A 60,948-nucleotide genomic window follows, 5' to 3' on the forward strand; every position below is an offset into this window, starting at 1 on the left:
ATCTTCCTCACACCATTTAGCTTCTCTCAGCTGAAAGAGAAAAAAAGTGCGGGAACTAAACTCTTTGTTTGAAACCAGGAGTTTGAATAAAACAATAAGGGATTGTCCCGCGAAAACCATACCCAGCAGAAATATAAAAATCATATTTCTGCGATCCGAGCAGACCCAGCTTCGCTGTGGTGCCTGTTGCAAAACTCTCGGATGTCCAGAACCTGAGATATGATTTGCGCCCAAATGGACGGTCATATCGCATAGATGTTTGATGTTTTCTTGATGGGCTCATTACGCTGGGAAACATGATACCACTGATGAGTCCATACCAGCTTCTCCCATAAAGTTATAGCTAATCTAAGTTTTGTAGCCAAAACATAACTTGGATAAGAGAGGTGGGATCAACCCAGAATGCACCTCTCTGTGATGTCACATAGGAAAGTCTATAAGGCATTCCCTGGCAGAACCAGCTCAGAACAGCTCAAGTCGTCGTGCTAGAAAGATCCAGATGAGCGGAGAAGTGCAGCTCCGCCTCCACCCACCTTAGCCGCATGGTCTGCCTAAGGAACAATATGGAACTGTGAGTGTAATCTCTTTGTTTTCTCCACTTTTATTTTATACCTGTACTGTACATATTTTATGTCTCAATTTTATAGCAACTTTTATCTGTAATCACTGTCCTCTTTCGGAAAATAAATGAAATAATTATTTAGATCTGTCTCCATGCTCTAAGACTCGAACTATACGCCTTTGATAGATAATCGCTACTAATTCAAAGGGTTTGCCACGGACCCTCTTAATTTAACACTGTGAATTAAGTAACCGTGACTGGTGGCAGCGCGTTGTGTACGGCTATTACGGCTTGCTGGCAGTACAGAAGGGTCTTATATTGCTGAATAAGGGTCTGCAGCCACAGCATTGATAATTCCCTTACTGCAGAAGCCTAATTGCCGGTTCACAACAGGCAGCCCGTCCGGCGACCAATTATCCTAGGTGCAGTTCCCTGACTGACCTGAGGGTAAGGGGGGCGCCGGAGAGCTGTGAGTTCCAAAGTGGAACTGAGAAAGTGGGATATACATAAATCCCCGCAGTACTTGGAAGATTGATAGCAGTGGTGGGGCATCCAAATTAAACTCCCCCTGCGGCAAATTGTAGAGCGAGATTAGCTTGCTGGATATTTTTGTCACATGGTGCCGGTGGTGGGATAACTAAGATAAGCCCCAACGGTGCCTGTGATAGCTGTGTGCCGGCATTGTGTCACATCCCTCCGTCCGCTGATACACCCGTGTCAGTGGTGGGATTGTGACATAGTGGTGACACAGGGTCCGCTGTCCGTCGCGTTTTGGTGGCAGCGGGACCCCCGTTAGTATCGCCCGTAAGTAGACGAACGGCGGTGGGCTGTTCGTCACACTCTGTATTTCTCGGTCTCCTTTTCGGTCTCTCTCTGTCTCCTTTTCAGTCTCTGTATCTCTCGGTCTCCTCAGTCTTTGTGTGTCTCTTGGTCTTTCTCTCTGTCTCCTTTTCGGTCTCTGTATCTCTCGATCTTCTCAGTCTCTGTCTCTCTCTATCACTTGCTTTCTGTATCTCTTGGGTCTCGCTGTATCTCTCGGTCTTTCTCTCTGTATGTCTCGCTGTCTCCTTTTCTATCTGTATCTCTCGGTCTCCTCAGTCTCTCTGTTTCTCTGTCTCCTTTTCAGTCTCTGTATCTCACGGTCTCTCTTTCTGTATCACTCTGTCTCCTTTTTGGTCTCTGTTTCTCTCGTTCTCAGTCTCTGTCTCTCTGTATCTTTCGGTCGCTTTCTCTGTGTATCATTCACTCTCTGTATCTCTCAGTCTCTCTCTGTGTATCTCTATATCTGTCTCTCTCAGGCTCCTCAGTCTCTGTATCTCTCTGTCTGCTTTACGGTCTCTGTATCTCTCTGTATCTTGGTCTCTCTTTGTATGTCTTATCTCTCTCTCTCAGTATCTCTGTCTCCTTTTTGGTCTCTGTATCTCTCTGTCTCTCTCTCTGTGTATCTCTCTGTATATTGCGCTCTCTCTGTATCTCTCTTTCTGTATCAGTCGGTTTTGCTCTCTGTATCTCTTGGTCTATCTCTGTATCTCTCGCTGTCTCCTTTTCGGTCTCTGTCTCTCTCTGTATGATCTCTCGGTCTCTCTGTATCTGTCAGTTTCGCTCTAGGTCTCTCTGTATCGGTCACTCTCTCGGTCTTTCTCTCTGTATCTCTCCGTCTCTATCTCTGTCTCCTTTTCGGTCTATCTCCATTTTGGTCTCTGTATCTCTTGGTGTCTTTCTCTCGGGCTCCTCAGTCTCTGCTTCTGTCTCCTTTTCGGTCTCTGTATCTCTGTCTCCTTTTTGGTCTCTGTATCTCTGTAACAACCCTGCTGGCATCACTGCATGGCCTCCCATCCCCCGCACACCAACTTACTTTCTGCTTCAAGCCATGCTGTGAATTCTGTCTGTTGCCACCTCTGTGCCTCTGCTCTCCATGTTTCCTGACTGTGTGTATAGGGGGGCGGTGCCTGAACTCTCTGGTTCTTATACAGTCAGGGTGCACCTGGCTAATGGGTCCCTGACCAATCACCTAGAGCCCTTGACTATTTAGCTCCGCCACAACCACTGAAACATTGCCTGAGCAATGTCTATACTCAGCAACTTGCTGCTGAGCTAGCCAGGCCCTGTTCTGTGTATCTCCTTCTCTGGAGGATTACTCCTAGTCTTGCCTTGTACCTTGTCTGCCTGCCAGGAGGCAGAATATCCTGGCCCTTGAGTCTTGGTCCCAGTACCTTGTCTGTACTCTGTCCTACCTTAATCTCCCTTTCTTCTTGTCCGTGGCTTCCTTACCTGCGGTGTCTTTCCTTGTGTCCTCCCTATCTGTGAATCTGCACCCTTGCAGTTCTATCTGTGAATCTGAACCCTTGCAGTTCTATCTGTGCATCTGCACCCTTGCAGCTCTGCCTGCACGGCTCCCTAGCCGCTCTGCCTGCTCGGCTCCCTAGCCGCTCTGCCTGCTCGGCTCCCTAGCCGCTCTGCCTGCTCGGCTCCCTAGCCGCTCTGCCTGCTCGGCTCCCTAGCCGCTCTGCCTGCTCGGCTCCCTAGCCGCTCTGCCTGCTCGGCTCCCTAGCCGCTCTGCCTGCCCGGCCCGCTTGCAGCCCAGCCTGTTCCGCACCCCTGCGGCTCTGCCTACTCCGCACTCCAGCCTATATCCGTACCTGCACCTCCTGTGTGAACAGGTCCAAATCCTGTTCCAACATACACCACTCCTTCCTGCCTACACCTGCTGTGTGAATAGGTCCTTACCTGTCCCTACTCATACCACGCCAGTCTGTCCTGTGTCTCCAAGCCGTGCCCGCCTGTCCTGTGTCTCCAAGCCGTGCCCGTCTGTCCTGTGTCTCCAAGCCGTGCCCGTCTATCCTGTGTCTCCAAGCCGTGCCCGCCTGTCCTGTGTCTCCAAGCCGTGCTTGCCAGTGTACCAAGCCGTGCCTGCTTGCCATGTCTCAGCCTGCTTGTCACTCACACCTGTCCAGGTGTCCTGTTCCTGAGTGGGATCAGCAGCCACAGCCAGACACCACCCTAGAGTGGCAACCAGCAGCTACCTGCCGCACAAGCCTGACCTCACCATCAGAGGCTCCAGTGAAGACCGAGGTAGCTGCCGTAGTTACGCCCCTTCCAGGGTAGTCTGGTTTGTGGCACAGTGGGGCCACAACCCCCCGACTCGCGCCACTCTGCCAAGGCGCGAGCGTGACAATCTCTTGGTTTCCTCAATTTCTGTGTGTCTCTCAGTTTCTCTCTCTGTATCTCTCGGTCTCCTTAGTCTCTGTGTCTTTCTCGGTCTCTTCAGTCTCTGTATCTCTATTTCTGTCTCCTTTTCGATCTCTGTATCTTTGTCTCCTCAGTCTCTGTGTCTCTCTCGGTGTCTGTATCGCTCGGTCTTTCTCTGTGTGTCTCTTGGTCTCTGTATCTCTCAGTCTCCTCAGTCTCTGTATCTCTGTCTGTACTTCTGTTACACATGGCGGTATATAGAACCGTTCTCTGAACCAGTTCTGATGAAGGTCCAATCTGGGACCGAAAACATTTAACATAATTGTCACCTGGTTGTTAATAAATGGAATCTTTTACTGCAAAATAATTCTTTTGAGGGCCAAGTTTTTTTTTCTCTGCGGATGAAGACGGGCCGGATACCCTACTTGAGCACGAATACTTCATGCTGTATGAGTGCCGTGTTTATCTATACTGATCGGTCTACTTTTCGGTCTCTGTCTCACTCTGTCTCCTCAGTCTCTGTATCTCTGTCTCCTTTTCAGTCTCTTTATGTCTCTATCGATCTCACTCTGTATCTTTCTCCTTTTGAATCGCTATATCTTTCGGTCTCCTCAGTCTCTGTGCCTCTCTCGGTCTCCTCAGTCTCTGTGCCTCTCTCGGTCTCCTCAGTCTCTGTGCCTCTCTCGGTCTCTGCGTCTCTCTCGGTCTCCTCAGTCTCTGCGTCTCTCTCGGTCTCCTCAGTCTCTGCGTCTCTCTCGGTCTCCTCAGTCTCTGCGTCTCTCTCGGTCTCCTCAGTCTCTGCGTCTCTCTCGGTCTCCTCAGTCTCTGCGTCTCTCTCGGTCTCTGTAGATCTCGGTTTCCTCAGTCTCTGTGTCTCTCGGTCTCCTCAGTCTCTGCGTCTCTCTCGGTCTCCTCAGTCTCTGCGTCTCTCTCGGTCTCCTCAGTCTCTGCGTCTCTCTCGGTCTCCTCAGTCTCTGCGTCTCTCTCGGTCTCCTCAGTCTCTGCGTCTCTCTCGGTCTCCTCAGTCTCTGCGTCTCTCTCGGTCTCTGTAGATCTCGGTTTCCTCAGTCTCTGTGTCTCTCGGTCTCCTCAGTCTCTGCATCTCTCTCGGTCTCTGTAGCTCTCGGTTTCCTCAGTCTCTGTAGCTCTCGGTCTCCTCAGTCTCTGTGTCTTTCTCAGTCTCTGCAGCTCTCGGTTTCCTCAGTCTCTGCGTCTCTCTTGGTCTCTGCAGCTCTCGGTCTCTGTAGCTCTCGGTCTCCTCGGTCTCTGTGTCGCTCTCGGTCTCTGTGTCGCTCTCGGTCTCTGTGTCGCTCTCGGTCTCTGTGTCGCTCTCGGTCTCTGTGTCGCTCTCGGTCTCCTCGGTCTCTGTGTCGCTCTCGGTCTCTGTGTCGCTCTCGGTCTCTGTGTCGCTCTCGGTCTCTGTGTCGCTCTCGGTCTCTGTGTCGCTCTCGGTCTCTGTGTCGCTCTCGGTCTCCTCAGTCTCTGTGTCTCTCTCGGTCTCCTCAGTCTCTGTGTCTCTCTCGGTCTCTGTGTCTCTCTCAGTCTCTGTAGCTCTCGGTCTCCTCAGTCTCTGTGCCTCCTCGGTCTCTGTAGCTCTCGGTCTCCTCAGTCTCTGTGTCTCTCTCGGTCTCCTCAGTCTCTGTGCCTCCTCGGTCTCTGTGTCTCTCTCGGTCTCCTCAGTCTCTGTGCCTCCTCGGTCTCTGTGTCTCTCTCGGTCTCCTCAGTCTCTGCGTCTCTCTCGGTCTCCTCAGTCTCTGCGTCTCTCTCGGTCTCCTCAGTCTCTGCGTCTCTCTCGGTCTCCTCAGTCTCTGCGTCTCTCTCGGTCTCCTCAGTCTCTGCGTCTCTCTCGGTCTCCTCAGTCTCTGCGTCTCTCTCGGTCTCCTCAGTCTCTGCGTCTCTCTCGGTCTCCTCAGTCTCCTCAGTCTCTGCGTCGCTCTCGGTCTCTGTGTCGCTCTCGGTCTCTGTGTCGCTCTCGGTCTCTGTGTCGCTCTCGGTCTCCTCAGTCTCTGTGCCTCCTCGGTCTCTGTGTCTCTCTCGGTCTCCTCAGTCTCTGCGTCTCTCTCGGTCTCCTCAGTCTCTGCGTCTCTCTCGGTCTCCTCAGTCTCTGCGTCTCTCTCGGTCTCCTCAGTCTCTGCGTCTCTCTCGGTCTCCTCAGTCTCTGCGTCTCTCTCGGTCTCCTCAGTCTCTGCGTCTCTCTCGGTCTCCTCAGTCTCCTCAGTCTCTGCGTCGCTCTCGGTCTCTGTGTCGCTCTCGGTCTCTGTGTCGCTCTCGGTCTCTGTGTCGCTCTCGGTCTCTGTGTCGCTCTCGGTCTCTGTGTCGCTCTCGGTCTCTGTGTCGCTCTCGGTCTCTGTGTCGCTCTCGGTCTCTGTGTCGCTCTCGGTCTCTGTGTCGCTCTCGGTCTCTGTGTCGCTCTCGGTCTCTGTGTCGCTCTCGGTCTCTGTGTCGCTCTCGGTCTCTGTGTCGCTCTCGGTCTCTGTGTCGCTCTCGGTCTCTGTGTCGCTCTCGGTCTCTGTGTCGCTCTCGGTCTCTGTGTCGCTCTCGGTCTCCTCAGTCTCTGTGTCGCTCTCGGTCTCTGTGTCGCTCTCGGTCTCTGTGTCGCTCTCGGTCTCTGTGTCGCTCTCGGTCTCTGTGTCGCTCTCGGTCTCTGTGTCGCTCTCGGTCTCTGTGTCGCTCTCGGTCTCTGTGTCGCTCTCGGTCTCTGTGTCGCTCTCGGTCTCTGTGTCGCTCTCGGTCTCTGTGTCGCTCTCGGTCTCTGTGTCGCTCTCGGTCTCCTCAGTCTCTGTGTCTCTCTCGGTCTCCTCAGTCTCTGTGTCTCTCTCGGTCTCTGTGTCTCTCTCAGTCTCTGTAGCTCTCGGTCTCCTCAGTCTCTGTGCCTCCTCGGTCTCTGTAGCTCTCGGTCTCCTCAGTCTCTGTGTCTCTCTCGGTCTCCTCAGTCTCTGTGCCTCCTCGGTCTCTGTGTCTCTCTCGGTCTCCTCAGTCTCTGCGTCTCTCTCGGTCTCCTCAGTCTCTGTGTCTCTCTCGGTCTCCTCAGTCTCTGCGTCTCTCTCGGTCTCCTCAGTCTCTGCGTCTCTCTCGGTCTCCTCAGTCTCTGCGTCTCTCTTGGTCTCTGCAGCTCTCGGTCTCTGTAGCTCTCGGTCTCCTCGGTCTCTGTGTCGCTCTCGGTCTCTGTGTCGCTCTCGGTCTCTGTGTCGCTCTCGGTCTCTGTGTCGCTCTCGGTCTCTGTGTAGCTCTCGGTCTCTGTGTAGCTCTCGGTCTCTGTGTCGCTCTCGGTCTCTGTGTCGCTCTCGGTCTCTGTGTCGCTCTCGGTCTCTGTGTCGCTCTCGGTCTCCTCAGTCTCTGTGTCTCTCTCGGTCTCCTCAGTCTCTGTGTCTCTCTCGGTCTCCTCAGTCTCTGTGTCTCTCTCGGTCTCTGTGTCTCTCTCAGTCTCTGTAGCTCTCGGTCTCCTCAGTCTCTGTGCCTCCTCAGTCTCTGTGCCTCCTCGGTCTCTGTAGCTCTCGGTCTCCTCAGTCTCTGTGTCTCTCTCGGTCTCCTCAGTCTCTGCGTCTCTCTTCCTTTTCGGTCTCTGTCTCTCTTCGCTCTCTGTTATCTCTCGGTCGTTCTCTATCTGTCTCCTCAGTTTCGGTCTCTCTCGGTCTCTGTGTCTCCCTCTTTCTCGGGCTGTCCGTGCAGCAGGCCCCGGTTCTCCTCCTCCCCTTCCCCGGGGTCTCCGCCTCCTCCCGGTCCCTCCTCCTCCTCCTCGGCTGCCCCGGTTCTTCCTGTGCTCGCAGACTCTGCTGTGTCCTGTAATGGAGGAGCCCGCGGTCGCCGAGTGTCGGGTCCTCTCCATCCAGAGTCACGTGGTCCGGGGATATGTGGGCAACAAGGCGGCCTCCTTCCCGCTGCAGGTACCGGAGACCTGAGGGGACGACGTGGGGGTGACAGGAGCGACGTGGGGGTGTATGTGACAGGAGCGACATGGAGGTGACAGGAGCGACGTGGGGGTGTATGTGACAGGAGCGACGTGGGGGTGACAGGAGCGACGTGGGGGTGTATGTGACAGGAGCGACGTGGGGGGTGTATGTGACAGGAGCGACGTGGGGGTGTATGTGACAGGAGCGACGTGGGGGTGTATGTGACAGGAGCGACGTGGGGGTGTATGTGACAGGAGCGACGTGGGGGTGTATGTGACAGGAGCGACGTGGGGGTGTATGTGACAGGAGCGACGTGGGGGTGTATGTGACAGGAGCGACGTGGGGGTGTATGTGACAGGAGCGACATGGAGGTGACAGGAGCGACGTGGGGGTGTATGTGACAGGAGCGACGTGGGGGGTGTATGTGACAGGAGCGACGTGGGGGTGTATGTGACAGGAGCGACGTGGGGGTGTATGTGACAGGAGCGACGTGGGGGTGTATGTGACAGGAGCGACATGGAGGTGACAGGAGCGACGTGGGGGTGTATGTGACAGGAGCGACGTGGGGGTGTATGTGACAGGAGCGACGTGGAGGTGACAGGAGCGACGTGGAGGTGTATGTGACAGGAGCGACGTGGAGGTGACAGGAGCGACGTGGAGGTGTATGTGACAGGAGCGACGTGGAGGTGTATGTGACAGGAGCGACGTGGAGGTGTATGTGACAGGAGCGACGTGGAGGTGACAGGAGCGACGTGGGGGTGTATGTGACAGGAGCGACGTGGGGGTGTATGTGACAGGAGCGACGTGGAGGTGACAGGAGCGACGTGGGGGTGTATGTGACAGGAGCGACGTGGGGGGTATGTGACAGGAGCGACGTGGAGGTGACAGGAGCGACGTGGAGGTGTATGTGACAGGAGCGACGTGGAGGTGTATGTGACAGGAGCGACGTGGAGGTGTATGTGACAGGAGCGACGTGGAGGTGTATGTGACAGGAGCGACGTGGAGGTGACAGGAGCGACGTGGGGGTGTATGTGACAGGAGCGACGTGGAGGTGACAGGAGCGACGTGGGGGTGTATGTGACAGGAGCGACGTGGGGGTGTATGTGACAGGAGCGACGTGGAGGTGACAGGAGCGACGTGGAGGTGTATGTGACAGGAGCGACGTGGAGGTGTATGTGACAGGAGCGACGTGGAGGTGTATGTGACAGGAGCGACGTGGAGGTGTATGTGACAGGAGCGACGTGGAGGTGACAGGAGCGACGTGGGGGTGTATGTGACAGGAGCGACGTGGGGGTGTATGTGACAGGAGCGACGTGGAGGTGACAGGAGCGACGTGGGGGGTATGTGACAGGAGCGACGTGGGGGTGTATGTGACAGGAGCGACGTGGGGGTGTATGTGACAGGAGCGACGTGGGGGTGTAGGTGACAGGAGCGACGTGGGGGTGTATGTGACAGGAGCGACGTGGAGGTGTATGTGACAGGAGCGACGTGGGGGTGTATGTGACAGGAGCGACGTGGAGGTGTATGTGACAGGAGCGACGTGGGGGTGTATGTGACAGGAGCGACGTGGGGGTGTATGTGACAGGAGCGACGTGGGGGTGTATGTGACAGGAGCGACGTGGGGGTGTATGTGACAGGAGCGACGTGGGGGTGTATGTGACAGGAGCGACATGGAGGTGACAGGAGCGACGTGGGGGTGTATGTGACAGGAGCGACGTGGGGGTGTATGTGACAGGAGCGACGTGGGGGTGTATGTGACAGGAGCGACGTGGGGGTGACAGGAGCGACGTGGGGGTGACAGGAGCGACGTGGGGGTGTATGTGACAGGAGCGACGTGGGGGTGTATGTGACAGGAGCGACGTGGGGGTGTATGTGACAGGAGCGACGTGGGGGTGTATGTGACAGGAGCGACGTGGGGGTGTATGTGACAGGAGCGACGTGGAGGTGTATGTGACAGGAGCGACGTGGAGGTGACAGGAGCGACGTGGGGGTGTATGTGACAGGAGCGACGTGGGGGTGTATGTGACAGGAGCGACGTGGGCGTGTATGTGACAGGAGCGACGTGGGCGTATATGTGACAGGAGCGACGTGGGGGTGTATGTGACAGGAGCGACGTGGGGGTGTATGTGACAGGAGCGACGTGGAGGTGACAGGAGCGACGTGGAGGTGTATGTGACAGGAGCGACGTGGGGGTGTATGTGACAGGAGCGACGTGGGGGTGTATGTGACAGGAGCGACGTGGGGGTGTATGTGACAGGAGCGACGTGGGGGTGTATGTGACAGGAGCGACGTGGGGGTGTATGTGACAGGAGCGACGTGGGGGTGTATGTGACAGGAGCGACGTGGGGGTGTATGTGACATTAGCGACGTGGGGGTGTATGTGACAGGAGCGACGTGGGGGTGTATGTGACAGGAGCGACGTGTATGTGACAGGAGCGACGTGTATGTGACAGGAGCGACGTGGAGGTGACAGGAGCGACGTGGGGGTGACAGGAGCGACGTGGGGGTGTATGTGACTGGAGCGACGTGGGGGTGTATGTGACAGGAGCGACGTGGAGGTGTATGACAGGAGCGACGTGGGGGTGTATGTGACAGGAGCGACGTGGGGGTGTATGTGACAGGAGCGACGTGGGGGTGTATGTGACAGGAGCGACGTGGAGGTGACAGGAGCGACGTGGAGGTGACAGGAGCGACGTGGGGGTGTATGTGACAGGAGCGACGTGGGGGTGTATGTGACAGGAGCGACGTGGGGGTGTATGTGACAGGAGCGACGTGGAGGTGACAGGAGCGACGTGGGGGTGTATGTGACAGGAGCGACGTGGGGGTGTATGTGACAGGAGCGACGTGGGGGTGTATGTGACAGGAGCGACGTGGAGGTGACAGGAGCGACGTGGAGGTGTATGTGACAGGAGCGACGTGGGGGTGTATGTGACAGGAGCGACGTGGGGGTGTATGTGACAGCAGCGACGTGGGGATGTATGTGACAGGAGCGACATGGAGGTGACAGGAGCGACGTGGGGGTGTATGTGACAGGAGCGACGTGGGGGTGTATGTGACAGGAGCGACGTGGGGGTGTATGTGACAGGAGCGACATGGAGGTGACAGGAGCGACGTGGGGGTGTATGTGACAGGAGCGACGTGGGGATGTATGTGACAGGAGCGACGTGGAGGTGTATGTGACAGGAGCGACGTGGGGATGTATGTGACAGGAGCGACGTGGGGATGTATGTGACAGGAGCGACGTGGGGATGTATGTGACAGGAGCGACGTGTATGTGACAGGAGCGACGTGGGGGGTGTATGTGACAGGAGCGACGTGGGGGTGTATGTGACAGGAGCGACGTGGAGGTGTATGTGACAGGAGCGACGTGGAGGTGTATGTGACAGGAGCGACGTGGGGGTGTATGTGACAGGAGCGACGTGGGGGTGTATATGACAGGAGCGACGTGGGGGTGTATGTGACAGGAGCGACGTGGGGATGTATGTGACAGGAGCGACGTGGGGATGTATGTGACAGGAGCGACGTGGGGGTGACAGGAGCGACGTGGGGGTGTATGTGACAGGAGCGACGTGGGGATGTATGTGACAGGAGCGACATGGAGGTGACAGGAGCGACGTGGGGGTGTATGTGACAGGAGCGACGTGGGGGTGTATGTGACAGGAGCGACGTGGGGGTGTATGTGACAGGAGCGACGTGGGGGTGTATGTGACAGGAGCGACGTGGGGGTGTATGTGACAGGAGCGACGTGGGGGTGTATGTGACAGGAGCGACGTGGGGGTGTATGTGACAGGAGCGACGTGGGGGTGTATGTGACAGGAGCGACGTGGGGGTGTATGTGACAGGAGCGACGTGGAGGTGTATGTGACAGGAGCGACGTGGAAGTGTATATGACAGGAGCGACGTGGAGGTGTATGTGACAGGAGCGACGTGGAGGTGTATGTGACAGGAGCGACGTGGAGGTGTATGTGACAGGAGCGACGTGGAGGTGACAGGAGCGACGTGGAGGTGTATGTGACAGGAGCGACGTGGGGATGTATGTGACAGGAGCGACGTGGAGGTGTATGTGACAGGAGCGACGTGGGGATGTATGACAGGAGCGACATGGAGGTGACAGGAGCGACGTGGAGGTGTATGTGACAGGAGCGACGTGGAGGTGTATGTGACAGGAGCGACGTGGGGGTGTATGTGACAGGAGCGACGTGGGCGTGTATGTGACAGGAGCGACATGGAGGTGACAGGAGCGACGTGGAGGTGTATGTGACAGGAGCGACGTGGGGATGTATGTGACAGGAGCGACGTGGGGGTGTATGTGACAGGAGCGACGTGGGGGTGTATGTGACAGGAGCGACGTGGGGGTGTATGTGACAGGAGCGACGTGGGGGTGTATGTGACAGGAGCGACGTGGGGGTGTATGTGACAGGAGCGACGTGGGGGTGTATGTGACAGGAGCGACGTGGGGGTGTAGGTGACAGGAGCGACGTGGGGGTGTAGGTGACAGGAGCGACGTGGAGGTGACAGGAGCGACGTGGAGGTGACAGGAGCGACGTGGGGGTGACAGGAGCGACGTGGGGGTGTATGTGACTGGAGCGACGTGGGGGTGTATGTGACAGGAGCGACGTGGAGGTGTATGACAGGAGCGACGTGGGGGTGTATGTGACAGGAGCGACGTGGGGGTGTATGTGACAGGAGCGACGTGGGGGTGTATGTGACAGGAGCGACGTGGGGGTGTATGTGACAGGAGCGACGTGGAGGTGACAGGAGCGACGTGGGGGTGTATGTGACTGGAGCAACGTGGGGGTGTATGTGACTGGAGCGACGTGGGGGTGTATGTGACAGGAGCGACGTGGGGGTGTATGTGACAGGAGCGACGTGGGGGTGTATGTGACAGGAGCGACGTGGAGGTGACAGGAGCGACGTGGGGGTGTATGTGACAGGAGCGACGTGGGGGTGTATGTGACAGGAGCGACGTGGGGGTGTATGTGACAGGAGCGACGTGGAGGTGACAGGAGCGACGTGGAGGTGTATGTGACAGGAGCGACGTGGGGGTGTATGTGACAGGAGCGACGTGGGGGTGTATGTGACAGGAGCGACGTGGGGATGTATGTGACAGGAGCGACATGGAGGTGACAGGAGCGACGTGGGGGTGTATGTGACAGGAGCGACGTGGGGGTGTATGTGACAGGAGCGACGTGGGGGTGTATGTGACAGGAGCGACATGGAGGTGACAGGAGCGACGTGGGGGTGTATGTGACAGGAGCGACGTGGGGATGTATGTGACAGGAGCGACGTGGGGATGTATGTGACAGGAGCGACATGGAGGTGACAGGAGCGACGTGGGCGTGTATGTGACAGGAGCGACGTGGAGGTGTATGTGACAGGAGCAACGTGGGGGTGTATGTGACAGGAGCGACGTGGAGGTGACAGGAGCGACGTGGAGGTGTATGTGACAGGAGCGACGTGGAGGTGTATGTGACAGGAGCGACGTGGGGATGTATGTGACAGGAGCGACGTGGGGGTGTATGTGACAGGAGCGACGTGGGGGTGTATGTGACAGGAGCGACGTGGGGGTGTATGTGACAGGAGCGACATGGAGGTGACAGGAGCGACGTGGGGGTGTATGTGACAGGAGCGACGTGGGGGTGTATGTGACAGGAGCGACGTGGGGATGTATGTGACAGGAGCGACGTGGGGATGTATGTGACAGGAGCGACGTGGAGGTGTATGTGACAGGAGCGACGTGGGGATGTATGTGACAGGAGCGACATGGAGGTGACAGGAGCGACGTGGGGGTGTATGTGACAGGAGCGACGTGGGGGTGTATGTGACAGGAGCGACGTGGGGGTGTATGTGACAGGAGCGACATGGAGGTGACAGAAGCGACGTGGGGGTGTATGTGACAGGAGCGACGTGGGGGTGTATGTGACAGGAGCGACGTGGGGGGTGTATGTGACAGGAGCGACGTGGGGGGTGTATGTGACAGGAGCGACGTGGGGGTGTATGTGACAGGAGCGACGTGGAGGTGTATGTGACAGGAGCGACGTGGGGGTGTATGTGACAGGAGCGACGTGGGGGTGTATGTGACAGGAGCGACGTGGGGGTGTATGTGACAGGAGCGACGTGGGGGTGTATGTGACAGGAGCGACGTGGGGATGTATGTGACAGGAGCGACGTGGGGATGTATGTGACAGGAGCGACGTGGGGGTGTATGTGACAGGAGCGACGTGGGGATGTATGTGACAGGAGCGACGTGGGGGTGACAGGAGCGACGTGGGGGTGTATGTGACAGGAGCGACGTGGGGGTGTATGTGACAGGAGCGACGTGGGGGTGTATGTGACAGGAGCGACGTGGGGGTGTATGTGACAGGAGCGACGTGGGGGTGTATGTGACAGGAGCGACGTGGGGGTGTATGTGACAGGAGCGACGTGGAGGTGACAGGAGCGACGTGGAGGTGTATGTGACAGGAGCGACGTGGAGGTGTATGTGACAGGAGCGACGTGGGCGTGTATGTGACAGGAGCGACATGGAGGTGACAGGAGCGACGTGGAGGTGTATGTGACAGGAGCGACGTGGGGATGTATGTGACAGGAGCGACGTGGGGGTGTATGTGACAGGAGCGACGTGGGGGTGTATGTGACAGGAGCGACGTGGGGGTGTATGTGACAGGAGCGACGTGGGGGTGTATGTGACAGGAGCGACGTGGGGGTGTATGTGACAGGAGCGACATGGAGGTGACAGGAGCGACGTGGGGATGTATGTGACAGGAGCGACGTGGGGGTGTATGTGACGGGAGTGACGTGGGGGTGACAGGAGCGACGTGGGGGTGTATGTGACAGGAGCGACGTGGGGGTGTATGTGACAGGAGCGACGTGGGGATGTATGTGACAGGAGCGACATGGAGGTGACAGGAGCGACGTGGGGGTGTATGTGACAGGAGCGACGTGGGGGTGATAGGAGCGACGTGGAGGTGTATGTGACAGGAGCGACGTGGGGGTGTATGTGACAGGAGCGACGTGGGGGTGTATGTGACAGGAGCGACGTGTATGTGACAGGAGCGACGTGGGGGTGTATATGACAGGAGCGACATGGAGGTGACAGGAGCGACGTGGGGGTGTATGTGACAGGAGCGACGTGGAGGTGTATGTGACAGGAGCGACGTGGGCGTGTATGTGACAGGAGCGACGTGGAGGTGACAGGAGCGACGTGGAGGTGTATGTGACAGGAGCGACGTGGGGATGTATGTGACAGGAGCGACGTGGAGGTGTATGTGACAGGAGCGACGTGGGGGTGTATGTGACAGGAGCGACATGGAGGTGACAGGAGCGACGTGGAGGTGTATGTGACAGGAGCGACGTGGGGATGTATGTGACAGGAGCGACGTGGGGGTGTATGTGACAGGAGCGACGTGGGGGTGTATATGACAGGAGCGACGTGGGGGTGTATGTGACAGGAGCGACGTGGGGGTGTATGTGACATGAGCGACGTGGGGGTGTATGTGACATGAGCGACGTGGGGGTGTATGTGACAGGAGCGACGTGGGGGTGTATGTGACAGGAGCGACGTGGGGGTGTATGTGACAGGAGCGACATGGAGGTGACAGAAGCGATGTGGAGGTGTATGTGACAGGAGCGACGTGGGGGTGTATGTGACAGGAGCGACGTGGGGGTGTATGTGACAGGAGCGACGTGGGGGTGTATGTGACAGGAGCGACGTGGGGGTGTATGTGACAGGAGCGACGTGGGGGTGTATGTGACAGGAGCGACGTGGGGATGTATGTGACAGGAGCGACATGGAGGTGACAGGAGCGACGTGGGGGTGTATGTGACAGGAGCGACGTGGGGGTGATAGGAGCGACGTGTGGGTGTATGTGACAGGAGCTACGTGGGGGTGTATGTGACAGGAGCGACGTGGAGGTGTATGTGACAGGAGCGACGTGGAGGTGTATGTGACAGGAGCTACGTGGAGGTGTATGTGACAAGAGCTACGTGGAGGTGTATTTGACAGGAGCGACGTGGAGGTGTATGTGACAGGAGCGACGTGGGGATGTATGTGACAGGAGCGACATGGAGGTGACAGGAGCGACGTGGGGGTGTATGTGACAGGAGCGACGTGGGGGTGACAGGAGCGACGTGTGGGTGTATGTGACAGGAGCTACGTGGGGGTGTATGTGACAGGAGCGACGTGGAGGTGTATGTGACAGGAGCGACGTGGAGGTGTATGTGACAGGAGCTACGTGGAGGTGTATGTGACAAGAGCTACGTGGAGGTGTATGTGACAGGAGCTACGTGGAGGTGTATGTGACGGGAGCGACGTGGGGGTGACAGGAGCGACGTGTGGGTGTATGTGACAGGAGCTACGTGGGGGTGTATGTGACAGGAGCGACGTGGAGGTGTATGTGACAGGAGCTACGTGGAGGTGTATGTGACAAGAGCTACGTGGAGGTGTATGTGACAGGAGCTACGTGGAGGTGTATGTGACGGGAGCGACGTGGGGGTGACAGGAGCGACGTGGGGGTGTATGTGACAGGAGCGACGTGGAGGTGTATGTGACAGGAGCGACGTGGGGGCGTATGTGACAGGAGCGACGTGGGGGTGTATGTGACTGGAGCGACGTGGGGGTGTATGTGACTGGAGCGACGTGGGGGCGTATGTGACTGGAGCGACGTGGGGGCGTATGTGACAGGAGCGACGTGGGGGTGTATGTGACTGGAGCAACGTGGGGGTGTATATGACAGGAGCCATGTAGGGGTGTATGTGACAGGAGCCATGTAGGGGTGTATGTGACAGGAGCGATGTGGGGGTGTATGTGACAGGAGCCATGTAGGGGTGTATGTGACAGGAGCGACGTGGAGGTGTATCTCACAGGAGCAACGGGGGGGTGTTTGTGACTGAAGCCACATAAGCATGACTGGATTGACGTGGGAGTGACAGGAGCTACGTGGGCTTTGTATGTGACGGGAGCGTTGTGGGGGTGTATGTGACAGGAACGATGTGGGGGTGTATGTGACAGGAGCGTCGTGGGGGTGTATGTGACAGGAGCGACGTGGAGGTGTATGTGACAGGAGCAACGTGGAGGTGTATGTGACAGGAGCGTTGTGGGGGTGTATGTGACAGGAGCGACGTGGGGGTGTATGTGACAGGAGCGACGTGGGGGTGTATGTGACAGGAGCGACGTGGGGGTGTATGTGACAGGAGCGACGTGGAGGTGACAGGAGCGACGTGGAGGTGTATGTGACAGGAGCGACGTGGAGGTGTATGTGACAGGAGCGACGTGGGGATGTATGTGACAGGAGCGACGTGGGGGTGTATGTGACAGGAGCGACGTGGGGGTGTATGTGACAGGAGCGACGTGGGGGTGTATGTGACAGGAGCGACATGGAGGTGACAGGAGCGACGTGGGGGTGTATGTGACAGGAGCGACGTGGGGGTGTATGTGACAGGAGCGACGTGGGGATGTATGTGACAGGAGCGACGTGGGGATGTATGTGACAGGAGCGACGTGGAGGTGTATGTGACAGGAGCGACGTGGGGATGTATGTGACAGGAGCGACATGGAGGTGACAGGAGCGACGTGGGGGTGTATGTGACAGGAGCGACGTGGGGGTGTATGTGACAGGAGCGACGTGGGGGTGTATGTGACAGGAGCGACGTGGAGGTGTATGTGAGCGACATGGGGGTGTATGTGACAGGAGCGACGTGGGGGTGTATGTGACAGGAACAATGGAGGGGTGACATGGGGGGTGTATGTGACCGTGACATGGAGGTGTAAGTGACAGGACAAGCGTGTGTGTGACTGGAGCGATAGGGGGTGTATGTGACTGACTGGAGTGACGTGGGGATGAAGAGCAGCGACTTGGGGGTGCATGTGACAGGAGCGACGTGGAGGTGTATGTGACTGAAGCCACATAAGCGTGACTGGAGTGACGTGGGAGTGAATGGAGCTACGTGGGGTTTGTATGTGACAGGAGCGACGTGGAGGTGTATGTGACAGGAGAGACCGTGGGATAGCAAGAGAGGTGTGGGTGTGACACAAGTAGCATAACTGTAGCAGTGTGAGGATAACAGGAGCGACATTGTGGTGATGGGGGTGTATGTGACAGTGATGTGGAGGTGTAAGTGACTGGTGCAAAGTGGGGGTGTATGTTACAGCGACTTGGAGGTGTGACGAGCTACGTGGGCGTGTAAGTGACGGGAGTAACGTGGAGGTGTATATGTCAGTGGTGATGTAGAGTGTATGTGTCAGGGGTGACAGGGTGTAAGTGATAGGAGAGACGTGGGGGTGTTTGTGTCAGGAGTGACGAGGTGTTGCAGGCTTCTGCTATTAGCAGATCATGTGTGTAATCACTGCACATGTGAGGAATGTAGGAGGGTGTAATAAAGTGCGGATAACTGTAGGACTGTAAGGCTTAAAGGGATTGCGGCTGGATGCGTGCTTCCCCATCTTCCTCCATTTCTGTGGTTGGAATCCCCCTGTATTCTCCTTGCTGTCGTGTGCTTTTTCTTGCAGTTGCTCCCCTCAACTTTTCCCTGGAATCAACTCCTTGCTTCTGGCTGTAGTCAGCCGCCCCTTTCCCTCCTCTTTTCCAATGGCTGTGGTCGGCCGCCTCTTTCCCTCATGTTTCCCGATGGCTGTGATCGGCCGTCCCGTTCTCTCCTCTCCGATGGCTGTGGTCGGCCATCCCATTCTCTCCTTCTTCCCGATGGCTGTGGTCAGCCATCCTGTTCTTTCCTTTTTCCACATGGCTGTGGTAAGCCACCCCGTTCTCTCCTTCCCAATGGCTGTGGTAAGCTACCCTCTTCTCTCCTTCCCAATGGCTGTGGTCAGTCGCCCTCTTCTCTCCTTTTTCCCTTGGCTGTGGTCAGCCGCCCTGTTCTCTCCTGTTTTTTCCCTTGGCTGTGGTCAGCCGCCCTGTTCTCTCCTGTTTTCCCTTGGCTGTGGTCAGCCGCCCTGTTCTCTCCTGTTTTCCCTTGGCTGTGGTCAGCCGCCCTGTTCTCTCGTGCTTTCCCTTGGCTGTGGTCAGCCGCCCTGTTCTCTCCTTTTTCCCAATAGCTGTGGTGAGCTGCCCTATTCTCTCCTGTTTTCCGATCGCTGTGGTCGGCCGTCCTGTTTTCTGATGGCTCTGGTCAGCTGTCCCATTTTCTCCTCTTTCCTGATGGCTGTGGTCGGCCGTCCTGTTTTCTGATGGATGTGGTCAGCCGTCCCATTCTCTCCTCTTTCCAGATGGCTGCGATCAGCCGCCCTGTTCTCCCCTGCTTTCCCTTGGCTGTGGCCAGCCGCCCTGTTCTCTCCTGTTTTTCCTTGGCTGTGGTCAACCACCCTGTTCTCTCCGGCTTTCCCTTGGCTGTGGTTAGCCACCCTGTTCTCTCCTTTTTCCCGATGGCTGTGGTGAGCTGCCCTATTTTCTCCTGTTTTCCGATCGCTGTGGTTGGCAGTCCTGTTTTCTGATTGCTGTGATCAGCTGTCCCATTCTCTCCTCTTTCCAGATGGCTGTGGTCGGCCGTCCTGTTTTCTGATGGCTGTGGTCAGCCGTCCCATTCTCTCCTCTTTCCAGATGGCTGTGGTCAACCGCCCTGTTCTCTCCTGTTTTCCCTTGGCTGTGGTCAGCAGCCCTGTTCTCTCCTTTTTCCTGATGGCTGTGGTGAGCTGCCCTATTCTCTCCTTTTTCCTGATGGCTGTGGTGAGCTGCCCTATTTTCTCCTGTTTTCCGATCGCTGTGGTCGGCCGTCCTGTTTTCTGATGGCTATGGTCAGCTGTCCCATTCTCTCCTCTTTCCAGATGACTGTGGTCGGCTGTCCTGTTTTATGATGGCTGTGGTCAGCCGTCCCATGCTCTCCTCTTTCCAGATGGCTGTGGTCAGCCGCCCTGTTCTCTCCTGTTTCGCTGTGGTCGGTCGTCCCGTTCTCTCCTGTTTTCCGATGGCTGTGGTCAACCGCCCTGTTCTCTCCTGTTTTCTCTTGGCTGTGGTCAGATGCGCTGTTCCCTTTTTTCCCGATGGCTGTGGTGAGCTGCTCTATTTTCTCCTGTTTTCCAATCGCTGTGGTTGACCGTCCTCTTTTCTCCTGTTTTCTCATGGCTGTGGTCAGCCGTCCCATTCTCTCCTCTTTCCAGATGGCTGTGGTTGGTCGTCCTGTTCTCTTCTGTTTCCTGGTGGCTGTGGTTGGTCGTCCCGTTCTCTTCTGTTTCCTGGTGGCTGTGTCGGCCGCCCCATTCTCTCCTGTTTTCCGACGGCTGTGGTTGGCTGATCCTGTTCCATCTGCATGTTTCTGACATTCTACCTATTTTATTCCTTGGCTGTCCCTGTTTTTTCTCCTCCTTCCCATCATTCAGCAATTCTCTTCTCTTTGGCAGCCGCATACCTTCTGATATACTTCTTTAATTCGTCCTCTTTTTTTTCCTGCAGGTTTTGGGGTTTGAAGTGGACACTATAAACTCTGTGCAGTTCTCCAACCACACGGGTGAGTGCAGCGTAATGAGCGGTCTCTTTGGGGGCCTATCCTCTCACTTATGGCTGTGTCTGTTCTCCGTTTCAGGATACACACACTGGAAGGGGCAGGTACTAAACGCGGAGGAGCTGCAGGAGGTGTACGAGGGGCTGAGGCTGAATGGGGTCACTCAGTATGACTATGTCCTGACAGGTGACCATATCATGTGATCTGTGTGTACTCCACCAGACACGTCATGTATCATCATGTGATAAATGTGGGACTGTCTCATGTGACCGTCCCTGTGTGTGCATATCAGTCCCCTGTGTCTATGGTCTGTGGATCCCTGTGTGCTCGTCCATCTTTGGGTGCTTGTCTGACTGGGTGCTCATCATGTGACTGTCCCTGTATGTGTGTTCTGTGCATCCCTGTGTGTGCGTTCTTGTGTGTGTGCTCGTCTGTCTCTGTGTGTGTCATGTGACTGTCCCTGTATGTGCGTGTCGCGTGTCAGTCTCGTGTGTGTGGTCAGTGCATCCCTTTGTGTGCGTCCCTGTGTGCGTTTTCCTTTGTCTTTGTGTTTGTCATGTGACTGTCCCCGAGTGTAGTCTGTGCATCCCATGTACACTGCCTCGTGTGTGTGGTCTGTGCATCTCGTGTACGGTACCTCGTGTGTGTGGTCTGTGCATCCTGTGTGCGCGTCACTGTGTGCATGTTCATCTGTCTCTGTGCGTGTCGTGACCGTCCCTGTGTGTGCATCCCATGTGTGTCATGTGACTGTCCTCGTGTGTGTGTGTGTGTGTGTGTGGTCTGTGCATCCCATGTACCCGTTCTCGTGTGTGGTCTATGAATCCCGTGTGCGCATCTGTGTGCGTGCTCGTCTGTCTCTGTTCGTGTTATGTGATTGTCCCCGTATGTGTGTGTGGTCTGTGCATCCCGTCTACGCGTCCGTGTGTGTGGTCTGTGCATCCCGTGTATGCGTCCCCGTGTGTGTGGTCTGTGCATCCCTGTGTGACCGTCCCACTGTGTGCGAGCTCGTCTGTCTGTGCATCATGTGACTGTCCATCTGTTTATGTGACCGTCCCTCTGTGTGCATCCTTATCTATCTTTGTGTGTGTTATGTGATCGTCCCTCTATGTGCATCCTCGTCTGTCTCTGTGTGTGTCATGTGGCAGTCCCTCTGTGTGCGTCCTTGTCTGTCTCTGTGTGTGTCATGTGACAGTCCATCTGTGTGCATGCTTGTCTGTCTCTGTGTGTTATGTGACTGTCCCTCTGTGTGCATGCTCGTCTGTCTCTGTGTGTTATGTGACTGTCCCTCTGTGTGCATGCTCGTCTGTCTCTGTGTGTTATGTGGCTGTCCCTCTGTGTGTGTCATGTGGCAGTCCCTTTGTGCGCGTCCTCGTCTGTCTCTGAGTGTTATGTGACCGTCCCTCTGTGTGTGTTATGTGACTGTCCCTCTGTGTGCATGCTCGTCTGTCTCTGTGTGTTATGTGACTGTCCCTCTGTGTGCATGCTCGTCTGTCTCTGTGTGTTATGTGGCTGTCCCTCTGTGTGTGTCATGTGGCAGTCCCTTTGTGCGCGTCCGCCTCTGTTTCTGTGTGTTATGTGACCATCCCTCTGTGCGCGTCCTCGTCTGTCTCTGAGTGTTATGTGACCGTCCCTCTGTGTGTGTTATGTGACTGTCCCTCTTTGTGCATCCTCGTCTGTCTCTGTGAGTGTTATGTGACTGTCCCTCTGTGTGCGTCCTCGTCTGTCTCTGTGTGTGTTATGTGGCTGTCCTCTGTGTGCATGCTCGTCTGTCTCTGTGTGTGTTATGTGACCGTCCCTCTGTGTGCGTCCTCGTCTGTATCTGTGTGTGTTATGTGACCGTCCCTCTGTGTGTGTCCTCTTCTGTCTCTGAGTGTTATGTGACGACCCTCTGTGTGCTTCCTCGTCTGTCTCTATGAGTGTTATGTGACGTCCCTCTGGGTGCGTCCTAGTCTGTCTCTGTGTGTGTTATGTGACCGTCCCTCTGGGTGCGTCCTTGTTTGTTTCTGTATTTATGTGACCGTCCCTCTGTGTGCATGCTCGTCTGTCTCTGTGTGTGTTATGTGACCGTCTCTCTGTGTGCGTCCTCGTCTGTCTCTGTGTGTGGTATGTGACCGTCCCTCTGTGTGCGTCCTCGTCTGTCTCTGTGTGTGCTATGTGACCGTCCCTCTGTGTGCGTCCTCGTCTGTCTCTGTGTGTGCTATGTGACCGTCCCTCTGTGTGCGTCCTCGTCTGTCTCTGTGTGTGCTATGTGACCGTCCCTCTGTGTGCGCCCTTGTCTGTATCTGTGTGTGTCATGTGACAGTCCCTCTGTGTGTGTATTGTGACCGTCCCTCTGTGTGCATGCTCGTTTGTCTCTGTGTATGTTATGTGACTGTCCCTCTGTGTGCATGCTTGTCTGTCTCTGTGTGTGTTATGTGACCGTCCCTCTGTGTGCGTCCTCGTCTGTCTGTGTGTTTTATGAGACCGTCCTTCTGTGTGCGTCCTCGTCTGTCTCTGTGTGTGTTATGTGACCGTCCCTCTGTGTGCATGCTCGTCTGTCTCTGTGTGTGTTATGTGATCGTCCCTCTGTGTGCGTCCTCATCTGTCTCTGTGTTTTATGAGACCGTCCCTCTATGTGCATGCTCGTCTGTCTCTGTGTGTGTTATGTGACTGTCCCTCTATGTGCGTCCTCGTTTGTCTCTGTGTCTGTCACCGTCCCCGTGTGTGGTCTGTGCGTCCCTGTGTGTGGGGACTGTGGATCCCGTGTACGCGTCCCCGTGTGTGTGTGGTGTGTGCATCCCTGTGTGCCAGCTCATCTCTCTCTGTGCGTGTCATGTGACCATCCCGCTGTGTGCTCGCTTTTTTTCCTCTGGTGTCATGGCGGACACTGACATGTTTCTCTGTGATGCAGGTTACACTCGTGACTCCTCATTCCTGGCCCGAGTCGTAGACATCGTCCAGGAACTGAAGCGTCAGAATCCACGACTGGTTTATGGTACAATGTTACTATATCAGTGATGTCATCGTCGGGGGCGGGTCTAACAACTGCCCTATATACAGGCTGATTGTCGGCAGTAATAGAGGAGGGGGCGGTGCTTGTGTATGAGTGGTGTGGTCTCATCTCTATGTCAGTGATGTTATCGATGGGGGCGGGTCTGACAACTGCCCTATATACAGGCTGATTGTCGGCAGTAATAGAGGAGGGGGCGGTGCTTGTGTATGAGTGGTGTGGTCTCATCTCTATGTCAGTGATGTTATCGATGGGGGCGGGTCTGACAACTGCCCTATATACAGGCTGATTGTCGGCAGAAATAGAGGAGGGGGCGGTGCTTGAGTGTAAGGGGTGTGGTCTCATCTCTATGTCAGTGATGTCATCGATGGGGGCGGGTCTGACAACTGCCCTATATACAGGCTTATTGTCGGCAGTAATAGAGGAGGGGGCGGTGCTTGTGTATAAGGGGTGTGGTCTCATCTCTATGTCAGTGATGTTATCGATGGGGGCGGGTCTGACAACTGCACTATATACAGGCTGGTTGTCGGCAGTAATATAGGAGGGGGCGGTGCTTGAATATAAGGGGTGTGGTCTCATCTCTGTCAGTGATGTCATCGCCGGGGGCGGGTCTGACAACTGCCCTATATTCAGGCTGATTGTCGGCAGAAATAGAGGAGGGGGCGGTGCTTGTGTATAAGGCGTGTGGTCTCATCTCTATGTCAGTGATGTCATCGATGGGGGCGGGTCTGACAACTACACTATATACAGGCTGGTTGTCGGCAGTAATATAGGAGGGGGCGGTGCTTGAGTATAAGGGGTGTGGTCTCATCTCTGTCAGTGATGTCATCGTCGGGGGCGGGTCTAACAACTGCCCTATATACAGGCTGATTGTCGGCAGTAATAGAGGAGGGGGTGGTGCTTGAGTATAAGGGGTGTGGTCTCATCTCTGTCAGTGATGTCATTGCCGGGGGCGGGTCTGACAACTACACTATATACAGGGTGATTGTCGGCGGTAATAGAGGAGGGGGCTCCAGCGAGACGCCTGCATGGGTCGGCACACTGGTACGCGACACCCAGCTTTCCCAAGGGTGAGACTTACAGTGCCCTGTGATCAGGATTGTGTTCAGTAACTACAGACAGTGTCAGGTCAGCACTGTTATACTGCAAGCCGGGGTCACACTTATGAGTGCAATGCAAGTCTCTCGCATCAATACCTGGCACTCGAGACCGCAGTGTGCGGCTGCATAGAAATACATGCAGCTGGTCCCGAGTGCCGGCGGCAGTGCCGGGTATTGTTGCGAGAGACTTCCATTGCACTCACAAGTGTGACCCCGGCCTAACACTGATACCTGGTGATGAAATCTGTCTTGTGGTTGTTGTGGAATCTGTATTTTCAGTTTGTAGTTACTGATATGCTCGGGGACGGCGGTCTGTGGGGGGTCGGCATGTGGTGCTCTGATTAGGTATTCAGAATGCACACTGCTGACAGGTCACTGATCCCTCACTGACCTGCCCCATAGTTTACATAAGGAATATCTGTATATACTTAGAAAAAACAAAACCCTTCTGCAGGCGGACGCCGGCCGTGGCCCCTGCGCTGCAGCATGATCGCACCAAGTCTAAGAACATGTCCTCTTCGAATTGCATCTGGTGATTACATGTTTATACAGAAAGTATATACAGATATTCCTTATGTAAAATTATGTAAACCATGGGGCGGGTCAGTGAGGGATCAGTGACCTATCAGCAGTCTGCATTATGAATACCTAATCAGCGCACCACATGCAGACCCCCCCACAGGCCGCCGCCCCCAAGCACATCATTAACTACAAACTGAAAATACAGATTCCAAAACAACTACAAGCCAGATTTCATCAGCAGGTATCAGTGTGACCAGTATACCAACGCTGACCTGACACTGTGTAGTCACTGAGCACTAGGGTGACCGGATCTCATATGGGGGGGGGGAAATGTCAGAATCTTGTTCGTCTGGACCCCACAAAACGATTCCCCTTTCCAGATATTGAGAGAGCCAAAATTTGAGCTCGATCAAACGACGTTTAACCCGTGCCGCTCGTCGCTCAAAGTTTGAAAAAATCCAAATTGAGGTATTTTAAGATTTAGGTATTTTGCATAGTCTGTTAGACTATAAAGAATGTGACAACAACATTGCAGAAATAGCCCTGACCAAATTTTGGAACCATTTGTGGTATTTGAATGCAGAGTTGGTGGGATTATCGTTTTTTGATCCCACCATTACAGACAATGAAAAGTTGTTAATGGCTAATAAATTGCTCAGTAGCACAGATGAACCATCAGAGCACGCTAACCTACATGAGTTGATAATTTTACATAGTTATCTAATCTATTCTAGAGCTTTTGTTACAGTAGTTTTTGAAACGTCAGAATATAATGCTCGGCATTTGCTTACAACTTGCAGGACATATTGCTTTTGTTCTTCATCTTTTGTCAGAAGGTCGTTAAAGTCGGTTACTTCCTACCTCTTTTAATTTTTCTTTCCTAACTTTTGGATTTACAACCCTAGCGTGCTCTGATGGTTCATCTGTGCTACTGAGCAATTTATTAGCCATTAACAACTTTTCATTGTAATGGTGGGATCAAAAAACGATAATCCCACCAACTCTGCATTCAAATACCACAAATGGTTCGAAAATTTGGTCAGGGCTATTTCTGCAATGTTGTTGTCACATTCTTTATAGTCTAACAGACTATGCAAAATACCTAAATCTTAAAATATCTCAATTTGGATTTTTTCAAACTTTGAGCGACGAGCGGCACGGGTTAACGTCGTTTGATCGAGCTCAAATTTTGGCTCTCTCAATATCTGGAAAGGGGAATCGTTTTGTGGGGTCCAGACGGACAAAATTCCGACATCGATTTTTTGCGGTCACCCTACTGAGCACTATCCTGATCACAGGGCACTATAATTTACAAAAAGGAAGTAGAAAAGATGGAAGAATGCAAACACACAGGAAAAATGTTGTAAAGTAAGAGGGATAACTGCAGATATTGCTGACGGTCTGGACCCATGAGCGCTTCTGGTGGAGCCAGCGCTACGGACATATGGACAGATCTGCAGCGCTTGTAGCTTCTCCCTAAGGCCCCCAGCCCCTGATCTGCATAACTCACAGCGGGGGGGGGGAGCAGGCAGAGATCCCAGGCCCCCAGCCTCCGATCTGAACTCACAGCGGGAGAGCAGGCAGAGATCCCAGGCCCCCAGCCTCCGATCTGTATAACTCACAGCAGGGGAAGCAGGCAGAGATCCCAGATCCCACGTGGTACACCTGGTAGGGCTTCCACCTCCTCAAAGCACAAGAGGTGCAATCGAGGGTCTACAATAGGTTGGCAAGGGTGAGACACTTCAACTCTGGCGATCGAGTACTGCTGCAGGTACCAACGGTGGAGACCAAATTCTCTACCAGGTGTACCACGTGAACCTCATCAAACCGTGGCAGGACAGAGAACCTGAGGAAGCCCCTTGCCTACTGGCCAAGTCCAATCTCAGTGCCAAGGATGTCAAGGTGGCAGACACCTTGTCCCGCTCGCAGAAGCAGCAGTGTCGGCAGTTGCTGCAACGGAACAGAGACCTGTGCTCAGAATTTCCGGCGTGTATGAAGGTGATAGAGCATGAGGTCCTGATGGAGCCTCATGTCCTGGGTCAACTTGAAGCCATGTCAGATTCCAGAAGCTCGTCGAGAGGTCATCTCGAAGGAGGTAAAGCGGATGCTGAGCCTGGGAGTCATCGAAGAATCCAAGAGTGGCTGGTCCAGTCCAATAGTCTTGGTGCCGAAACCAGATGGGGAATGGCAGTTTTGCAACAATTATAGGAAGCTGAACAAAGTCTCTTAAGTGCGATGCTTATCCAATGCCCCAGGTAAATTTACTAATTGAGAGGCTAGGGGCCGGCTCGGTACATTACTACCCTTGACCTCACAAAAGGGTATTGGCAAATCCCTATGTCCCAAGATGCCAAGGAGAAGATTGCCTTTTCAACGCCAGATGGGTGCTTCCACTACACAAGGATGCCATTTGGGTTACAAGGCACTCCAGCTACATTCCAGAAAGCCATGGATCAGATCCTGGCCCCCCCGCAAAAGGTACGCGGTGGCCTACCTGGACGACATTGTAATCTTCAGCCAGGATTGGGGGAGCCATCTGAGCAAAGTCCAGGCCGCACTTGATTCTCTACGGAAGGTAGGGTTTTCAATAAACCCCGAAAAAATGTGCATTAGGAATGGAGGAAGCAAGATACTTGGACTATGTCTTAGGTCGGGGCGAAATAAAACCCCAGATAAACATAGTTGAGGCGATCCAGGGCTGGGCACAACCGCTTTCAAAGAAAAAGGTGAGGGCGTTCCTGGGCATTGTGAGATATTACCACCGGTTTATTCCAAACTTCGCCATGGTAGCTGCCTCTCTGACAGTCTTCCTTAAAGGGACAAAGTCAGCTATGGCGAAGTAGTCTCCAGAAGCTGAGATGGCCTTCCAGGAACTGAAGCTGGCCCTGTGCAAACAGCCGATGCTGGTAGCACTTGATTTCTCCAAGGAGTTTGTGGTTCAGACTGATGTGTCGGATGTCGAGCTGGGAGCTGTCTTGTCCCAAGGGGTGAACGGGAAAGAGCACCCCATAATGTATCTCAGCCAAAAGTTGTCATCCTGCGAAAAAAAATTACTTCATAGTGGAGAAGGAATGCTTAACCATCAAATGGGCGTTGGACTCTGTAAGGTACTACATCTTGGGCAGGAAGTTCAGACTGGTGTTACACCATGCCTCACTGAAGTGGATGAGGGAGAAAAAAGGGAGCAATGCCTGAGTGACCAGGTGGTTCATAGCACTTCAAGGTTTTAACTTCCATGTGGAGCATAGATCAGGGAAACTGCATGGCAATTCTGATGCGCTGTCGAGGATCCACTGTTTGTTGGCAGAAGGTGCCAAGCCTCCCAGCTTTGGGCAGAGGGGGAGGGTGTGTAAGATGGCCGCAGGACAAGTCCTTGAGGGGAGATATGTGTCATCGCGGTTATTAGCTGCGGTGATGTGAACTCAGAAGTATGCTCCAGCACGTATAGTGCTGAGAGAGTTGTTTGGGCCGCTCCAGGGCCGGGTTTTATGAGCAATCATAAGAGATGGGTGGGAATGACCGCTCACATATCACCACCCCAGGGGCGTGGTTCGGTTAATAAAATGGAGGCCAATTGCCTCATTCAGTGTCTGTGGCTGGAGGTCTCCATGTGTGTGTTGCTGAAGACACTGACCTGAGCGGGCGGACCCGCAGTACTATATGGACTGGTTATTTTCTGTTTCTTTCTACATTGTGCTGGAAAAGGCTGTTCATTTGTTTGTTTGTATCCATAGCGGTTTATGCTGCTTTAAATAAACTTGCTTAGTTGCTTGGACATTCCAGTAAAACTGCTTCCTGTGCCGACCTCATCTGCAGCCGAGTGAGTACAGATCCCTACACTGGATGAAAGATGCACGAGTCTGTCCGGATCCCAGAAACTCACTCAGCTTTTATACACACACTGATTACAAGCAGCCAGGTCACAGGTGAGGATGTTGCCTTTAGTAGCCAGTCAGACCCATTTGTGTCAACTTCTGTGCATGTTATCAGGCCAAAACCACCAGGGTATGTAAAATTTTGATCAGTGTCATTTGGATGTTTTGGGTTGTCATTATGATATAAAAAGAGAAAACACAGTAGTCTGACAATAAATGGCTTCACCCAACCACTGACCATGAGTGGAGAAAATGGTTTGGTGTTATCATTCATATTCTCTGAAAAAAGGGCAAGAAAGCAAAGGTTCTGCCAGGGTGTGTAAATTTTTGAGCACAACTGTATTATCTTTATATCTATCGATCAAATATCTATCTATTATCTATCTATTATCTATATATCGGGGATGTGTGAGCTACAAAGGCACAAGAAACTTGGTCAAAGTAGAAGAAAAGATGAATGCAGCACATTATCAGCAAATACTGGAGGCAGATTTGCAATTATCAGCCCGGAAGCTGCGCATGGGACGTACATGGACGTTCCAACATGACAGCGATCCAAAACGCAAGGCCCAGTCGACCTGGTATTGGCTACAGCAGAACAAAATGAAGGTTCTGGAGTGGCCATCTCAGTCTCCTGACCTCAGTAGCATTGAGCCACTCTGGGAAGATCTTAAGCTCGCAGTTCATGCTAGACAGCCCAGGAATTAACAGGAACTGGAGGCTTTTTGCCAAGAAGAGAGGGCAGCTTTACCATCTGAGAAAATAAAGAACCTCATCCACAACTACCACAAAAGACTTCAAGCTGTCATTGATGTTAGAGGGGGCAATACACGGCATTAAGAAATGGGGTATGTGAACTTTTGATCAGGGTCATTTGGATGTTTTGGGTTGTCATTATGATTTAAAAAGAGAAAGCACAGTAGTTTGACAATAAATGGCTTCACCCAACTACTGACCATGAGTTGAGAAAAAGGTTTTGGTGTTATCATTCATATTCTCTGAAAAAAGTTTCTGTACTTGAACTGATGGAAACCCTCAAAAAAAGTGACATTTCAGGTTGCGAGGTAGCAAAACATGAAAAATGCCAAAGTGGGTGTAGTGTTCTGCCGTATGTGTGTATTACTATAGTTAGATGGATACATAACAGAATATATAAAAACCTCCGGAGGGGGCGCAATAGAAAAGACCACTGCAAAAAATCTAATCTTCATATAAAATTTATTATATCACAGTTTCACCTGCAGAAAAGTAGAGACGCAAAAATGAAGACAAAATTGTCTAATTAAGGGGATAAATAGGTTGTCCGGGCAGATGATGAGTAATATGCTCCGCAATACTGGCCGCGGCAGCGAGGAGGCAGCACACTGGGCCTCCGGGTAGGCGACTTTGTTATTCTCATCAGGTGCAAACCTCTGGCTAAGAAAATATCGTTCTAAGACAACCCCCTAAACGTGAATTGTTCAGGCCTGGATTTCTCATGGTTTCCATGTTTCAGGCCTCACAACCATGTTCAATTCAATTATGGCGCCTTCAAACTGTGATGTGAGATCAATAACTTAAGTAGAGCGACATTCACAGGTTAATCTCTCTGTTTCCTGCAGTCTGTGATCCTGTGCTGGGAGATAAGTGGAACGGGGAAGGTTCAATGGTATGTCCCCCATCACTTGTGATAAGTGCTGTGAACACGACGCCTGTCTCCTCACTCTGACCCCTCCCCCTGTACTGCCTGTCCAATTACTCTGACCCCCTTCCCCTGCACTGCCTGTCCCCTCACTCTGACCCCCTCCCCCTGTACCGCCTGTCCCCTCACTCTGACCCCTCCCCCTGTACTGCCTGTCCCCTCACTCTGACCCCTCCCCCTGTACTGCCTGTCCAATTACTCTGACCCCCTTCCCCTGCACTGCCTGTCCCCTCACTCTGACCCCTCCCCCTGTACTGCCTGTCCCCTCACTCTGACCTCTCTCCCTGTACTGCCTGTCCCCTCACTCTGACCCCTCCCCCTGTACTGCCTGTCCAATTACTCTGACCCCCTTCCCCTGCACTGCCTGTCCCCTCACTCTGACCCCCTCCCCCTGTACCGCCTGTCCCCTCACTCTGACCCCTCCCCCTGTACTGCCTGTCCCCTCACTCTGACCCCTCCCCCTGTACTGCCTGTCCAATTACTCTGACCCCCTTCCCCTGCACTGCCTGTCCCCTCACTCTGACCCCTCCCCCTGTACTGCCTGTCCCCTCACTCTGACCTCTCTCCCTGTACTGCCTGTCCCTTTACTCTGACCCCCTCCCCCTGTACCGCCTGTCCCCTCACTATGACCACCTCCCCGCAGTATCGCCTGTCCCCTCACTCTGACCTCTCCCCCTGTACAGCCTGTCCACTCACTCTGACCTCTCTCCCTGTACTGCCTGTCCCCTCACTCTGACCCCCTCCCCCTGTACTGCCTGTCCCCTCACTATGACCACCTCCCCGCAGTATCGCCTGTCCCCTCACTCTGACCCCCTCCCCCTGTACCGCCTGTCCCCTCACTCTGACCTCTCCCCCTGTACAGCCTGTCCACTCACTCTGACCCCCTCCCCCTGTACCGCCTGTCCCCTCACTATGACCACCTCCCCGCAGTATCGCCTGTCCCCTCACTCTGACCCCCTCCCCCTGTACTGCCTGTCCCCTCACTCTGACCTCTCTCCCTGTACTGCCTGTCCCCTCACTCTGACCCCCTCCCCCTGTACCGCCTGTCCCCTCACTCTGACCTCTCTCCCTGTACTGCCTGTCCCCTCACTCTGACCCCCTCCCCCTGTACCGCCTGTCCCCTCACTATGACCACCTCCCCGCAGTATCGCCTGTCCCCTCACTCTGACCTCCTCCCCCTGTACCTCCTGTCCCCTCACTCTGACCCCCTCCCCCTGTACCGCCTGTCCCCTTACACTGACCCCTCCCTCTGTACCGCCTGTCCCATCACACTGACCCCTCCCCCCTGGCACATCCAAGCTAGTGTGAATAGGTGCATTCCAGGAGTAGCTACCGCCATAAACAATATGCAAAAAAAGTTGCACTCTGTTGTGCTAAAGCATGTCAGTACGGAATATATGAAATATGAATAGCTATACGGCTTCTGAATATAAGGAAAAAAACGAGACGCTTTACACATAATTGGGCCAATTCACGTCTGCCCAGCAACCAACGTCAAGGTGGTTTCAAAAACTGATGGATCCCTACATATCTAATGAAAATACCTCTCTTAGGCCACATGCACACATAGAGTATTTGAGTTTTTTACCCCAGTAATTGTGAGCCAAAACCAGGAGTGGAACGATCAGAGGAAAAGCATCATAGAAACATTTGCACCCCTTCTGCGTTTCTCACCCACTCCTGGTTTTGGCTTACAAATACTGGGATAAAAAACTCACCAAATACTGAATGTGTGCATGTGGCCTTAGGCTGAAAACCGGGGTGAATGTGGACACGTCTCGTAGTAATGTCTGCATTTATGGGTAGGTAGGACCCTGCTGTAATATCACCACCTGGTGGAGGGCAGAGTGCTCGGTCAGTAAGCTAGCATACAAATAGCAAAAGACTGACTAGTGAACCCAAGTCAGTGTGAATAGGTGTATACCAGGAGCAGCTACCGCCATATACAATATGCAGAAAAAGTTGCACTCTATTGTGCTGTACAGCCCAGACTTTTCCCATATCCTTGACTCCTTTCCCTGTACTGCACCCGTCTGTCTCCTCACACTATACAGGGGGAGAACACTCCCCGGTCTTCCCCCTGTACAGCTCCTGCCCATCTCCTCACATTGATATCTCCCCCTGTGCTGCGCACAACTATCCTTTCACAGACTCCTCACACTGTATTGCCTACACCTATCCCCTCACACTAACTCTTCTACGCTACTACATGTCTGTCCCCTCACACCTCACCTCTCCAATACCTCACACTGAATCCTCCCTCTCCCTGTACCACACGCGTCTGTTCTCTTACACTGACTTCCTCCACTGTTATGACTACAACTATCTCTTCACACCGAGTGCTCTCACTGTACTGCTAGTGCCTCTCCCCTTACACTGATTCCTTCTCCTGTACAGCCCTCATTTCTCCCTTCAGTGACCCCTCCCCCCTGTACAGTCCTCATCTCATCCCTCACAGTGACCCCCTCCCCCTGTACAGCCCTCATCTCATCCCTCACAGTGACCCCTCCCCCTGTACAGCCCTCATCTCTCCCTTCAGTGACCCCTCCCCCCTGTACAGCCCTCATCTCATCCCTCAGTGACCGCTCCCCCCTGTACAGCCCTCATCTCAGCCTTCACAGTGACCCCTCCCTCTGTACAGCCCTCATCTCATCCCTCACAGTGACTCCTCCCCCCCTGTACAGCCCTCATCTCTTAGTGACCCCTCCCCCTGTACAGCCCTCATCTCAGCCATCACAGTGACCCCTCCCCCTGTACAGCCCTCATCTCTCCCTTCAGTGACCCCTCCCCCCTGTACAGCCCTCATCTCATCCCTCAGTGACCGCTCCCCCCTGTACAGCCCTCATCTCAGCCTTCACAGTGACCCCTCCCTCTGTACAGCCCTCATCTCATCCCTCACAGTGACTCCTCCCCCCCTGTACAGCCCTCATCTCTTAGTGACCCCTCCCCCTGTACAGTCCTCATCTCATCCCTCACAGTGACCCCTCCCCCTGTACAGCCCTCATCTCTCCCTTCAGTGACCCCTCCCCCTGTACAGCCCTCATCTCTCCCTTCAGTGACCCCTCCCCCCTGTACAGCCCTCATCTCATCCCTCAGTGACCGCTCCCCCCTGTACAGCCCTCATCTCAGCCTTCACAGTGACCCCTCCCTCTGTACAGCCCTCATCTCATCCCTCACAGTGACTCCTCCCCCCCCTGTACAGCCCTCATCTCTTAGTGACCCCTCCCCCTGTACAGCCCTCATCTCAGCCATCACAGTGACCCCTCCCCCTGTACAGCCCTCATCTCATCCCTCACAGTGACCCCTCCCTCTGTACAGCCCTCATCTCAGCCTTCACAGTGACCCCCTCCTCCTGCACATCCCTTCGCTTTCCCCTCACACTGAACTTTCACCCTTTTCCACCCATGTCTATCCTTTCCTGCTAAGTCCTCTTCCTGATCCCTTCCCTCACGCTCTGACCTTCTCCCTCACGCTCTGACCTTCTCCCTCACGCTCTGACCTTCTCCCTCACGCTCTGACCTTCTCCCTCACGCTCTGACCTTCTCCCTCACGCTCTGACCTTCTCCCTCACGCTCTGACCTTCTCCCTCACGCTCTGACCTTCTCCCTCACGCTCTGACCTTCTCCCTCACGCTCTGACCTTCTCCCTCACGCTCTGACCTTCTCCCTCACGCTCTGACCTTCTCCCTCACGCTCTGACCTTCTCCCTGACGCTCTGACCTTCTCCCTGACGCTCTGACCTTCTCCCTGACGCTCTGACCTTCTCCCTGACGCTCTGACCTTCTCCCTGACGCTCTGACCTTCTCAGTTATGATACCTTTTAATGGCTTATAAAAATAAAATGATGTTACAAAGCAAGCTTTCAAGACTTCTTATAGGTTTCTTCCTCAGCCTTGTATAAAAAAAAGTTTCTGAGGAAATACAAATTTATGCACAAAAAACACAGACATGGCATAATAAATAGACATTTATATGAACACGCGGAGCTCAGAGAATTAATCCTTAGTTGGACTAGATTGGTGGTGTGAAAGTTTTAAAGTCCCAGTATCCAAGTAAGATCAGAGGCCTGGTGCTCTTAGGCTGTGTGCACACGCTGCGGATTAGGTGCGGATTTTGTAAAATCCGCAGGTCAAAATACCTGCGGTTTTACCTGCGGATTGCTCTGCGGTTTTGCCCTGCGGTTTTTCATCTCCTCAATGGAGGAGATGGCAAACCGCAGCAGAATCCGCAGAAAGAATTGACATGTCAATTCTTTCTGCGGATTGAAAACCGCAGATAATCCGCGCGGAAAATTCCGCACCGTCTGCATTGCGGTTTTTGATTCCCATAGGGAATCATGGTACTGTACACCGCAGCAAAATCCGCAGCGTGTGCACACAGCCTTAATGTCTCTGGAGCAGATTCCTCAGATTCTGTAGTGAGTCGTGAATCCTTCTGACAGATTTAGTCCTGTGTGAATGTAATCGAAGACTCTAATAAGTTTGTATTCCCAAACCCCTCAATGTCTTTGTATTTTAAATGAATATAACTTTAATATTGTTTATTAAATTTTGTGTCATCGGTAAATGTTTTTTTACCTGTAATTGTGTGACGATGAGACCTCATCCTTGCTCTCAGTCTCTGTTGTTTTTCTCTATCCCCCATGACAGAACCACGGAGAGAGGGGATCCGACCTTCAGGGACAGGGAACCTACAGATAAAAGGGCGGTACCTCTCCCTCGCATCAGTTGATTTCCTGTCCCTGATGGGGAACCTTCATTGTGTGGTACCTGCAGGAAGATACTGAAGATTCCGGATACAGGCGTCGGACAGTCCAAGTCCCGGCAGCGGGGAGGCCCCTGTCACGGCTGGTGCGATGCCTGAGGCTGCCACTGCTGTGACCGCCGGGTCTTGCAGGGTGAGCAGGGGTATGTGCGGCCACCGCTCCAGAGAGAACGCAGGGGCTGCTGAATCCCGGGGGACATGTGCGGGTAGCACGTGTCCTGAAGGCAGAAGCAAGATGGCTGCCTCTCCGGAAGTAAAAGCAGGGCTTCCGGGTTCCCATACGCAGTGAGAAGCTCCCTAGTGGCGTGGTCGCAGGAGGGGGACCGGAAGTGACGGCGCTGGGTGGCAAAGTCAAAAGTAGGAGTGTACAAGCGCTCCCTGCTGTATGCAGTCCTGCAGAATCATTAAGGACAGCAATCAGCAGCAGCTGCCAGAGCCGCAGGAGAGATGTCCTTCCTCAGACAAGCGGAAATCCAGCAGTCACTCCACACAACGCAGCAGGAGCACGAAGGAGAAATCATCATTGAAAGAGCCCTTTTCAGATCCTATCCCTCCTCCTGAACTGGTACCTGCGGCTACGCCATAGGGGTGAGTGATATGGAGTGAGTACTCTTTGTGAAAGTTCACTATGTAATTGGGGTCTCCTCTCCTCCCTTTAGGGACAAAAGAGATCGGGAAAAACAAAAAAAATAGATGTTGCCCTATGTGCAACAGAGCATTGCCGGTATCCTGGGACAAGAAGCTTTGTAGTTCTTGCATAGGACAAGTAATAGGAAACCCCAGACTTCGCCTCCAAATGGAGATCAGCTATCAGATGAGAGGTTGAAAGTGCCTTTAAGGGTACCGTTACACCTAGCGACTCACCAGCAATCCCGATTAGCGATATGACGTGGTCAGGATCGCTGGTGAATCGCTAGGTGGTCGCTAGTGAGCTGCCACACAGGCAGATCTCACCAGCGACATCGCTGGGGACGGGGGTCGCTACTTACCTGTCAGACGCGGCGATCCTGCATCCTCCCGCCCGGCTCCACGCGTCGCTCGTCGTCACAGCAGGAAGCGCCGCAGGAAGTGGACGACGAGGAATGGTCCAGCAGCTTCTCGCGCCATCAGCGATTACCAGCGGGGGAGCCGGTCGGAGGTAAGTTTCACATGCAGCGATATCGATAGCAATATCGCTGCAACGTCACAAAATCGGTGACTTTACAGCGATATTGCTAGTGATATCGCAGTGTGTAACGGGGGCTTTAGTTCCTTAAACAGGAAGATAAGGTCCAAAGAAAGGAAACTGTTGTTTGCTCCCAGTCGGGATTCCCCTAGTTCCGGGGAAGTCTCCTCAGATGTACCAGATCCCTTCTCATCCTCGGACGATGAATCTGAGGGACATCACTGCTTTTCCCTAGATGAAGTTGATACCCTAGTAAAAGCAGTAAGATCAATCATGGGAGTAATAGACCCTCACCCTGACAAGACGATTCAGGATATAATGTTTGGGGGGTTAGTCCAAAAGAAATGTAAAGTTTTCCTCATGAACGAAAACATCCAGGGCCTGATTAAGAAAGAGTGGGAAAATCCTGACAGGAAAAATTCCTCAATGCCTTCCCTTAAGAGAAAGTACCCCTTTGACGAGGAGGCATCCATATCAAGGCCCCAAAGCTTGATGTTGCAGTAGCCAAAGCCTCGAAGAAATTTGCCCTCCTCTTCAAGGACATGGTTTCATTGAAAGACCCTTTAGACAAAAAAGTGGACACCTTCCTCAGGGGAGCATGGGAGTCGGCAGGAGGAAACCTTAGGCCCACCATAGCAGCGATATGTACCTCCAGGTCCCTTATTGTGTGGGTAGATAAGTTGGAAAAGCAGCTTCGAGATAGGGTACCCAGGAATAAAATTCTAGAATCTATTCCCTTGATAAGAGGTGCAGCTGCTTTCCTGACAGATTCATCAGCCGATTCTGTCAGGCTAACATCAAAGTCTTCAGCCCTCTCAAATGCAGCCAGTAGGGTGCTATGGCTCAAGGAGACTTGCAGACAAAACTTAAGCTGTGCTCAATCCCATGTGAGGGTCAATTTTTGTTTGGGGAAACACTGGACGATATCCTTCAGAAAGCAGGTGATAAGAAGGGTTTCCCGAATCTGGGGGTCCCTTCGCTTAAACGGTCCTTTCGGACACAAAAGTTCTTCCACAGAAGGCCCCTGAGAGAGTAGTAGTAATAATCGTTATATAGCGCCAACATATTCCGCAGCGCTTTACAGTTTAACAGTTTCAAAACACAAGTCATAAGTAACAACTTTAACAATACAATAATTAAAGCACAATAAGCTGCCCCTGCTGGTGAGAGCTTACAATCTACAATGATGTGGGGGAGATACAAAGTACAGCTGTGTATTTACAATGGTGTATTTACAATGATGGTCCAGCCATCTTGAGGGAGTGAGGAATGGATGGAGATAGTGAATGGGCTACACACACACTTACACATAGAATGACTGTGATTAGTGAACGTGATAGGCCGCTCTGAACAAATGTGTTTTGAGGGAAGCGCCTAAAACTATGCAAATTGTGGATGGCCTTAATTTCTTGGGGTAGAGAATTCCAGAGGATTGGCACAGCGCGGAGGAGTCGGCAGTGGGAGGTACGGATTAGTGCAGAGGTTAGTCGAAAGTCGCTTGCAGAGCGCCGCGGTCGGTTAGGCCGATAGACAGAAATGAGGAAGGAGATGTAGGGGGTGCTGCGCTGTGGAGAGCTTTGTGGGTGAGAACAAGTGTAGAATAGATGGGAAGAAGAGAAAAGGAAGGACAAGGGGCTTCCTCTTCGGAAACTCTTCACGAGATGAAAAGACCTCAAAGTGACGATTTTCTGAGGGTGGGGGGAAGATTATCCCATTTCCTTCCAGCCTGGGAAAAAATCTCAAACTGTGCCTGGATACTGAATCTGGTCAGGGCGGGTCTTCGAATAAACTTCCGCTCTTTCCTTCCCCAGAGATTTGTGGTAGCTCCCCTAAGATCATGTTCACAAGATCAAGAGGCCTTTGAATGCGAGATCAGGGACCTTGTGAGAAAATCTGTCCTACAAGAAGTCCCACCTCAGGAAAGGGGGAAGGGATTCTACTCCACGTTGTTCCTAGTCACCAGGGCCGGCTCCAGGTATTTGAAGGCCCCGGGCGAAAGAGTCTCAGTGGGCGCCCCTTTAACACATAGCACGATTCATGCTGTGTGGCATCCGTGGTGCCGGCCAAAAATGGACTTGTCTCCGCGTGGATCTGATCCACACGGACACACGCTCTGTGGCAAAACTCGCTCATGTGAAGGAGGCTATTTATTAGTGTACGTAAGAAACAAAGAACAGAGAAAGAAAGAAGGGAAAGAAAGAACAGAGAAAGGAAGAATAGAGAAAGAAAGAGGGGAAAGAAAGAACAGAGTGAAAGAAAAAACAAAGAAACAGAAAGAAAGAGCGGAAAGAAAGAAAGAGTGGACAGAAAAAAAGAACAGACAAAAAAGAAAGAGGGGAAAGAAAGAACAGAGGTAGAGAGAAAGAGGGGAAGGAACAGAATGAAAGAAAGGGGATAGAAAGAAAGGACAAAGAAAGAAAGAGGGTAAGGAAAGAACAGAGAGAAACAAAGATGGGAAAGAAAGAAAAGAGAGGAAAGAAACAGAGAGAGAAAGAGGAGAAAGAAAGAGGGGAAAGAAAGAACAGAGAAAAAGAGGGGAAAGAAAGAACAGAGAGAAAAAGAACAGAGAGAGTGAACAGAAAAAAAGAACAGATAGCAAGAGGGGGAACAAAAAGAGGGGAAAGAAAGAAAGAACAGAGAGAAAGAAATAGGGGAAAGAAAGAAAAGAGAGAAAAAGAGGGGAAAGAAAGAACAGAGAGAAAGCGAGTGAACAGAAAAAAAGTACAGAGAGAAAGAAAGAGGGGAAAAAAAGAACAGAGAGGGAGAGAGAAAGAAAGAGGGGAAAGAAATAAAGAAAGAACAGAGAAAGAAAACAGAGAGAGAGAGAAAGAGGGAAATGAACAGAAAGAAAGAAAGAGGGGAAAGAAAGAACAGAGAGAGAAATAAAAATGGGAAAGAACAGAGAGAGAAAGAGGAAAGGACAGAGAGAAAGAAATAACAGAGAAAGAGGGGAAGGAAAGAAAGAGAACAGAGAGAGAGAAAGAGGGGAAAGAAAGAACAGAGAGAGAACAGCGAAAGAAATAAAAAGAAAGAACAGAGAAAGAAAGAGGGGAAAGAAAGAACAGAGAGAAAAAGAAAGAAAGAACAGAGAGAGAGAACGGAGAAAGAAAAAGAACAGAGAAAGAGAGTGAACAGAAAAAAAGAACAGAGAGAAAGAGAGGGGGAAGAAAGAACAGAGAGAAAGAGGGGAAAGAAAGAACAGAGAAAGTGAACAGAAAAAAAGAACAGAGAGAAAGAAAGGGGAAAAAAGAACGGAGCGGGAGAGAAAGAAAGGGGAAAGAACAGAGAAAGAAAGAACAGAGAGGTAGAGAGAAAGAACAGAGAGAGAGAAATAAAGATGGGAAAGAAAGAACAGAGAGCGGGAAAGAAAGAACAGAGAGAAAGATCAGAGAGAGAGAGGAAAGAAAGAACAGGGAGAGAAAGGGGAAAAAGAACAAAGAAAGAAAGAGGGGAAAGAAAGAACAGAGAGAAAAAGAAAGAGGGGAAAGAATTAACAGAGAAAGAGAGGGGGAAGAACAGAGAGAAAGAAAGAAAAAGAACTGAGAGTGAACAGAAAAAAAGAACAGAGTGAAAGAAAGAGGAAAAAAGAACTGAGAGGGAGAGAGAAAGAAAGAGGGGAAAGAAATAAAGAAAGAACAGAGAAAGAAAGAGTGGACAGAAAAAAAGAACAGAGAGAGAAAAAAGAAAGAGAAGAAAGAACAGAGTGGTAGAGAGAAAGAAAGAGGGGAAGGAACAGAGCGAGAAAGAAAGAGGGGAAAGAAAGAACAGAGAGAAAGAAAGATGGGAATGAAAGAAAAGAAATAAATAAATATTCTATAAAGATACCATGGCAGCCCGGCTCCCATTGTGGTGCCCACCTGAGCCTCCTGAAGCAGGACATATCATGATCCGCTCACATGGCTGGCATCCCCGATACCAAGGCGATCCTGCTATTGGAGGACACGGTGATGGATCTGAAGCATTCCCTGAAGTGCCTCCATGGTTCCGTCAAAATCTCCTCCTGAAATTTCTTCATTTCCGGTCAGTTTCATCATGTCACTTCCGGTAGAACGTCACGTGTGAGTTTTAAAGTGCTCTTTGGGGCTCCGCTGTGTAATCCTGTGTCTGCGGGAAAAGTAAGCTCCCGGCTGGGGCAGTCTCTTTCTCAAAATCGTGACTGTCCCGCTGGATCCGGGACGGTTGGGAGTTATGAATGCTCCCCACCATATACCTCGTACACACAGGGCTCCACACACCTCATACACACACGGTTCCGGTTTGTATGCCTCCTACACACATGGCTCCGCTCCTTACACCTTGTACACACACGGCTTCGCTCCATACACACGCGGTTTCACTCCGTACATACTCGGCTCTGTTCCGCTCTGTAAACACACGGCTCAGCTCTGTGCACTACACACATGGCTCCGTTCCATACACCTCGTACATACACGGCTCCGCTCCGTACACCTAGTGCACATCCGGCTCCGCTCCGTACACATCCGGCTCCACTCCATATACCTCTAACACACTGCTCCGCTCCGTACACCTCGTACACATCCGGCTCCGCTCCGTACACCTCGTACACACACGGCTCCGCTTCGTGCACATGTGGCTCCGCTCCGTACACCTCATACACATCCGGCTCCGCTCCGTACACCTCGTACACATACGGCTCCGCTCTGTACACCTTGTACACACATGGCTCCGGGCTCCGCTCCGCACACCTCGTACACACACGGCTCCGCTCCGCACACCTCGTACACACACGGCTCCGTACACCTCATACACACACGGCTCCGCTCCGTACACCTCATACACACGTGGCTCCGCTCCGTACACACACGGCTTGGCTCTGTACACCTCTTACACACATGGCTCTGCTCCATACACACATGGCTCCGCTCCATACACCTCGTACACACAACTCTGCTCCATACACACACGGCTCCACTCCGTACACCTCGTACACACACGGCTCCGCTCTGTACAACTCGTACACACATGGCTTCGGGCTCTGCTCCGTACACCTTGTACACACACGGCTCCGCTCCTTACACCTCATACACACGTGGCCCCGCTCCGTACACACAGCTCTGCTCCATACACACACGGCTCCGCTCCGTACACCTCGTACACACACGGCTCTGCTCCATACACACACGGCCCCGCTCCATACACCTTGTACACACACGGCTCCGCTCTGTACACCTCATACACACATGGCTCCGGGCTCTGCTCCGTACACCTCGTACACACACGGCTCTGCTCCATACACACACGGCTCCGCTCCATACACCTCGTACACACGGCTCCGCTCCGTACACCTCATACACACACGGCTCTGCTCCGTACACCTCATACACACGTGGCTCCACTCTGTACACACACGGCTCTGCTCCGTACACCTCGTACACACACGACTCCGGGCTCCGCTCCGTACACCTCTGTTACATGTTAGAGAACCACTCAGCACCCAGAATATGTTGTGCAGTTATATGTATGTATAATAGGTTCTATGTGAGATGCATGTCCCTAATGCATCAGCCCACAGGCTGCGCCCCAGGCAGAGGGGACACGATATTCTCCTTTTGTCCGCCCTCCCCCCACCTTTGTAATTCCCACAGTAAACATCAGCAGGCTCCGGCCACCTGCAGCATTTGTAATGCATGTCTGGCCTGCCGCTTTTCTATTGGCCGGCCCTCTGTATCTCTGTGATATATTCTGTGTCCTGTGAGTAAAGTGTTGTCAGACTGGAAATACATGGAGAAGCAGTGATCTTTTATATGCGCCCATGTAACCAAGGAATTCCAGCCAGCGTCATTCATTCAGACTCCAGCCAACGCAGAGCGGACCTCCGAAAACACGGGGTGGTACTGAAAGAGGTACCCCAGCTTGGGTAGACCCCGTTTCAACCTCATACACACACGGCTCTGCTCCGTACACCTCATACACACGTGGCTCCGCTCTGTACACACACGGCTCTGCTCCGTACAACTCGTACACACACGGTTCTGCTCCATACACACACGGCTCTGCTCCATACACACACGGCTCTGCACCGTACACCTCGTACACACAGGGCTCCGCTCTGTACACCTCGTACTCACATGGCTCCGCTCCGTACACCTCGTACACACACGGCTCCGGGCTCCGCTCCGTACACCTCATACACACACGGCTCTGCTCCGTACACCTCATACACACGTGGCTCCGCTCTGTGCACACGTGGCTCTGCTCCGTACACACACGGCTCCGCTCCGTACACCTCGTACACACACGGCTCTGCTCCGTACACCTCATACACATGTGGCTCTGCTCCGTACACACACGGCTCCGCTCCGTACACCTCATACACACGTGGCTCTGCTCCGTACACACACGCCTCTGCTCCATACACCTCATCCACACATGGCTCCGTGCCGTACACCTCGTACACATACGGCTCTGCTCCGTGCACCTCGTACACACACGGCTCTGCTCCATACACACACGGCTCTGCTCCGTACACCTCGTACACACACGGCTGTGCTCCATACACACACGGCTCTGCTCCATTCCCCCTGTAAACCCCTCCTGACCCCACACACAAACTTCCCAGACCCTCATCCAGCACCATGACAGCCTACACAGCAGAGTCCTGCAGACACGCTTCTGATCATGTGACCACTGACTCCTCCCCTCCTGTGACCTTATCACAGGTCCTGTGCCAGAAGAGAACATAGCCTAGCGATGACCCACTGCAGTGGCTCTTGGAGAGGGCGAAGGATGGGGTAGTGCATGCGGGGCATGGCGGTGGGTACCCAGACAGCGCGAGTGGGCTCCCCCATCTCGCCAGGGCCCCGGCACGCCCGGGTGCGCCGGGTCCTGACGCCGGCCCTGCTAGTCACCAAGCCAGACGGGTCCTATCGGACAATAACAAACCTGCGGAAACTGAATGGCTATGTGAAGACTCAAAAATTCAAAAAGGAATCAGTAAAATCAACCATCAAAGTACTGTTTCTGAACTGTTTTATGGCCGTCCTCGATCTCAGCGATGCCTACTATCACGTCCCCATTCACAGAGAGTCCCAGAGATTCCTCAGGTTAGCGGTTCACATGGGGGGGATAAAGGAATTCCAATACAGAGCCCTTCCCTTCGGGCTATCAATAGCCCCCCGGATATTTACCAAATTAGAGGTAGAATGATGGCTCACCTCAGAGAACAGGACATTTTGATAGTCCCCTACTTGGATGATTTTTTGATAGCGAGCGACTCAGTTCAACGCTGTGGAGAGCAGATTGACAGAGTAATGAGTACCCTGACAAACCGGGCCGGCTTCTAAACCTTAAAAAATCAAGGCTAGAGCCAAACATGGTACAGTAATTCCTGGGGTTAACATTGGACTCCCGGAAGTATGAATGCTGTCTTCCAACAAAGAAAAAGGGGAAGATCATAGATCTAGTGTCAAGAGCCTCTCTCAACCCCTCTATGACCTTGAGGAAGGCCATGTCGCTACCAAGTTCCCTTTCAGCCTGTTTACCAGCAGTTCAGTGGGCACAATTGCACACCAGGGATCTACAGTGGGACATCCTAAAAAAAAAAAACACATTAAAGGGTCACTTAGAGGGCCATATGACTCTGACCCTAGACACTATTCATTATCTAGATTGGTGGAAAGATGCCGACAACCTGTCCAAAGGGATTCCATGGGTAACGGAAGTATCCCGGGTAGATACCACCGATGCAAGCCCCACATGGTGGGGGGCTCATCTGGGCGACAGAATCACTCGGAGAGTTGAGAGGCCGGGAGCTCGAGTCGTCTTCGAGCCAGAAAGAACTTTGGCAGTAGGTCACGCACTTGCAGGCTTCCTACACATTCTGCGGGGTCATCACGTTCGGGTGTTCTTGGACAATCAGGTGGTAGTGGCCTACCTAAACCACCAAGGGGAACCAGATCCAGGGCCCTGATGGACTCCACTTCCCAGATCCTCAATTTAGCAGAGCACAATCTCCTGTCCCTTTCCGCATTACACATTTGGGGGTAGAAAACCAGAAAGCAGAGTTTCTGAGCCGACATCAATTGAGACTGGTTCTGAACCCATTCGCCCTATCAGTATTCGAGCAGATTGTGAGAATGTGGGGGACCCCGGTCATAGACCTGTTTTCAGATGTCTTCAACAAAAAAGTAGAAGCATTTTGTTCCCTAGATCCCAGGGGGAATTCCAAAGCCCTGGACGCTTTCATGATTCCGTGGACTCACAAGCTGGCATATGCCTTCTCCCCAACTATCCTCATCCCGGCGTTTCTACGGAAAGTCAGGGAGGAGGGGTCGAGACTAATATTAATAGCCCCCTTCTGGCCAAAAAGAACTTGGTTATCCTGGCTGAGGATGTTATCGATCACCGATCCCTGGGTTCTGCCGGATATCCCGGACCTTCTTTCCCAGGGGCCGGTGTTCCACCCTCATTCAGTGAACCTTCATTTAACAGCATGGAATTTGAGGGGGCACTATTAACAGAGGTTTTTAAATGGTAGAAAAGCTGTCACCACGAGAGCTTATGGTAAGACCTGGAGAAAGTTCCTGTCCACCTCAAGTGCAAGAGTTCAGGATAGGGTTCCAATTACTGCAATCCTGGAGTTTCTACAAAAAGGGCTAGAACGGGGCCTGTCAGTCAGCACCTTAAAAGTACAATTAGCACCTGCCTTTATGATCGCACTTGGCATATTTATTATAGATCAGCTAATATATATATATTGTATGGGCTTATTATATGCACTTTATGTGTGCAATGGTGCCTGACCTTTTTCTGTTGTGCAGGGGAGACCACTTGTCCAGTATACCAATACTATATGACCTTTATTTGTACTGACATATCACTTGGGCTATTTCACAGGATGATTTACATCTTAGGTGGTTACTAGGCATGCTCTACCTGTCTTCAGTACACTATAACTTGTGCAGTAAGAGCATAATAATTTTGTAGGAAGATATCTGTCAGTCATTATGATGTTACATGAGATATAATGTGATCCCCTACTGGTAGATCATTGTTGCTTTTTACTATTTTCTCTGTATAAAGCTATACTTATCTGTATACTTACCTTGTCTGGCCTATTTGAACCGGAATCTCCTTTTATTGTGGTTTTTAAAGTTTAGCCTGTGTGCCTCAATAAAATATTATATTTTATGGCATTACTTCTTTGTTTGTTATGATATTTGTGTTATTTTGAAGTGCCATTTTTGGTAGACCTCACCATTTAGGATATACTTTTATCTGCTTAATTGATAATGACATAACGAAGGGATTGCCCACACTTGTCCATGAAATAGCCTTGGAGTCAATTGTCCAGTTACTTTTGGTCCCTTTAAAAACAGGGCGGCTCATGTTAAGGAGCTGAAACTCCTAAACCCTTCATCCAGTGTTAATGTGGACACCCTCCAATGAAAGCTGAAAGTCTGAACTTCAACTGCATCTGAAGTGTTTTGTTTAAAATTCATTGTGGTAATGTCTAGAACCAAAATGGGAAAAATGTTGTGTCTGTCCAAATATATATGGACCTAACTGTATAATCATGACGTAATATTTCAACACTATGTCCAATAATGCAAGAATGGCACTTCAAAATAGATCAGAAAACACACTATGGTAGCCACAAACTGAGCTCACCACAAAGAAGCGATCCACAAAGTTATATAAAAAATTATTTTTATTAACAAAATCATGTACATTAAACGGGCCACATACCCATAATTACAAGAATATCCAAGAAAGGGACTACAGCATTATTTCACTAAATATATTGCTTAGGTAAAAATATAAGATGAGGTTATGAGGGTACGTCCCATAACAGTCCATAGTACAACATCTTATATCCATATGTAAAATAAATCCACTAGTGCTAAAAATTAGCATCTATTACACATAATATTATCCTTGTTTGCACAGTGGAACACCCTCAGAACATCACCATACACGATTAGACCCATAATCTCTCATAACATCAGATTGAATCTATGATGGCAAAAAAGGAGATATAATTAATCAATGCTAGATGAACCTACAGCATTGTCTCCCATACCCCACTATACAGTGTATGAGTAGAGCGACCCATATGTTAATGGCAACCATCAATGAAAACTTTTTAAGGAGATGGAGACATAATGTAGATACCTTATAATGTGCCAAGTGAAATCCAGCCGCTGTCCCCATTATGTCTCCATCTCCTTAAAAAGTTTTCATTGATGGTTGCCATTAACATATGGGTCGCTCTACTCATACACTGTATAGTGGGGTATGGGAGACAATGCTGTAGGTTCATCTAGCATTGATTAATTATATCTCCTTTTTTGCCATCATAGATTCAATCTGATGTTATGAGAGATTATGGGTCTAATCGTGTATGGTGATGTTCTGAGGGTGTTCCACTGTGCAAACAAGGATAATATTATGTGTAATAGATGCTAATTTTTAGCACTAGTGGATTTATTTTACATATGGATATAAGATGTTGTACTATGGACTGTTATGGGACGTACCCTCATAACATCATCATATATTTTTACCTAAGCAATATATTTAGTGAAATAATGCTGTAGTCCCTTTCTCTGATATTCTTGTAATTATGGGTATGTGGCCCATTTAATGTACATGATTTTGTTAATAAAAATAATTTTTTATATAACTTTGTGGATCGCTTCTTTGTGGTGAGCTCAGTTTGTGGCTACCATAGTGTGTTTTATAATCATGACGTAGCAGGTGACCCCTGGGTAACAAGTTTCATCAGGGCCGCCGCTAGATCTAGGCCGATAGTCAAAGGCTTCCATCTTGGGATTTAAATCTAGTCCTATCAGCTCTAACAGGGCCCCCCTTTGAGCTTTGAGATTCAGCTACTCTAAAAATCCTGTCTTTAAAAACTGCCCTCCTGGTGGCTCTAACATCAGCCCGGAGGGTAAGTGATATTCAGGCCTTATCCACAAGTCCTCCCTTCACAAAGATACTGGATGATAGGGTTACTTTAAAACCTGACCTGGCCTACTTACCAAAGGTCGCAACTCGTTTCCATAGGTCCCAGGAGGTAGTCCGTCCTTCCTTTTGTTCTAACCCTAGGAATAGGGAAGAAGAAAGATTCCATACCTTCGAGGTCAGGAGATGTTTAGTTCAGTACCTAGAGTCCACCCAGAGGTTTTGGAAGGATGGATCTATCGTTGTGTGTTTCCAGGGACCAAGAAAGGGACTCAAAGCCTCCAAGAGTACCCTGGCAAGATGGATAAGAGATTCTATAGCCTTGGCCTACTCATCCAGTGGAAATGTCATTCCAGAGAGGCTGAAAGCTCATTCCACAAGAGCAATGGCAACCTTCTGGGAGGAAAGGTCAGAGCTATCAATAGAACAATTATGTAAGGCGGCCACCCGGTCATCACCTTCAACCTTTTTTAGGCACTATCGTCTAGATCTAACCTCTTCTGACCTGACCTTTGGGAGAAGGGTCCTTCAGGCTGTGGTCTCTCCCTAAGTTACAAATCTCTGTAATTCTCTCCGTGGTGCTATCATGCGGGATAGAGAAAAACAAAGTTACTTAGCGGTAACGGGATTTCTCAGAGCCCATGACAGCACCCGTTCATTCCCTCCCATCACGCATGGGTGGGCACTTTTTTACTAATATTTGTAGTGTGTTTATGTATAAGCACGGTGTTTTTCTGATAGATATGATAAAGCATATAAATTTTGATGTCATTAACCTGGAGGTCCTCCGATGCTCTGTAAACCAACTGATGTGAGGGAGTGGTACCGCCCTTTTACCTGTAGGTTTCCTGTCCCTGAAGGGTGGATCCCCTCTCCGTGGTGCTGTCATGGGCTCTGAAAAATCCTGTTACCGGTAACTAACTTCGTTTTTCTTCCACACAGAGGCCCCCAATAGGACATATTGTGCACAGAATTCACTACAGAACATTGGAAGAGGAACATATGAATGTCCCGGGAATCTTTTAGTCCTGCTGTGTATTGGGAATATGTATCTTGTCTTTGGTCTCTACATGAGTGCAAGTTTTGCAGCTTTTCACATTGCACGGATAAGTTCCTCTTGATGTATCCGAGGGCATTGACTCTGGGATCATGGTGTTTCTTGAATTTGGAGGTTGCTTGTAGCACAACAAGGGAGGGAGTTTGAGTATTGTCTTTAGCCGGTCATCCTTGTGTAGGATGTGATGAAGTTTTTTAGCAGTTTTTCTGAGTAACCTCAAGCTGTGGGTTGTAAGTCACCACCAGAGGTACACGATTATTTTCCTTTTTTTCTCCGTATTGAAGTAACTGACCTCTAGGGATCCTTGTGGCCCTAATGATGTCATCATCAGTAGAGGTGAGGAGGTAGCATTGATTTAAAAATGTCTTAAGATGGGTTAAATCCATTGGGCTGGAACAGATACAATTCTGTGTAAGGGCTGTAGATGATGGACTGTTTCATGTGTTTCGGGTGTAAGCTGTCCCATCTGAGGTATGTGGGACGGTCAATTGGTTTTGGATACACCAATGTCTGGATTGAGCCATTTTGAATTTTTATGGTGGTATCCAGAAAGTTTTTAAGTGGTCCAATGTTAAATTTATGGTGGGATGAAATGTATTGAATTTGTCATGGAATTTTATAAGTTCTTGTTTAGACTCAGTCCAGATTATTAGGATATCATCGATGTAATGGAAATAGACCAAGGGTTTGATGGAGCAGGATGTTAAAAAGTCATTTTCCAGTTTAGCCATGAAAAAATTGTCATACTGGGGGCCATTTTGCTGCCCATAGCAGTTCCGGTGCGTTGTAGATCTAGTTACTCTCCGAAATAGAAAAAGTTATGTGTGACAATAAATCTGGTGAGTCTTAATACAGACTCAGAAAGGATCCTATTAGCTACAAGAGACTATCCGCCTGCCAAATGTAAATCTTCATGTGGGATATTTGACTACAGGGATTCACATCCATGGTGGCTAAGATGTCACTCTTAGGTAGAGGACCTATTGTAGATAGCTTTTTTTAAAAGGTCCGTGGTGTCCTGTAAATAGCTAGCTGTCTTCCTTGCCAGTGGTTTAAAGGCGTTTTCTACCCGCCCTGAGATTTATTCTGTGAGTGTTCCCATGTTTTTACCAGATGCAAGAAGGAACATCTAATACCCAAAGGACTGAGCTTAAAGAATCCTCTTCAGAACACATGCAATACTCGTTATTCACAACACCTCTGCTACAGAACTTCGGAGAGAATACGGAATCGCCTTATACATGTTTTCTACAGCACCAAGAAAAGGTCCAAATGCAAATACTAACTTTAAGGAGTCTGTTTGCTGGAAATGTGCAGCAGAAAATGCAACATTATTCTGCAACACTGCAGTCATATCTACTAGACTACAAAACGAAACTTCACAGACTTCACTCAACGCAGGATTCTGTTCCAGCACCAATGAAGGTCCTGCTTAGCCCAACAGCATGGGGCAAGACTGCGAGCGGGACACAAGTACAGTCAGCTGGGTAATTCATCTCACAAACCCACCAAACTACAACTTGGTGGGCTTTCCAGAGGTCTCACCTTTTGTCCTACCAAAGCTCTAGACAAAACAGAACTTTAGTGACATGGAACAATATTTCAGGAGACTGAAGGACATATTTCATGCTGAGGCTTCTAAGGAGCAAAATACAAGTCAGACTGCAGGACAAGAAACAGTCTGACTGGACACCTCCTCCTGGCCAAAACACCATTTTAGACCAATATATTGACTCCTTTTTTTTTTTTTTTGTCCAATATCATGGACGACACAGAATGTCTAAATGAAACTCCTAACATCAGTGTGCAGGAGAGAAGGGCAATTCATAGCCTGAAGAACAGCAAGGAGAGGAGATCACTGTTAAGCCTGCGGATAAAGGTGGTGCCAATCCTTCTGAATACAATTGCTACATTACAGATGCACACTTGGGTTATGTAGCAGGACCATGATCCAAAACACACCCGCAAGTCCACCTCTGAATGGCTTAAGAAAACCAAAATTAAGACTTTGGAGTGGCCCAGTCAAAGTCCTGACCTTAGTCCGATTGAGATGCTGTAATGACCTTAAAAAGGCGGCTCATGCTCGGAAACCTCCAATGTGGCTGAATTACAACAATTCTGCAAATATGAGCGTCCAAAATTCCTCCAGAGCGTTGTAGCAGACTCATTGACACTTATCACAAATGCTTGATTGCAGTAGTTGCTGCTATGGGCGGCTCAATGAGTTATTAGGGTTAGTGGGAAATCCCTTTCTCACACAGGGCCCTGTAGGCCTGGATTTCTTTCTCCCTTAATAATAAAGACCTTCATTTATAAATTGCATTTTTGATTACTTCTGTTATCTTTGTCTAATATTTACATTTGTTTGGTGATTGAAACATTTACGTTACCAACATGCAAAAGAATAGGAAGTCAGGAAGGGGGCAAACACTTTTTCACACAACTATGTGTCCTGTTGGGGATCTCTTTGTGGGAGAAACTGTACAGAAACTGAGAGTAAGGATGAGATCTTGGATGTTGGGACTACAAAACGTTGACTCCACTAATCTAACTCAATGAAGGACTCATTCTCTGAGCTCAGCTTGTTTATTTAAATGTTCGTTTATTAGGCCACGCCTCTGTTTTTTTGTGCATATATTAGTGTTTCTTTAGAAGCTTTGTTGCCTGAGGACGAGACATGAGAAGTCTGGAGGCTGCAGTGTAAGATCACTTATATTATTATTAGCCGTTAAAAGTCTCATAACCCCGTCCCCTCACATTCTGAGCCCCTCTCCTCTCACTCTGAGCCCCTCTCCTCACGCTCTGACCCCTCTTCTCACACGCTGACTCCCTCCCTTCACGCGCTGACCCGTCCCCTCATGCTCTGACCCCCTCTTCTCACACACTGCCTCCCTTCACGCTCTGACCCGTCCCCTCACGCTCTGACCCTGTCCCCTCACGCTCTGAAGGTGAGTTCTCCTTCAATGGAAGTCTTCAAACAGAGGCTGGACAGACATCTGACTGGGATGATTTAGCGACTCCTGCTTTGAGCAGGGAGATGGACCAGATGGCCCAGGAGGTCCCTTCCAACTCTACCATTCTATGATTCTATGACCCCTTTTCTCACACTGACTCCCCTCACGCTCTGACCCTGTCCCCTCACGCTCTGACCCCTCTTCTCACACGCTGAGTCCCTCCCTTCACGCTCTGACCCGTCCCCTCATGCTCTGACCCATCCCCTCCAACTCTGACCCTCCTCTTCTCACACGCTGACTCCTTTCATGCTCTGACCCGTCTCCACATGCTCTGATCCATCCCCTCACGCTCTGAACCTGTCCCCTCACGCTCTGACCCTTCTTCTCACACGCTGACTCCCTCCCTTCACGCTCTGACCCGTCCCCTCACGCTCTAACCCTGTCCCCTCACGCTCTGACCCCTCTTCTCACACGCTGACTCCCTTCACGCTCTGACCCATCCCCTCACGCCACGCTCTGACCCATCCCCTCACGCTCCGACCCCCCTCTTCTCAAGCTCTGACCCGTCCCCTCACGTTCTGACCCAGTCCCCTCACGTCCTGACCCCTCTTCTCATGCTTTGACCCAGACTCCTCTCTATGACCCCCCACTCCTCCAGTTCTGACCCCCTCTCTTCACACATTGACCCCGCCCCTTGCACTCTGACCCTGCCCCCTCACACTCTGACCCCGTCCACTCGCACGCTGACCCCCTCTTCTCACGCTCTGACCCCCTCTCCTCTTGCTGTGACTCCTCTTGCTGGTACATTTCTCTGTTTCTCGTCAGTATGTCCCGGAGGAGCTTCTCCCAGTCTATAAAGATCTGGTTGTCCCGGTCGCTGATATCATCACTCCAAACCAATTTGAAGCAGAGTAAGTGTCCTTGTATCCTGCATGGAGAAGCCGTATATTTGCTCTGTGGTCAGTTGTGTCAGCATGTTACTGTCCACCTGGGGTCTTCAGCTGATCGCCTCCACTCCAGTCCACCTCCCAAGGAACCTGCTGTCCAGCCGCAATTAGTGCTCCAAAGCTGCGCCTCCTGTAATTGGTGACATGGAATTACCTTTTGGAGGTCTTTCTGGCGGTTGCACTTTCCTCCTTAAGTGTCTGTCCTGGGTCTGGTGTAGGTGCTGGGGGGTTGGTACCTTAATGGAGAGTCCTGATACATAAATAACAGGGGAATGTGAGAAGGGCTTTAGCATTTTTGGGTAGCATGGTTGCAATATTTGCCCCAATATTTGCACTATTATCTGTTTTGAGCTTCTGGTGTCTGTCCAACTGTGAATCTTTGTACCTCGACATACGGCATCGGCTGACCCACAAGCGACATTTACTGTTAGGTTTTTGCTCCAGTCCCTTCATAAAGTGATATCTGCTAATGGATGTAATCTGGGATGGAGGTGATGGGCCCAGGTGAAGGACGTGTCATGTGTGTCTGATCCTGTAAGCGGAGGATGGCGATTTCTACGGCAGGCAGCTGTATGTAGAGGAATGGTGGTCGTCCGTCCTCTAACACTTTCCTCCTCCTCAGGTTGTTGACTGGACGTAAGATCCGCACACAGCAGGAGGCCGTGCAGGTGAGCAGATCCCCACTGTGTCTTCACTGTTGTCCTGCACTGTGATTTATACCGCTTACGTCTCTCAGGTCATGGACATGTTACATTCTCTGGGACCGAGCACCGTGGTCATCACCAGCTCAGACCTCCCGGCATCACGAGGTTCTGATTATCTCATTACACTGGGGAGCCAGAGACGAGGTGAGGACTCGGTGACGCTTGTGAGCACTAACGTTCTGTTCATCGGTCACTGACTGCTGTTCTGCTTTTGGTCAAAACAACTTGAACATTGAATCTCGCTCGGAGTTACATGTAAATCTTTCCTCCCTCCTGTTTCCTAAATGGGGTCAGATGTTTGGTAACTCCTTGTTTAGGTCTCTCATCCTAGGTCTCCATTAATATCACCTAGGCTTGAGCTTTTCACAACTAACCATTCTGTTCTCACGGATATCCAAATTATCTATCGTTTCTAGTACAGAGCCCCCAATGATGTGCACAATCTCTCACTCCAGCTCCATCTAGTTTACCCACCCTCCAAACTCTGCTCCAGGACACAACCCTGCAGTAATCACAGGCAAAATACTGCAGTAGAAAAGAGCGCTAATAGGGTCTTAGGGTCCCGTTACACAAAACGACGCACCAGCGATCCCGACAACGATACAACCTTGTCAGGATCGCTGGTGCGTCGCTACATGGTCACTGGTGAGCTCTCAAACAGGCAGACTCACCAGCGATCAGGACCAGCGAGGACGCTGGTAACCAAGGTAAATAGCGGGTAACTAAGCGCGCGCGTCCCTTAGATACCCGCTGTGTACCCTGGATACCAGCTCCCACCGCGAGCACGCTGGTTTCCAGGGTACACAGCGGGTAACTAAGGGACGCGCACGCTTAGTTACCCGCTATTTACCTTGAATACCAGCTCCCAGTGTCTACTTACAGCGCTGGGAGCCTCGCTGATCATTGGTCTCCCGCTGCCACAAGCAGCGATGCTTGCTGGCCAGCGGGAGACCAATGATCATAAAACGGCCCAGGTCACTCCTGCACGATCAGCGATACCCGGCAGGGGGGGGGGGCGGTCGCTGATGCGTGCCACACACAGCGAGATCGCTGATGCATCACAAAATTGGTGACGCATCAGCGATCTCGTTAGCAATCTCGCTTAGTGTGAAGTACCCCTTATCCAAGGCTAAAATAATCCTTTAATCAGTTATCAGTTTGCACTCACCTGATTTTTATGATACCAAGGCATATAGACACATCCGAGTCACAAGCTGCAGCGGATCCACAGGTCAAACCGATGACCAAATCGTAGTATAAGTCCTGTAGACTTCGAAACGCGTTGAGAGAATAAAATACCATTTCTTCACCATCTACATGGCTGGACCGTTATTTGGATAGCAGCGTGGATGATAACCACAATTTTTCCCTATTATACAACCCTGCATTAATCTCATTTGCTAATTCACATAGCATGCTCACCCTGAGTGCTGGCCACTTGCCGGGGGGGTTCATCACTCCCTGGCCAGGGGTGCCTGACGCACGTTGACTGCTCGCCATGGGGAAGGCTCATCACTCTCTGACCACAGTCCCTAAAACCAGACTTGTGCTGTTGCTGGCTTGACACGCTGGGAGGAGTCTCGTCACTCTGGCCATTCAGCAAGGGTTTTCATCTCTCTGGCCATTGTCCCTGAGGCTAGACTCGTTTTTGCACCGGGGGGCTCAACGTACGCTGGCTGCTCGCCTCGGGGAGAGCTCAACACTCTCTGGCCACTGTCCTTAAAACCAGACTTCTGCTGGTACTGGCCCCAGGGGCTCGACACACGCTGGGAGGAGTCTTGTCACTTTCTGGCCTCTCAACGAGGGGGTTCATCACTCTCTGGCCACTGTCCCAGAGGCCAGACTCATGCTGGCCCCAGGGGCTCGACGCAAGCAAGACGCTGGCCAGGGGCGTTAATCACTCTCTGGCCGTTGTCCCTGAGGCTATACTCGTGCTGGCCGCTCGTTGGGGGGGGGCATTGTCACTCTCTGGCCGCTGTGCCTGAGGCTATACTCGTGCTGGCCGCTCGTTGGGGGGTGGGCCTTGTCACTCTCTGGCCGCTGTGCCTGAGGCTATACTCGTGCTGGCCGCTCGTTGGGGGGTGGGCCTTGTCACTCTCTGGCCGCTGTGCCTGAGGCTATACTCGTGCTGGCCGCTCGTTGGGGGGGGGGCATTGTCACTCTCTGGCCGCTGTGCCTGAGGCTATACTCGTGCTGGCCGCTCGTTGGGGGGTGGGCCTTGTCACTCTCTGGCCGCTGTGCCTGAGGATCGTCACTCTCTGGCTGCCGTCCCTGAGGCTAGACCAGGGGATCAACACACGCTGGCCGCTTGCTGTTGGGGCCTCACCACTCTGGCCGCTGTCACGCGCTGACCCCGGAGACTTGAAACACTGGTCGAACACACATTCTAATAAAAGGGGGACACTTTCATTTTAACCATAATGACAGGGCATAAAAATCATGAAACTGTGTTGCTTCTCATGAACACCTCCTGCTTATTCTGCCTTTTTTGTAGTGCGGGAGGACGGACAGATCCAGACATTGAGGATTAGCTTTGAACTACCGCGAGTTGACGCAGTGTTTGTGGGTACTGGAGATCTCTTTGCAGCTATGCTGTTGGCTTGGACTCACCTTCACCCCAACAACTTTAAGGTAATCTCTGCGATGGTGATGTGGGTGACTGGTGACTGCATTGTACATATGTCAAGGAGAACACCAATTTGTCAGGAAGCAGCACTCCGCTGCCTCCAATCATCAGGAGAATTACACAGTGGACTGATGTGTGATGGACATATACCCATCACACATGGAGTATGTGTGATGGGTATATGGGCACTGGACTATGGGATGGAGGATGTGTGATGGGTATATGGGCACTGGACTATGAGATGGAGGATGTGTGATGGGTATATGGGCACTGGACTATGAGATGAAGAATGTGTGATGGGTATATGGGCACGGGACTATGAGATGGCGGATAGGTATATGGGCACTGCACTATGGGATGGAGAATATGTATGATGGGTATATGGGCACGGGACTATGAGATGGAGGATGTGTGATGGGTATATGGGCATGGGACTATGGGATGGAGAATATGTATGATGGGTATATGGGCACTGGACTATGGGATGGAGAATATGTATGATGGGTATATGGGCACTGGACTATGGGATGGAGGATGTGTGATGGGTATATGGGCACTGGACTATGGGATGGAGGATATGCATGATGGGTATATGGGCACTGGACTATGAGATGAAGAATGTGTGATGGGTATATGGGCACGGGACTATGAGATGGCGGATAGGTATATGGGCACTGCACTATGGGATGGAGGATATGTATGATAGGTATTTGGGCATGGGACTATGAGATGGAGGATGTGTGATGGGTATATGGGCATGGGACTATGGGATGGAGAATATGTATGATGGGTATATGGGCACTGGACTATGGGATGGAGAATATGTATGATGGGTATATGGGCACTGGACTATGGGATGGAGGATGTGTGATGGGTATATGGGCACTGGACTATGGGATGGAGGATATGCATGATGGGTATATGGGCACTGGACTATGAGATGAAGAATGTGTGATGGGTATATGGGCACGGGACTATGAGATGGCGGATAGGTATATGGGCACTGCACTATGGGATGGAGGATATGTATGATAGGTATTTGGGCATGGGACTATGAGATGGAGGATGTGTGATGGGTATATGGGCATGGGACTATGGGATGGAGAATATGTATGATGGGTATATGGGCACTGGACTATGGGATGGAGGATATGCATGATGGGTATATGGGCACGGGACTATGGGATGGAGAATATGTATGATGGGTATATGGGCACTGGACTATGGGATGGAGGATATGCATGATGGGTATATGGGCACGGGACTATGGGATGGCGGATAGGTATATGGGCACTGCACTATGGGATGGAGGATATGTATGATGGGTATATGGGCACTGCACTATGGGATGGAGGATATGTATGATAGGTATTTGGGCATGGGACTATGAGATGGAGGATGTGTGATGGGTATATGGGCACTGGACTATGGGATGGAGGATATGCATGATGGGTATATGGGCACTGGACTATGAGATGAAGAATGTGTGATGGGTATATGGGCACGGGACTATGAGATGGCGGATAGGTATATGGGCACTGCACTATGGGATGGAGGATATGTATGATAGGTATTTGGGCATGGGACTATGAGATGGAGGATGTGTGATGGGTATATGGGCATGGGACTATGGGATGGAGAATATGTATGATGGGTATATGGGCACTGGACTATGGGATGGAGGATATGCATGATGGGTATATGGGCACGGGACTATGGGATGGAGAATATGTATGATGGGTATATGGGCACTGGACTATGGGATGGAGGATATGCATGATGGGTATATGGGCACGGGACTATGGGATGGCGGATAGGTATATGGGCACTGCACTATGGGATGGAGGATATGTATGATGGGTATATGGGCACTGCACTATGGGATGGAGGATATGTATGATAGGTATTTGGGCATGGGACTATGAGATGGAGGATGTGTGATGGGTATATGGGCACTGGACTATGGGATGGAGGATATGTATGATGGGTATATGAGCACTGGACTATGGGATGGAGGATATGCATGATGGGTATATGGGCACTGCACTATGGGATGGAGGATATGTATGATAGGTATATGGGCACGGGACTATGAGATGAAGGATGTGTGATGGGTATATGGGCACGGGACTATGGGATGGAGGATATGTGTGATGGGTATATGGGCATGGGACTATGGGATGGAGGATATGTATGATGGGTATATGGGCACGGGACTATGGGATGGAGGATATGTATGATGGGTATATGGGCACGGGACTATGAGATGGAGGATGTGTATGATGGGTATATGGGCACGGGACTATGAGATGGAGGATATGTTTGATGGGTATATGAGCACGGGACTATGAGATGAAGAATGTGTGATGGGTATATGGGCACGGGACTATGAGATGGCGGATAGGTATATGGGCACTGCACTATGGGATGGAGGATAATCATTATAATTTGTTATAACTAACCACAGTTAATTTTACTCAGGCAAAAATCAAAATATACAAAAGATTATAGAAAATTGTAACAAAACAATGCGATATATACAATTACAAAATAAAAAGGATAAGCAGAAGAATTGTACTAAACCTCATGTCGCAGGATCGGCTCTGATTTTTATCAAGGGAGCTTTCGTTTTTGTGGGGTAACTGTACAGAACCACAGCCCACTTTGTCTGCCAGGACTGATCCTGATCATAGTTCGGTATTTGCTTTTATTAACACAAGTCACGCCCACATAACCCCCTCCTGTGACTCATAACTGGTATTGTCAGGGTTGTGAATAGTTCTCATAGAAAATTATGGGATGCCCAACTTTCATGATATCTTTGCCCCTGGATGTTCCAAGCGGGAGAGATTACTGTCACGTTTTCTATCCCGATTTTACCCTTATATAGATAAGACACATGGCATGGATAGCATCATCCATCTGAGTAATATTAATTTGAAGTTGTTGCCATAACTGCCAGTGATGTAAGAAAATGCGCCACATTCGCCTCTTCAATACGACCTCAGAAATATGCTTCTTATAGCTGTCATATCTATGCCGTTCATAAAAACCTTAAATCATAATTTGCAAAATAATGACAAAGGATTTTAAAGTAACCTGTTTGCCTTTCTGTTGAAACTAAAGGCCCTGTCACACTTAGCGATCTCGCTAGTGAGATCCCTCTCTCAGCCTTGCCAGATCTGCGGTTCATCAGATAATCCTCTGTAACTACCTGTTCACATCAGGGGGTCCCTTGCATTGAAGGTCATCTAGAGGTCATAGTCTTGCTTTCAGTATTCACTATCAGGTATGAAGGCTTATAGATATTACAATCAAATCTATGACCGTGTATATCTCCTGTATCATCTTCTGGAGCTCTTGGTGACGTAAGCAGAGGAGGAGATTTTGGTAATCTTCCCATGTTTGCAGGATGGAGCTTCCATGTAGCGTTAACTTTTTGCAGATGCATTGCCTCTGCAACATAAATTGATAGTGGTCGTGTAAATTATTGATAATTGCTGCTGTAAAAAAGCAATTTTCTTATTTATCATCTATCGTCCCAATTTTCTGAATGAAGATCCTGATTTTTTTTCTGCGCCCGTGTCATCTTAGCCTTACTGTGAGACACTGAATCCTTGTCCTGACTTATTCCTGTGATTTGCAGCTAGCGTGTGAGAAGACCGTGTCCGCGATGCAGCTTGTATTGCAGAGAACCATCACCAGTGCACACAGTGAGTCCCGGGCAGAAGAAGGGTTGAGACGTCTGTGTGTGCAGTATGTGGACCCTCGGCTAGAAATATGGGGAAGGGGCCACCACATCACTAGAGTCTTTTTGGTCATTAATGTGAGGTGTGCATGGAACAATTCTGATTATTGTCTCGTTGCAGCTCTGGCTGGACCTGGGGTGAGACCGTCATATCCTCAGCTGGAACTCAGGATGGTGCAGAGCAGAAAGGACATTGAGAACCCAGAGTTGATCATTCGGGGCACTGTGTTATAAAGCATGGTTACTAAGAATCCTTGGGACCAATATAGAGACTCTAGTCTTAACCCACATAGAGACCCTGGGCCCCAGCACAGAGAGAGCAGTCCCTGGAACCAGAGGAGCTCTGCCTACAGGAAGTGGTGACCTCCAGGCTCTCCGTGGTCTTCTCTAGCTTTATGGGGCCATCTTTTATGTGTGCCAAACACTCACCAGCAACAAGCCGGAGTCTGCCAATCCTGTCCCTCCGTCACCTGCTTCCCTCTCCTTGCACCTCTGTGCATGGGGGTGGGGGGACTGGTTCATGGATGATGAGGGTCTTATCTGTGCGTTTTCATCTGTTAGACCTTGTTGATTTGTGGTTTTAACTGCACATAGGTAATAAAATAATTGTCTAGATGATAATTACTGACCGTAGACTTCTCTATTGCTGAACCCCTGTGAGAGCGCTATAGATGAGGCCGCACAGATGCTGGTGACCTCCACGCTTCATCTGTACAAGGCTCCATTTTGGTTTGTATCTGTCGTGTAGCAGATGGTGGAGCTGCTCCCTGCTGGTTCCAACTCTATATCTGCCATCTCCATGTTTGTTTCCATCATCTCCAGTCCTTGTCTTCCTCACACTGTACACCGCCACACATCAGACTCTGTAACTCTTCTCCAGCACTCCATCAAAGTTCCAGAGGCACCTTACACTGTAACCCCCTTAGCCTAGTGGCCATCACTTCTGTCTTGTGGTGCCTCATCGGGGTGTCCTATGTGGACAATCTCTCCATGTTTGCTGCCTCATCTTCTGTAGAACAACCGTCTTCAGTACCTGCAGTCTCACAGCCTCCGCACTACAGCTCAAGGTGTCCTATCTCCTGCCATAAGATGCTCTTCCATGCTGCTGCCTGTAAATTACCCCATGATCCTTAGAAAAACGTGACATTCTTTTTCACTGTCTGGTTTGATTATAATGTGCCTTTAAATTAACCCCTTCAACTGCCCCAGCCCTTCTGTTTTTGCCCTGACCAGAACTAAGTCTGGAATAAAAATGTCTGTATCTTGTTTGTAATCTGTGACCTTCAGAGAATTGTCTGTAGATATCCAATATGGCCAACTTGGTCCAATAAACTGCCGCAAACACTTATCACTGGCTGATCTTCTTACATTGCCCCCATCTTCTCCTCTCCCCCCACAATGCCCCTGGGAAAAACTCATACTATTGTCAGACACTATGGTTGGTGGTAAATTTGTACTGATTTTTTGCTTTAGTTTCAATCTTGATGGTTCTTTTGTAGCATTTCAACACTTTTCATCCGTAATTCACAATATTTGGTAGTCATCCACCACTCAGATCCTGGAATAAAATGTTGTATATCGATATTATAAATCTAGGTTCCATAATACATAATTTACTAATGGCCGGAAAATGAACTGGAGTCTGGAAATCTGTAACCAAGCTGTAGCGCTATAGCTTGGGGTTTGTGACAGTCAGTGGCAAAGTGCTGGAGGGGAGCTATGGTTCATGTAGGGTGTTGGCTTCCGTGATGGCATCCTAGCAAATGCTCCAGCATACCAAGTGCTGAAAGGAGTTAATCAGCC

General features: G+C 51.4%; 1 protein-coding gene across 1 annotated transcript; it reads left to right on the top strand.

The window, feature by feature from the left end:
- The first annotated feature begins 7,310 nt into the window (after positions 1-7,310).
- PDXK (pyridoxal kinase) lies at positions 7,311-60,493 on the top strand. The gene is made up of 11 exons (XM_073564723.1): positions 7,311-7,635; positions 20,040-20,094; positions 20,170-20,274; positions 22,979-23,062; positions 30,176-30,222; positions 51,946-52,031; positions 52,690-52,735; positions 52,804-52,915; positions 55,266-55,402; positions 59,044-59,110; positions 59,267-60,493. The coding sequence occupies exons 1-11, from the start codon at positions 7,537-7,539 to the stop codon at positions 59,377-59,379; spliced, it is 951 nt and encodes a 316-aa protein (XP_073420824.1). The 5' UTR covers positions 7,311-7,536; the 3' UTR covers positions 59,380-60,493.
- Positions 60,494-60,948: the final 455 nt, after the last annotated feature.

The sequence above is a fragment of the Dendrobates tinctorius genome, unplaced genomic scaffold, assembly GCF_039654945.1.
Source record: "Dendrobates tinctorius isolate UK_male_01 unplaced genomic scaffold, ASM3965494v1 ptg000475l, whole genome shotgun sequence".
NCBI classification, from domain to species: domain Eukaryota; kingdom Metazoa; phylum Chordata; class Amphibia; order Anura; family Dendrobatidae; genus Dendrobates; species Dendrobates tinctorius.

What these genes read in the sequence shown, in the direction of transcription:
- PDXK (XM_073564723.1), top strand. Translation starts at nt 7,537, where the DNA reads ATGGAGGAGCCCGCGGTCGCCGAGTGTCGGGTCCTCTCCATCCAGAGT. An exon ending in CCAAACCAATTTGAAGCAGA is followed by an intron (nt 52,032 to 52,689) that starts GTAAGTGTCCTT and finishes CCTCCTCCTCAG; the next exon opens with GTTGTTGACTGGACGTAAGA. An exon ending in TTCACCCCAACAACTTTAAG is followed by an intron (nt 55,403 to 59,043) that starts GTAATCTCTGCG and finishes TGTGATTTGCAG; the next exon opens with CTAGCGTGTGAGAAGACCGT.